General features: G+C 44.2%; 2 protein-coding genes across 3 annotated transcripts; both read left to right on the top strand.

Annotated features, from left to right (window-relative positions):
- Positions 1–6,452: 6,452 nt before the first annotated feature.
- On the top strand, positions 6,453–7,711 carry LOC139830294 (uncharacterized). Its single transcript, XM_071818302.1, has 2 exons — positions 6,453–6,908; positions 6,962–7,711. The coding sequence occupies exons 1-2, from the start codon at positions 6,453–6,455 to the stop codon at positions 7,709–7,711; spliced, it is 1,206 nt and encodes a 401-aa protein (XP_071674403.1).
- Positions 7,712–40,961: 33,250 nt separating this feature from the next.
- LOC127296766 (monooxygenase 2) lies at positions 40,962–42,896 on the top strand. 2 transcript variants are annotated; one of them, XM_051326977.2, is made up of 4 exons: positions 40,964–41,183; positions 41,330–41,545; positions 41,696–42,099; positions 42,211–42,896. In XM_051326977.2, exons 1-4 carry the CDS (start codon positions 41,092–41,094, stop codon positions 42,735–42,737), a joined length of 1,239 nt encoding a protein of 412 aa, XP_051182937.1. In that variant the 5' UTR covers positions 40,964–41,091; the 3' UTR covers positions 42,738–42,896. The 2 variants fall into 2 exon arrangements, with proteins under 2 accessions (XP_051182936.1, XP_051182937.1); XM_051326976.2 differs by having other exon boundaries at positions 40,962–41,183; positions 41,696–42,896.
- Positions 42,897–72,089: the final 29,193 nt, after the last annotated feature.

Raw genomic sequence — 72,089 nt, 5'->3', positions numbered from 1 at the left:
TTGAGGATGAGAGTGTTCCAATTGATTTTGATGATCAGTTGGAACACTTAAAGCCGGTTATCAAGGTGAAAAAAACTAGACAAAGGAAAGTTTATGACACAAACAATATCCGTAAGAGTACTAGGAAAAGATTTAAAAAACAATTATCATAATGCAGAATCTAAAAGGCATGAATTGGAATCCAGGGGGTTTTGGAGATACTGCAAAGCATTTGTTTGTTAGAGAGGCTATTAGAGAGCATAAGTTAGATTTCTTAGCCTTGTTGGAGACTGGGAGATCAAACTTCTCTATACCTTTTCTAAATCAGCTTGCATCGGGATACAATTTTTCGTGGTTTTGTTTACCCCCTCATGGTAGGTCTGGGGGTATTCTAGTGGGAATAAATTCAGATAGCCTACAAGTGATAAAGGTAACTACTGGGGATTTTTGTGTCAAACTTCATCTCAAATGCAAAAGAGATGGTTTTGAATGGATTTTTGTGCCAGTTTATGGGGCTGCCCAAGATTTGCACAAGGGGGAATTTTTAGCAGAATTAGTGCGTATATGTGAATCCGAAACATTACCTATGTTGGTAGGTGGTGATTTCAATATTATTCGGAAAAGGGAAGAAAAAAATTATGACAATTTTAATGCTAGATGGCCCTTTGTGTTTAATGCAATTATCGAACATTTAAACTTAAGAGAAATTGCGCTCTCAGGAAGACAATATACGTGGGCGAGTCGTAGAAACGAACCTACATATGAGAAACTAGATAGAGTTCTAGCATCCATTTCTTGGGAACAGAAATTTCCTTTAGTGACTGTTCGTGCATTAACCAGGGCAGAGTCCGATCACACACCGATTCTCATTGACTCAGGGGTCAAAGCTCATCTGGGTAATATCTCAAAATTCTCTTTTGAGCTACATTGGTTGGAACAGGAGGGTTTTTTGAGATGATACAAAAGGAGTGGAATTCGGTGACTAATGGTCTTAATTCTATTGACGTTTGGTTAAATAAATTAAGACATATTAGAAAATTTCTCAAAGGCTGGGCAAAAAATCAAAGTGGAAAATACAAAAAAGAGAAAGAGAGATTAATACAAATTATAGATCATTTAGATATCAAAGCAGAAATTAATCCTCTACAGCCGCATGAGAGAGAGGAGCTTCAAAAAGCTAATGAAGGTTTGCGTAAGTTAAGAAGGGAGGAAGAATCTAAGTGGGCTCAACGAGCGAAAGTTAAACATATCCAGGAAGGGGGGAATAATACAAGGTATTTTCATTTGATTGCAAATGGTAAACACCGGAAAAAGAAAATATTCCAATTAGAACAACAAGAAGGGACAATTGTTGGAGAAGACAATCTAAAGGTTTATATCACAGAATTTTATAAAAAATTATTTGGGCCACCAGAACCAACTCATATTTCGTTAACTGAAGGAATGGTGCATGACATTCCACAGATTTCAGTTAATGAAAATGAAATCCTAACAAATCCTTTTACTGAAGAGGAGGTGTTTGAGGCGATATCACAAATGGAGCATAATAAAGCTCCAGGCCCTGATGGTTTCCCGGCGGAGTTTTACCAAAAAATTTGGAACGTTATAAAGTTGGATTTGATGGCACTCTTTAATGAATTAAGTACAGGAGAGTTGTCTCTTTTCAAACTTAATTTTGGGGTCATTACCTTATTACCCAAGAAAGAGGACGCGGTTCAGATCCAACAATATAGGCCTATTTGCTTACTGAATGTGTGTTTCAAAAATTTTACTAAAGTTGGAACAAATAGAATAACGGGGATTGCCCCAAAGGTTATTAAACCCACACAAACTGCGTTCATGCCGGGGAGGAATATTTTGGAAGGAGTTGTCATTCTACATGAGACAATCCATGAAATTCATAATAAGAAATTGGATGGGGTATTATTTAAGATTGATTTTGAGAAAGCATACGATAAAGTTAAGTGGTCTTTCCTACAACAAACCTTGAGAATGAAAGGTTTTGCTACGGAATGGTGTAGCTTAATACAGAAGTTCGTTCAAGGTGGGTGTGTGGGAGTTAAAGTAAATGATGACATTGGTCATTATTTCCAAACAAAAAAAGGCTTGCGGCAAGGGGACCCTTTGTCCCCAATGTTATTTAACATTGTTGTAGATATGCTTTCCATCTTGATTGAACGTGCAAAAAATGATGGTCAAATCGGAGGACTCATTCCTCATCTTGTTGAGGGGGTATCTCTATACTACAATATGCCGACGATACAATCCTTTTTTTGGAACATGACTTACTTAAAGCTGTGAACATGAAGCTAATTCTCTGTATTTTTGAAGAATTATCAGGACTTAAAATCAATTTCCATAAAAGTGAGTTGTTCTGCTTTGGAAAGGCAAAGGATGAGGAGGACGAATATAAAAGGATCTTTGGGTGTGAAGTTGGATCTCTTCCCTTTCGATATTTAGGTATCCCAATCCATTACAGAAAACTGAGAAATTCTGATTGGTATCCAGTTGAATCACGGTTTGAGTGCAAACTAGGATGCTGGAAAGGAAAGCTTTTATCTTATGGGGATAGATTGGTGCTTATTAACTCAGTTTTAACCAGTTTACCTATGTTCATGTTATCCTTTCTAGAGGTACCTGTTGGGGTAAGGAAAAGATTGGATTTCTATAGATCTAGGTTTTTCTGGCAATCTGATGAAAATAAGAAAAAGTATAGGCTTACAAAATGGAATATTGTTTGTCGGCCTAAAGATCAAGGCGGTTTAGGTATTGAGGTACTTGAACTAAAAAATAAGTGCTTATTGAGTAAATGGTTGTTTAAATTGCTCAATGAGGAAGGGGTGTGGCAGGAATTATTAAGTAATAAGTACTTAAAGAATAAGACTTTATCGGCAGTACAATCAAAGCCCACAGATTCTTCATTTTGGAAGGGTTTAATGCGAGTAAAGGATGAGTTTTTTAATAGAGGTTTTTTTAAAATTGGTAATGGAAGGAGTGCTCGTTTCTGGGAAGACGTGTGGTTAGGGAAAACCCCTCTGGCAAATCAATATCCGTCTTTATATAATATTGTACGTCACAAAAATGTAACGGTAGCTCATGTGTTAGCCCAAATACCACTAAATATTAGTTTCAGGCGGGCATTACTGGGGAACAGATGGAATTTATGGTTGCAGTTATGCCAAATCCTAATGATGGTAAGTTTAAATGATGAGAAGGATCATTTTGTTTGGGGATTGACATCCAATGGTTATTTTACGGTAAAATCTATGTATGAAGATCTTATGAGCGATCATACCCCTTACTTGAGAAAATACTTGTGGAAGGTTAAAGTTCCTTTGAAAATTCGGATTTTTATGTGGTTCCTTAGTAATAAAGTTTTGTTAACTAAAGACAATTTAGCTAAGCGGAATTGGAACAGGTGTATGAAGTGTGTTTTTTGTGGTGCACAGGAAACTGTTGAACATCTATTCATTGCTTGTCCTTTAGCTAAATTGCTATGGCGTACGGTTAATTTCACTTTCGACCTTCCGCCTCCAACCAATATTACAAATATGTTTGGAAATTGGTTAAATGGAGTAGATAGACAATCCAAAGCTTTCATCCGTGTTGGGGTTTCTGCTTTATGTTGGTCTATTTGGAGGGCAAGAAATGATATTATCTTTAACAAAAAACAATCTTTTCATTATTTGCAGGTTATTCACATGATGGCTCACTGGGTTCAGCTTTGGGCTCTCCTTTCACCGGAGGGAGTACGGGATGCCATGGTTTCTGGATGCACACGGCTCCTGATGGTCGCTCAGGATATCTTGTGCCAGGCTGGTTGGCATCATACTAGTAGGCTACAATGGTGTGTAGTTTTACGATGCTCCTTTTCTTCCGCTGGTTGATTTTTGTATCAACTATTGGCGATGTTTGAGTTTTGTGAGGTGTAAGACTTTATACTTCTGTGATTTTAATAAAAGGCCGTGTGCATCATCATGATGCAGAAGCCGGGGTTAAACTCCCCATTTCGAAAAAAAAATCATTTTCACATGGATTCTGCGGCATTGTGTGATGGTTGTTCTTATTGTTCTCGTCAGCTATATTTTAAATGTGGTTCTTATTCCTTTATCTGGTATAATAGAATTAAACATCGATTTTAGTTGAAAAATATTTACAATTTTAAATTAAATTGTGTTATTACCTGGTAAAAAAGCGTGTTGTTCGACTGCTTAATGTCATCAACTCAATATATTAATTTGCATGATTCCCCATGAAGACCTATGCAAGTATTATTGCTTCTGCAAACATCAATGGCACTTGCTGACTTGTTCACTATGCTGCTATGCAGACCTACTCCACAAGTTGAAGTTGTGAAAAATTTGAGCAGTATGAACACTATAGTAAGTACCTAGACGATTGGCTTTTATTAAATTTTCTCCTCTGGTACGTTACCATCTGAAGTTGCCTTTGATTATCCAGTTTGAGCAAATATAGGTTGTATTCCACACCATATATTTCACTTTACTAAGTACTCTGCCAACAACAGTCTTTTGATGTCTGACATATTCTTTCTACCATATAGACATTGTGTAGACAAGCTTATAAATTAGTGTTTGCCATTTTTCTTCGCTACACGTTTGTGAATTTCTTTGCATACATGCTTACAAGATTTTCTATATAACAATATCTTTATTAGGATTTTTTCTTTTCTGATCACCTATGTTCATGTAATTAACTTACAGTACTTAAAATTCATAGGATTTTGGAATAATGCATCAAGTATATCAATTCATGAAAATTAAAGACCGGACCAATATTTATAAAAAGAGAAAGTTAAAGGCCAGCCTACACATGCTAATTGCGATGCATTACTAAAATACTCTCGTATATGTGGACACACTATTCCTTTCTTATGAATGGTTTCTTTTTAGATTTTTGCCAGCATATGTATGAACTTATAAATTAATGTTCTATAGAAAAATCACATGCCAAGAGTCTTCTATGTGTTGGGAGATTTTATGAAGAATGACGGTGGAAGATGCTAAAAGTAACTCAAAGAATTACCTATTGCACCAAAATTTCTGCACTCAAAGTAAGCTGACATAGCATCAATCAGTGTGATATGCATCCATTTGGCATATTACCTTTTACAAGTGCAACCTAGCTCAGCCTCTGTCTTGGCTAGCTAATTACAGCAGCACTGCTAGCGCGTTAACTGTTGTTGGTGATGTTGATAGTTGTGGTTCACATCTACCTAAGCATGGAGCTGGTGGCATGGGATTATCTCTCTATTATGTGCAACAACAGCTAGCAGTTGGCCATGAGTGGTATGTAAGATGTTTGGAGCCTTTTCAATCCAAGTTATCTTCGCAACTAGAACCAATTAGTTTCAAATGTTATCTTTGTTGATATATTTGTCAAGAAATGTGAAACTTTTTTCTCTTAATTTTAGTAGCGATGTTACCAGAGAGTCAAAGTGGAAACCAGTGCACACATTTTCTCAGAAAACTTAGTACTTCAACTTTGAAAGCATCTGCCTTTGATCTGATATTACAGGACATGATTGATTAACACATAATTGTGGCCAGAGAAATTATGGCTCGTTTACAAGCCAGGTAATAATTTTTGGGGCATAATTTCTTAGCAGCAAAAGGGTGGCACATATATGCTCTAATATGGTTGCAAGAGTGGTATACATAAAAATAGCGAAGCTGGGGAAACGATCAAAATGTGAGTTGTGCACATCTTTCAGAGCTACGTCACCACTCTGCAGCGAAGAGGAGCAACACACTGGTGATGTTAATTGAAACAAGTTCTTGCCATTAGATCATGGTGCTACTGCCTTAGAAGCTATGATAGGTTGTCAAGTGTTGCCAACGGTGGATTCTCTCTTAGGTATTTTAGGGAGAGGTATCTGGCATGCTATGAGAATCTTTCCTCAGAATATTAAATATGTTGCCATAACTAGATATTGTACTATTGTTTTTGAAAAGAAAAGGATTTTCCTTGAATACTGGATACATATGGTGCCGTGGATGGAAGCAAAGTGCACGATCTTCCCTTCGGTAAAAGAGGTGTTGATGTTGAAATAGTGATTAATATGGTATCTTCCTTCGGGTACCACCAAAAACTTTATATGAATTATTTTTGCATGTTATAGAATAAATATTAATGATCCGTGGCAACGCACGGGCATTCAAATAGTAGAAGTTAGGTGTTTGGCTGGGCTTGTGCTTTTAAAGACCCAAAAGCAGTAAAAGCTCAAACTCCAGCCCAAACAAACAGGGCCTTACTCTGGAACGATGAACATCCGCAGCTTGACCGAAGCGGATGAGTCGCTCATTGCCATGGGAGGCCCAGGAGGATGCGAGCCAGAGGCCCAGGACGTGCCTGTTTAGCTCCTTTGTTTTTCCGCCGTGTTTTCTTCCGTCTTTCGCTTTGTGGACAAGTGCCTGTGTTCGTCCTCGTTATCTGTTTGGTTAAACTTCATTATGATCGGTCCTGATCTCTTCATTGCTGATTGGAACACCCGCGGTCTTAACGACCAAGCTCGCAAAGACACCGTCCACGCCTTCCTCGCCGATACCCGCTGTCACATCGCTTGCATCCAAGAGACCAAACTCGACCACATCGATCAACAAACGGCTTATTATATTGGCGGTTTTAAGCTTCGCTCCTTCGCCCATCGTCCGGCCACCGGCACCCGGGGTGGCATCCTCTTACTCTGGAACGATGAACATGTGGAGATCTCCAACGTTCACCTCGGCACTCACTTGATCTCGGCTAACGTCTCCGTTCGGTCATGTGGTACCTCCTTCAAGCTCACCACAGTCTATGGCCCTACTGACCACGCCGAGAAAGAAGCCTTTCTCACGGAAGCTATCGCGGCCAAACCTCCGGACGACTCCAATTGGCTCATCATCGGAGATTTCAACCTTATCTATCAGGCGGAAGATAAGAACAACAACAACCTCGACTTCCGACTCATGGGTCTTTTCAGAAGAGCCCTTACCTCAAGGAGCTGAAACTGCAGAACCGGAAGTTTACTTGGAGCAACGAAAGGCAGACCCCTACTCTGGTGCGTCTTGACCGGGCTTTCTGCAATACTGCTTGGGACCTCGCGTTCGAGAACCATGCGCTTTTTGCCCTGTCTTCGTCCCTCTCGGACCATTGCCTCATCCTCCTGTCTAACCAGAGTGGCCCGCGGAAACCGCCTATTTTTCGCTTCGAGTCCTTCTGGACTAAAATGCCTGGTTTCAGAGAGGTGGTTCAACAAGCTTGGTCCGCTCCCTCCTCGCACTCCCAGCCAGTCCACGTGATCAATCACAATCTCAAGGCCACGGCGATGGGACTCAAATCATGGAGCAGAAGCCTCTTCTCTGATAGCAAGCTGCAACTTCTCATGGCCCTTGATGTCATTCTGCAGCTCGATGTGGCGCAGGAATCCCGCGCTCTCTCTGAGGATGAAATTTGGCTCCGGGCTAGCCTGAAACGCCGGGTGAAAGGTCTTGCCGCTATGGATAGATCTCGCAAACGCCAAGCCTCTAAAATCCTCTATCTTCGTGAGGGCGACGCCAACACCAAATTCTTCCACCTACGTGTTAATGCTAGGAGGCGCAAAAATCTCATCGTGAGGCTCATGCATAACAATGGCTGGGCTGTGACTCATGAAGATAAAGCTGGGCTGATTTTCGACCACTTCTCCCGCACTCTTGGCCGACCTCCTCCTCGTTCACTTGACTTCAACTAGGACGCCCTGAATCCCACCACTCACCCTCTGGAGGACCTGGGCCTGCCTTTCTCTGAGGATGAGATTAAGGAAGCTCTTGATGACATGCCCGCGGATAAGGCTCCGGGCCCCAACGGCTTTTCCATCGCTTTCTTTCGCTCCTGCTGGGACATTATAAAGGTAGACCTTATGACCGCTATCAAGGCCTTCTCCAAGCTGTCAACGTCGAATTTCCACATCATCAACACAGCCAATGTTGTTCTCCTACCTAAGAAGGATGGTGCGGAGTCTATTTCAGATTTCAGGCCCATCAGCCTCATCCACGTGGTCCCAAAGATCATCGCCAAAGCTATGGCACGTCGTCTCAGCCCGAGGATGAATGACATTGTCTCCCGAAGTCAGAGCGCTTTCATCAAATCAAGAACTATCCACGACAATTTCATGTACGTCAGGAACACCGCCCGCCGGTTACACCGCAGCAAGACCCCGTCCCTCCTTATCAAGCTGGATATCGCTAAGGCCTTTGACACTGTTCGCTGGGATTACATGTTGGATCTTTTGCAACGGCTTGGCTTCCCGCAGAGGTGGAGGGCCCTCCTGACGACCCTCTTCTCCACGGCCTCCTCTAGGTTTTTCCTCAACGGAATCCCTGGGAAGTACATACCGCACGGACGTGGTCTTCGACAGGGTGATCCGCTCTCGCCTCTTCTGTTCGACATCGCCATTGACCCTCTTCAGAGACTTCTGGAACAGGCTACGGAGCACGGCTTGTTGTCTGCTATGCCTGGCGACCTTCAGGGCCCCAGGGTCTCCGTCTATGCAGACGATGCCGCCATTTTTCTAGCCCCCACGACGCACGACGTGGAAGGCCTTGCTAGCATACTGCGGAGTTTCGGGGAAGTCTCTGGCCTTGTCACCAATGTGTCCAATAGCTCCATCGCCCCATCTAACGCGCCAACATCAACTTGGAAGAGGTTCTTGCAAATTTCCTGGCAACCACAACTTACTAGACAGTGACAGGAAGTCTCTGGCCTTGTCCCCATGTAAGTTTGATCCCATCTTGTTGACAACTTACTAGACAGTGACAGGAGGTTGGGTCGCAAAGTTTAGTTTCACATGAAAATTTGGGAGGAAGTTAGACCACCGTATAATTTATGTTGTTCTACCCACTTGTAAGTGAGTAAGAAGATTAGTGATACATGTGCACTTTTGCTCCTCACTCGTCTGAACACGATGCTTCAACCAAATGGGTAACAAGCTTCAAACATATGATCTTCTATAGATGCTCATCATCTTGAACTTTCTCTTTTCAACCTTGATGACGATACCTACTTGATGGCATCCTCTCATGAATTATATGAGATATCACATTTGATGCATGCCCAAGAAAGATACCTAACACGCACAGAAAAACACAAATACACATATATCATGGGTTAGATCACAATGCATAATTGAAAAATCTTACCATACCACGAGATCAAATTATCCCATGTGGTACATTGTGTATGTATCATATGTTAACCAACTTGAATCCAATCTTCGCTCTTAGTCTTGGTCAACCTTGTATCTCGTCATGCTTTATCAAAATATCCTGAGGCATATAAATAACTTTTCATTTGATTTCATGCTCTAAATCATGGCCAAACATAGCTCAACTCACGAGATTATTATGCCACCGACTTAGAGCTATATCTTTAGTTCTTCCATTGAAATCGTGCACTCAATATCTTGATCATCCATGGCTTCACATAATCTAGACCATGGCTAAATTGAGTTTCACACAAGAACTACATCTTCATTTCTTCTTCTTGATTATATCATGTTCTTCCCTTTGATGTCTACTCACGCTTCTTTTCCTGTAGACAGTGTTGGGCCTCAAAGAGCAGAGGTTTGTAGAACAGCAGCAAGTTTTCCCTTAAGTGGATCACCCAAGGTTTATCGAACTCAGGGAGGAAGAGGTCAAAGATATCCCTCTCATGTAACCCTGCAACTACAAAGCAAGAAGTCTCTTATGTCCCCAACACACCTAATACACTTGTCAGATGTATAGGTGCACTAGTTCGGCGAAGAGATAGTGAAATACAGGTGGTATGAATGAATATGAGCAGTAGTAACGGCGCCAGAAAATAGCTTAATGCTACAACGGGCGTGTGGTTGATGGTGGTAATATGGCAGGCAGTACAGATGCAGTAAAACAGTAAACAAGCGATGATTGCAGTATTTAGTAACAAGGCATAGGGATCGTACTTTCACTAGTGGACACTCTCAACATTGATCACATAACAGAATAAATAAATGCTATACTCTACACTCTCTTGTTGGATGATGAACACCACTAATTGTGTAGGGCTACAAGAACCCTCAATGCCGGAGTTAACAAGCTCCACAATATTCAATATTCATATTTAAATAACCTTAGAGTGCATGATAGATCAACACAACTATACCAAGTACTAACATAGCATGCACACTGTCACCTTCATACTATGAAAGGAGGAATAGATCACATACATACCATCATAGTAATAGTTAACTTCATAATCTACAAGAGATCATAATCATAAACTACGCCAAGTACTACATGATGCACACACTGTCACCATTACATCATGAAGGAGGAATAGAGTACTTTAATAACATCACTAGAGTAGCACATAGATTAATAGTGATACAAAGCACATTGTAATCATAAAGGGATATAAATAAGCACTTCACTATGCTATTCATAACAGTGAATAAGTATTCTGTGAAATATAGCCTAAGAGACCCACACGGTGCACACACTGTCACCTTTACACACATGGGACAAGGAGTCTCCGGAGATCACATAAGTAAAATCCACTTGAATAGCATAACGACATCTAGATTACAAGCATCATCATATGGATCTCAATTGTATTGAACTACATGGGAGAGAGATTAACCACATAGCTACCGGTACAGCCCTTAGCCTCGATGGAGAACTACTCCCTCCTCATGGGAGACAGCAGCGTTGATGGAGATGGCGGTGGTGTCGATGGAGATGCCTTCCGGGGGCACTTCCCCGTCCCGGCGGCGTGCCGGAACAGAGACTCCTGTCCCCCAGATCTTGGCTTCGCGATGGCGGCGGCTCTAGAACGTTTCTCGTACCGTCGTTTTTCCGTCTCGAATATTTAGGTCAGGGACCTTTATATAGGCGAAGAGGCGGAGTCGGAGGGCTGACGAGGCGACGACACAATAGGGGGCGCGGCCCACCCCCTGGCCGCGCCGGCCTATCATCTGGGGCCCACAGGGCCCTCCTCTGGTGGCTCTCGGGTGTTCTGGAAGCTTCGTGGGATTCTAAGATGCTGGGCGTTGATTTCGTCCAATTCCGAGAATATTTCCTTACTAGGATTTCTGAAACCAAAAACAGCAGAAAACAAGAACTGACACTTCGGCATCTCGTCAATAGGTTAGTTCCGGAAAACGCATCAAAACGATATAAAGTGTGAACAAAACATGTAGGTATTGTCATAAAACAAGCATGGAACATCAGAAATTATAGATACGTTGGAGACGTATCAGCATCCCCAAGCTTAGTTCCTACTCGTCCTCGAGTAGGTAAACAATAACAAAGATAATTTCTGAAGTGACATGCTACCAACATGATCTTAATCATACTATTGTAAAGCATATGAGATGAATGCAACGATTCAAAGCAATGGTAAAGACAATGATTAAACAACTGAATCATATAGCAAAGACTTTTCATGAATAGTACTTTCAAGACAAGCATCAATAAGTCTTGCATAAGAGTTAACTCATAAAGCAATAAATTCAAAGTAAAGACATTGAAACAACACAAAGGAAGATTAAGTTTCAGTGGTTGCTTTCAACTTGTAACTTGTATATCTCATGGATAGTTTTCAATGCAAAGTAATATAACAAGTGCAATAAGCAAGCATGTAAGAATCAATGCACAGTTAACACAAGTGTTTGCTTCTAAGATGGAAGGAAGTAGGTAAACTGACTCAACATAAAAGTAAAAGAATGGCCCTTCGCAGAGGGAAGCATTGATTGCTATATTTGTGCTAGAGCTTTTATTTTGAAAACATAAAGAGAGCATAAAAGTAAAAATTTGAGAGGTGTTTGTTGTTGTCAACGAATGGTAATGGGCACTCTAACCCCCTTGCCAGACAAACCTTCAAAGAGCGGCTCCCATGAAACATTTTTATTTTTAGGTGGCACTCCTTCCAACCTTTACTTTCACAAACCATGGCTAACCGAATTCTCGGGTGCCTGCCAACAATCTCATACCATGAAGGAGTGCCTTTTTATTTTAGTTTTATTTAGATGACACTCCTCCCCACCTTTGCTTTCTCAAGCCATGGCTAACCGAATCCTCGGGTGCCGTCCAACAATCACATACCATGGAGGAGTGTCTATTTGTAAAATTATGAGAGTTAATTAACTTGGGACTGGGAATCCCATTGCCAGCTCTTTTTGCAAAATTATTGGATAAGCGGATGAAGCCACTAGTCCATTGGTGAAAGTTGCCCAACAAGATTGAAAGATAAACACCACATACTTCCTCATGAGCTATAAAACATTGACACAAATAAGAGGTAATAACTTTTGAAGTGTTTAAAGATAGCACTCAAGCAATTTACTTTGGAATGGCGGAGAAATACCATGTAGTAGGTAGGTATGGTGGACACAAATGGCATAGTGTTTGGCTCAAGGATTTGGATGCACGAGAAGTATCCCCTCTCAATACAAGGCTTAGGCTAGCAAGGCTATTTGAAACAAACACAAGTATGAACCGGTACAGCAAAACTCACATAAAAGACATATTGCAAGCATTATAAGACTATACATTGTCTTCCTTGTTGTTCAAACACCTTTACCAGAAAATATCTAGACCTTAGAGAGACCAATCATGCAAATCAAATTTTAGCAAGCTCTATGTAGTTCTTCATTAATAGGTGCAAAGCATATGATGCAAGAGCTTAATCATGAGCACAACAATTGCCAAGTATCAAGTTATTCAAGACATCATACCAATTACCACATGTAGCATTTTCCGTTTCCAACCATATAACAATTAACGAAGCAGTTTCAACCTTCGCCATGAATATTACGAGTAAAGCCTAAGGACATATTTGTCCATATGCAACAGTGGAGCGTGTCTCTCTCCCACACAAGCATGCATTTATTCAAACAAAACAAAAACAAAAACATACAGACGCTCAAAGTAAAGTACATAGGATGTGACCGAATAAAAATATAGTTTCAAGGGAGGAACCTGATAATTTGTCGACGAAGAAGGGGATGCCTTGGGCATCCCCAAGCTTAGATGCTTGAGTCTTCTTGAAATATGCAGGGATGAACCACCGGGGCATCCCCAAGCTTAGAGCTTTCACTCTTCTTGATCATATTGTATCATCCTCCTCTCTTGACCCTTGAAAACTTCCTCCACACCAAACTCAAAACAAACTCATTAGAGGGTTAGTGCATAATCAAAATTCACATGTTCAGAGGTGACATAATCATTCTTAACACTTCTGGACATTGCACAAAGCTACTGAAAGTTAATGGAATAAAGAAATCCATCAAGCATAGGAAAAGAGGCAATGCGAAATAAAAGGCGGCACTAAAAGACTACTATCATTATAATCATCATAAATGGGAGGCAGAGTATCATCAAAGAAAATTTTCTCCTCAATGCTTGGGGGACTAAAAAGATCATGCTCATCAAAACCAGCTTCCTCAAGCTTAGAATTTTCCATATCATTAGCAACAATGGTGTTCAAAGTATTCATACTAATATGTTCCATGGGTTTTTTAATTTTCGCATCAAACCATCCATGTCTTAACTCAGGAAATAATTTTAAAAGCTCACTGTTGCTTTCCATTATGCCAAACTAGTGTAAAACAAGAAACAAAAAGATGCAATTGCAGGATCTAAAGGAAATAGCTTCGAGTACTTACAACGGCGCCGGAAAATAGCTTAGTAGCCGAGATCCGGAGTGTGAGTGCCTTTTACCTTTCCTCCCCGGCAATGGCGTCAGAAAATAGCTTGATGTCTACTCACGCTTCTTTTCCTGTAGACAGTGTTGGGCCTCCAAGAGCAGAGGTTTGTAGAACAGCAGCAAGTTTTCCCTTAAGTGGATCACCCAAGGTTTATCGAACTCAGGGAGGAAGAGGTTAAAGATATCCCTCTCATGCAACCCTGCAACCACAAAGCAAGAAGTCTCTTGTGTCCCCAACACACCTAATACACTTGTCAGATGTATAGGTGCACTAGTTCGGCGAAGAGATAGTGAAATACAGGTGGTATGAATGAATATGAGCAAGAGTAATGTGCGCCGTAAAATAGCTTAATGCTACAACAGCGTGTGGTTGATGGTGGTAATATGGCAGCAAGATGATGCAAGAAATAGTAAACAAGCGATGATTGCAGTATTTAGGAACAAGGCCTAGGGATCGTACTTTCACTAGTGGACACTCTCAACATTGATCACATAACAGAATAAATAAATGCTATACTCTACACTCTCTTGTTGGATGATGAACACCACTAATTGTGTAGGGCTACAAGAACCCTCAATGCCGGAGTTAACAAGCTCCACAATATTCGATATTCATATTTAAATAACCTTAGAGTGCATGATAGATCAACACAACTATACCAAGTACTAACATAGCATGCACACTGTCACCTTCATACTATGAAAGGAGGAATAGATCACATCAATACCATCATAGTAATAGTTAACTTCATAATCTACAAGAGATCATAATCATAAACTACGCCAAGTACTACATGATGCACACACTGTCACCATTACATCATGAAGGAGGAATAAAGTACTTTAATAACATCACTAGAGTAGCACATAGATTAATAGTGATACAAAGCACATTGTAATCATAAAGGGATATAAATAAGCACTTCACTATGCTATTCATAACAGTGAATAAGTATTCTGTGAAATATAGCCTAAGAGACCCACACGGTGCACACACTGTCACCTTTACACACGTGGGACAAGGAGTCTCCGGAGATCACATAAGTAAAATCCACTTGAATAGCATAACGACATCTAGATTACAAGCATCATCATATGGATCTCAATCATGTAAGGCAGCTCATGAGATCATTGTATTGAACTACATGGGAGAGAGATTAACCACATAGCTACCGGTACAGCCCTTAGCCTCGATGGAGAACTACTCCCTCCTCATGGGAGACAGCAGCGTTGATGGAGATGGCGGTGGTGTCGATGGAGATGCCTTCCGGGGGCACTTCCCCGTCCCGGCGGCGTGCCGGAACAGAGACTCATGTCCCCCAGATCTTGGCTTCGCGATGGCGGCGGCTCTGGAAGGTTTCTCGTACCGTCGCTTTTCCGTCTCGAAGATTTAGGTCAGGGACCTTTATATAGGCGAAGAGGCGGAGTCGGAGGGCTGACGAGGCGACGACACAATAGGGGGGCGCGGCCCACCCCCTGGCCGCGCCGGCCTATCATCTGGGGCCCACAGGGCCCTCCTCTGGTGGCTCTCGGGTGTTCTGGAAGCTTCGTGGGATTCTAAGATGCTGGGCGTTGATTTCATCCAATTCCGAGAATATTTCCTTACTAGGATTTCTGAAACCAAAAACAGCAGAAAACAGGAACTGACACTTCAGCATCTCGTCAATAGGTTAGTTCCGAAAAACGCATCAAAACGATATAAAATGTGAACAAAACATGTAGGTATTGTCATAAAACAAGCATGGAACATCAGAAATTATAGATACGTTGGAGACGTATCACCCTTCAAATAGATGATATTGATGCCAATACTCAAGGTATATTTTTATAATAATGGCATCCACTTTGAATCCAACACATGAACTACAAAAAATACATATGGAAGATTCCTTCATAAAAATTTAATGAAAACATTAGTCCATAAGGATTGTCATTAATTACCAAAACCACACAAAGGAGCTTAGAACAAGCTCTCTGAGCCTTTTTCTTCCGTAAAAACTTATGCAGAAAAATCCTAAGTCCTATTGAGTTCGCAAAGGTTTCCTGAAAGTAAAAAAAAAATACGAAAGCATTCTTTTGCCATGCAGGGTTATAATACAAATAAAAGAGATCTTTTAGGAAAATCATCAAAATCATTCTAAATAATGATTATAACCACTTTATATGAATCAATTATGATGGAATATGGCACAATAAACTACAGAGAACATAGATTCATTTTAGATGCATCATCGCCCTGACTCCCAACCTTCGCTCCCATTGCCACGCCATACCGGGAGACTCTGTTGCGGCCGAAGGGCTTCCCGGCCGTGGGGGAGAATCCTCCTGGTGAGGAGGCCGCTCACCGCCGTTGTGATCAAAGGGCTTTGACCATCGACGTTCTACGATGACAGCGGGGGAGACAAGGCAGGAGGGTCTGGGGGTAGCGTTTAGGGTTTTTGCTCTGATTTGTGAATGAATGGATAAAGGCCGCTTAGGGTGAAGTTTTTGTACAAGAATATGGACGATGCAATTGGTCACACTAGTCAAGATGCTAATTTTAATTGGCATAAGATAGTTGTGTGTTTGATTAATTAAAGGTCATTAAGGTTTAGTAACGTACGTGATTGTTGTTCCATGCAAATTACTTAAAATCGTATATAAGACGGTTAAAGTTGTAGGTGAGATGAAATCAAGGGGTTGGGGAAACTGATTATGTGGATAACTTGCATGAAGAGATGAATGAACAATTCGTTTAAAATTTCGCAAATGTCTTCAGCTGTTACACATAGAATAACATGTCATCTCAACTAGTAGTTACACGATCTTCATCATTGAAAACAAATGACGACAATATTCACTTGGTTTTCTTAAATGATTAAGGGCAAAAATTATTATGATTCACCCATTGCACACGATTTAACTATGTAATTATGTGTGACCTCATCAACCAGACCAGTGAAAAGGATAATCTCCACAGTTGGATGGCTAAAAAAGGATGATGTAGATAACTTGCTTATAGAGATAAACTATTACTAATGGACGCTAGTGGGTACCATGTGGACAACTAGATGGTTGTAAAAATTAATGATGTGGGAAAGTTGCATATGGAGATAGACTTTCATAAATAATTATTCGTAAATTTTGCTTTATAAGATATATTAAGTTAGATTGTGCCAACAATTCAATTTACAATCTAGAAATTATACAATATGCTTACATAATCATACACTTGAAACCACTATTAAGATATTTGCTAGTTATGCTTTAGAAACGTTGGCAATAAAAGATACTGTTAGTATTATGCAATTGTCAAAAATATATTCATGGAGAAGCTATTGTTACAAAATACTTTAAAATTAGAACTATGAAAATGTATTTTTCAATACTATATTACAATGGTGTACTTGTCAAAATTCTATCACTCTAAAGTTAGGGCATGTTTGATTCGCATGATTTATAGAACATAGGAATAGAAAAATTACATGATTAAAATGGCATGTCTAGTTAAATCCTATAACATTTGGAACCTACATAATCTTTCGTCAAGTAGCATCCGATTCAGAGGAAAGCAAAGAAACTGTAACATGAGATTTGAGTGGATTTTTTCCTCTAAAATATAGTGCAATTCAATTCTATAGGAAAAAAAAATCCCGTGCATTCGAAAGGATTCCAATCCTACAAATTAAATAGTGCACATACGAAGAATACCAAAGGGTGGTAATTCTATGGAATTCTTATGGCGTTCCTTTAAATCAAATGTGCCCTTAAGCTATATAGAACTAAAAAAGTTCAGTATAACCTGTAACCCATACCATCATGGAGAAGTAAAGTCGGGGGGAATTCTGGAATGATTGATATTGTTCATCCTTCCACTCTCATGTTTGTACCAAAGATCAGAATATCATCCACATACAAACATAGTATAACACCTTCGCCCCCACCATGGCGATAGTAAACACACTTGTCAGCCTCATTGACAACAAAGCCTACAGAAGTTAAAGTTCTGTCAAACTTCTCATGCCATTGCTTAGGTGCTTGTTTCAGGCCATATAAAGATTTCAGCAACTTGCATACCTTTCTTTCTTCACCTTTTACTACAAACCCATCAGGCTGATCCATATAGATTTCCTCTTCCAACTCTCCATTAAGGAAAGCTGTCTTTACGTCCATTTGATGAACGATAAGACCATAGGAGGCAGCCATGGATAGTAGTACTCGAATGGTGGTAAGTCTAGCGACAGGTGAATAGGTGTCGAAGTAATCTTCGCCTTCTCTCTGTGTGTAGCCTTTCGCTACAAGCCGCGCCTTGTACTTTTCAATAGTACCATCAGGTCTTAGCTTCTTCTTGAACACCCATTTGCAGCCCACAGGCTTGCATCCATGGGGTCGTTCTGATAGCTCCCAAGTTCCATTAGAAAGGATCGAGTCCATCTCGTTATGGACAGCTTCTTTCCAGTCATACGCATCCTGGAGATGCATATGCCTCTGCAATGGACGTGGGAGTATCATCCACAAGGTACACAATGAAATCATCACCAAAGGATTTTTCAATCCTTCGTCTCTTGCTCCGTTTAGGAGCTTCATTGTCATCCTTCTCAGTAACATTCTCATGTGATTGTTCAAAATACTCATTAGATGTCTTGGACTCAGAATTATCTCAGTAGAAATTCTAGCAATGCTATGCATATCTTTCATAGGAAACATATTCTCAAAAAATGTTGCATCACGAGATTCCATAATAGTATCAACATGCATATCAGGTACCTCGGATTGAACTACTAAAAATCTATATCCTACACTCCGAGGAGCATAACCTAGAAAGATACAATCCACTGTCTTTGGTCCAAGTTTGCGCTTCTTAGTAATTGGAATATTGACTTTCGCCAAATATCCCCATGTGCGCAAATACGAAAGTGATGGTTTTCTCCCAGCCCACTCCTCGTAAGGGGTTTTATCTTTATTCTTGTTAGGAACTCTATTCAGGACATGACATGAAGTCAACAAAGCCTCCCCCCACCATGCCTTTGATAAACCAGCAGTGGCTAACATGGAATTCACCAAGTCAGTCAGCGTGCGGTTTTTCCTCTCGGCAACCCCGTTTGATTGGGGTGAATAGGGAGGCGTCCTCTCATGAATAATGCCATGTTCCTCACAGAATTCATCAAAGATTTTAGGAAAATATTCACCACCTCGATCCGACCTAATACTTAGAACGCATCCGACGAAGAGATTATTGTTTTCCTTGAACTTGTTCTGATCTTGGTTAGATATAGTTCCTTCAGGTAAACCATCAGTAACTTCGAACACTTTCAGATGAGTAAGCCAGAGCATGGCCTTATACTGCCACCTCTTAAAGTGCACACCGGTAAACTTATCCGGCCTCAGTGCGTCAGCAAAACCAGCCATTGTTAACTCAGGAAATTGCCTACAATTAGGTTTTTGGATTGTTGGATAATTAGGCACAATTTCCATGATTAATTCCAGAATATAAAACATGATGGCAGCAACTAGTAACATGTGAAACTCAAACATACTAGATGCATTAATCAACATGAGTAGCAGCAGCGCAAACGGTAAAGCATCCATCGCTAAACAGATCGAGATATGTCGCACGTACCGATCTGGTGGAGGTGGCAGTGGAGGTGTAGCAGATGATGTCGCGGCAGTAACGTTGTTGATGACAACGTTGTTGACGACGGGGACGACAGGTCGAAGTAGACGGCGTTGAAGACGACGGTAGGCAGCACCGCCCGACTTGGACGGAAGGCGACCCGTGATGAAGAGCTTGAGCAGTCGCGCAGAGCGCTTCCCAAAAACCTAATTCGCCCTCTCCCGTACAGGATCGCAAGGACGAGTGGTTCCGGAGACCTGCTCTCCCGTTCGCCGATGCACGTCGGCGAGCGGGATGGAGTAGGCTACGATGGCGGCGCAAGCAGAGAGAGGTGGAAACCCTAACTCGTGTATTCAGTATATTTCTGCGGTAGCCGGGCAAGAGATTATATAGGCTCGGGAAACCCTAGGCAACGTGGGCCACGCCCACGTCGCACGAACGTTTCGAGTCGGTTACAGATAGCCCACGATCCGGGAGCGACCCGAACCGACTAACTGTGACGCGTCCGTCTAGGACTCTGTTCGTTTTCCTGAGCTGCAAAAAGTAAGGAAAGTCTCGGATCGAGGCTCAATCCACTCACCACGAGCGCGGCGCGCGCGTCGTGTCGTGTCGTGTCGAGTCGAGACGAGCGAGCGAGGAGGAGGAGGAGCGCGCGCGTGTAGCACTCCTATTCTCACTCACTTACTAGTGGTGGAACAACCCACCTTATAAGGTGGTCTAACTTCCTCCCAACTTTCCATGTGGGACTAAACTTCCCACCTCTTGCCACTCCCTAGTGAGCTGCCACCAACTTGGGCTCAAACTCACAAGGCTTCCACTATGTGGGCTTTGAGATTTATAGGAAAATCTGAAATCTAGTATGGGCCACTAAGTGTAGGCCCAATATTTCAACAATCCCCCACCAGATCTCAAATCCCCATTTAGAGATTTACCAATACTCGCTGCTTGTTTATATACCAGTGTTTCAGCGGAGACTGTTAAGTTGAACTTCCGCCTAGAACCTTAAGCTACATCCATTCACACTTGAACAATGGACTAAGCCTTGAATTGCAAGTTTTGCGTGAACAGGGTTTCACTCAAAGTCATGACCAGTACATGGCTGTCAGTAGCCTACCCCGCGGGTGAAGCATATGCGTCATACTCCGTGGTCTCTTCATGAGTTTACTAGAGATCACCCAAAATCTCATAGATTGCGACGTTTAACAATCGGACTCATATAGGTGTGTTATTTCAAGAATGCTCTGTAGGACAGCATCTTTGCTAATATAGCCAACATAAACACATTAAGGCTTGTTGCCAACCTGCCTTACATCAATTGAGAGTTGTGCATCTTCACATAGAGAGGGTTACATAATACTCTCCTCAATTAAACCACTAGTTTGTTCTTCCCAGGTCCTAATTCACGGGATCTCCGATCACAAAGGTTGGGTTACCACTATGCTGTAACATCAACGGGTCTCAAACCCATCTCCCTCGATGCACTTTCTATCACATTACGTGATAGTCCCTTTGTAAAGGGATCTGCCAGGTTTTTGTCTGTTTGAATATATGTAACAGTTATTACTCCGGAGTTTCGCAATTTCCTGACAGACTTCAAACGTCTCTTGACGTGTCTTGATGACTTCGCGTTATCCTTAGAATTGTTCACTTTGACAATTACAGTTTGATTGTCACAATTCAAAAGGATTGCCGGAACAGGTTTTTCAACCACAGGCAAGTCCATCAAGAGCTCACGCAACCATTCTGATTCAACAGTGGTTGTGTCTAAAGCAGTAAGTTCTGCTTCCATAGTTGACCTCGTCAATATGGTTTGCTTGCAAGATCTCCATGATACTGCGCCACCTCCAAAGGTAAATACATACCCACTTGTGGCGTACAGATCAGCTACATCTGAGATCCAATTCGAATCACTATATCCTTCAAGCACAGCTGGGTGCCCTGAATAGTGAATCCCATAACTCATTGTACCACATAGGTAGCGCATGACCCTATCAAGTGCATGCCAATGATCAGTACCCGGGTTTGACATGAACCTACTCAACTTGCTAACAGCAAAAGAGATGTCGGGTCTAGTCGCGCTCGCTAAGTACATGAGTGAGCCAACGATCTGAGAATATCTCAATTGATCTATGGCAATCCTCCGGTTCTTGCGTAGTGTCACACTGGGATCATAAGGTGTTGGAGAAGACTTGCTATCAATATAGCCGAACCGGCTCAAAATCTTCTCAACATAATGGGATTGCGTTAGAGTAATCCCACTCTCGTTCTTAATCAACTTGATGTTCAGAATCACATCAGCTTCTCCCAGATCTTTCATATCAAAACTCTTTGACAAGAAAGACTTGACCTCGTGTATTACTCTCATGTTTGTACCAAAGATCAGAATATCATCCACATACAAACATAGTATAACACCTTCGCCCCCACCATGGCGATAGTAAACACACTTGTCAGCCTCATTGACAACAAAGCCTACAGAAGTTAAAGTTCTGTCAAACTTCTCATGCCATTGCTTAGGTGCTTGTTTCAGGCCATATAAAGATTTCAGCAACTTGCACACCTTTCTTTCTTCACCTTTTACTACAAACCCATCAGGCTGATCCATATAGATTTCCTCTTCCAACTCTCCATTAAGGAAAGCTGTCTTTACGTCCATTTGATGAACGATAAGACCATAGGAGGCAGCCATGGATAGTAGTACTCGAATGGTGATAAGTCTAGCGACAGGTGAATAGGTGTCGAAGCAATCTTCGCCTTCTCTCTGTGTGTAGCCTTTCGCTACAAGCCGCGCCTTGTACTTTTCAATAGTACCATCAGGTCTTAGCTTCTTCTTGAACACCCATTTGCAGCCCACAGGCTTGCATCCATGGGGTCGTTCTGATAGCTCCCAAGTTCCATTAGAAAGGATCGAGTCCATCTCGTTATGGACAGCTTCTTTCCAGTCATCTGCATCTGGAGATGCATATGCCTCTGCAATGGACGTGGGAGTATCATCCACAAGGTACACAATGAAATCATCACCAAAGGATTTTTCAATCCTTCGTCTCTTGCTCCGTTTAGGAGCTTCATTGTCATCCTTCTCAGTAACATTCTCATGTGATTGTTCAAAATACTCATTAGATGTACTGGACTCAGGAATTATCTCAGTAGAAATTCTAGCAATGCTATGCATATCTTTCATAGGAAACATATTCTCAAAAAATGTTGCATCACGAGATTCCATAATAGTATCAACATGCATATCAGGTACCTCGGATTGAACTACTAAAAATCTATATCCTACACTCCGAGGAGCATAACCTAGAAAGATACAATCCACTGTCTTTGGTCCAAGTTTGCGCTTCTTAGTAATTGGAATATTGACTTTCGCCAAACATCCCCATGTGCGCAAATACGAAAGTGATGGTTTTCTCCCAGCCCACTCCTCGTAAGGGGTTTTATCTTTATTCTTGTTAGGAACTCTATTCAGGACATGACATGAAGTCAACAAAGCCTCCCCCACCATGCCTTTGATAAACCAGCGGTGGCTAACATGGAATTCACCAAGTCGGTCGGCGTGCGGTTTTCCTCTCGGCAACCCCGTTTGATTGGGGTGAATAGGGAGGCGTCCTCTCATGAATAATGCCATGTTCCTCACAGAATTCATCAAAGATTTTAGGAAAATATTCACCACCTCGATCCGACCTAATACTTAGAACGCATCCGACGAAGAGATTATTGTTTTCCTTGAACTTGTTCTGATCTTGGTTAGATATAGTTCCTTCAGGTAAACCATCAGTAACTTCGAACACTTTCAGATGAGTAAGCCAGAGCATGGCCTTATACTGCCACCTCTTAAAGTGCACACCGGTAAACTTATCCGGCCTCGGTCGTCGACAAAACCAGCCATTGTTAACTCAGGAAATTGCCTACAATTAGGTTTTTGGATTGTTGGATAATTAGGCACAATTTCCATGATTAATTCCAGAATATAAAACATGTTGGCAGCAACTAGTAACATGTGAAACTCAAACATACTAGATGCATTAATCAACATGAGTAGCAGCAGCGCAAACGGTAAAGCATCCATCGCTAAACAGATCGAGATATGTCGCACGTACCGATCTGGTGGAGGTGGCTTGATGGAGGTGTAGCGAGATGATGTCGCGCAGATAACGTTGTTGATGACAACGTTGTTGATGACGGGGACGACAGGTCGAAGTAGACGGCGTTGAAGACGACGGTAGGCAGCACCGCCCGACTTGGACGGAAGGCGACCCGTGATGAAGAGCTTGAGCAGTCGCGCAGAGCGCTTCCCAAAAACCTAATTCGCCCTCTCCCGTACAGGATCGCAAGGACGAGTGGTTCCGGAGACCTGCTCTCCCGTTCGCCGATGCACGTCGGCGAGCGGGATGGAGTAGGCTACGATGGCGGCGCAAGCAGAGAGAGGTGGAAACCCTAACTCGTGTATTCAGTATATTTCTGCGGTAGCCGGGCAAGAGATTATATAGGCTCGGGAAACCCTAGGCAACGTGGGCCACGCCCACGTCGCACGAACGTTTCGAGTCGGTTACAGATAGCCCACGATCCGGGAGCGACCCGAACCGACTAACTGTGACGCGTCCGTCTAGGACTCTGTTCGTTTTCCTGAGCTGCAAAAAGTAAGGAAAGTCTCGGATCGAGGCTCAATCCACTCACCACGAGCGCGGCGCGCGCGTCGTGTCGTGTCGAGTCGAGACGAGCGAGCGAGGAGGAGGAGGAGCGCGCGCGTGTAGCACTCCTATTCTCACTCACTTACTAGTGGTGGAACAACCCACCTTATAAGGTGGTCTAACTTCCTCTCAACTTTCCATGTGGGACTAAACTTCCCACCTCTTGCCACTCCCTAGTGAGCTGCCACCAACTTGGGCTCAAACTCACAAGGCTTCCACTATGTGGGCTTTGAGATTTATAGGAAAATCTGAAATCTAGTATGGGCCACTAAGTGTAGGCCCAATATTTCAACAATCCCCCACCAGATCTCAAATCCCCATTTAGAGATTTACCAATACTCGCTGCTTGTTTATATACCAGTGTTTCAGCGGAGACTGTTAAGTTGAACTTCCGCCTAGAACCTTAAGCTACATCCATTCACACTTGAACAATGGACTAAGCCTCGAATTGCAAGTTTTGCGTGAACAGGGTTTCACTCAAAGTCATGACCAGTACATGGCTGTCAGTAGCCTACCCCGCGGGTGAAGCATATGCGTCATACTCCGTGGTCTCTTCATGAGTTTACTAGAGATCACCCAAAATCTCATAGATTGCGACGTTTAACAATCAGACTCATATAGGTGTGTTATTTCAAGAATGCTCTGTAGGACAGCATCTTTGCTAATATAGCCAACATAAACACATTAAGGCTTGTTGCCAACCTGCCTTACATCAATTGAGAGTTGTGCATCTTCACATAGAGAGGGTTACATAATACTCTCCTCAATTAAACCACTAGTTTGTTCTTCCCAGGTCCTAATTCACGGGATCTCCGATCACAAAGGTTGGGTTACCACTATGCTGTAACATCAACGGGTCTCAAACCCATCTCCCTCGATGCACTTTCTATCACATTACGTGATAGTCCCTTTGTAAAGGGATCTGCCAGGTTTTTGTCTCCTGTTTGAATATATGTAACGATTATTACTCCGGAGTTTCGCAATTTCTGACAGACTTCAAACGTCTCTTGACGTGTCTGGATGACTTCGCGTTATCCTTAGAATTGTTCACTTTGACAATTACGGTTTGATTGTCACAATTCAAAAGGATTGCCGAACAGGTTTTTCAACCACGAGCAAGTCCATCAAGAGCTCACGCAACCATTCGATTCAACAGTGGTTGTGTCTAAAGCGATAAGTTCTGCTTCCATAGTTGACCTCGTCAATATGGTTTGCTTGCAAGATCTCCATGATACTGCGCCACCTCCAAAGGTAAATACATACCCACTTGTGGCGTACGGATCAGCTACATCCGAGATCCAATTCGAATCACTATATCCTTCAAGCACGGTGGGTGCCCTGAATAGTGAATCCCATAACTCATTGTACCACATAGGTAGCGCATGACCCTATCAAGTGCATGCCAATGATCGATGCCGGGTTTGACATGAACCTACTCAACTTGCTAACAAGAAAAGAGATGTCGGGTCTAGTCGCGCTCGCTAAGTACATGAGTGAGCCAACGATCTGAGAATATCTCAATTGATCTATGGCAATCCTCCTGTTCTTGCGTAGTGTCACAGGATCATAAGGTGTTGGAGAAGACTTGCTATCAATATAGCCGAACCGGCTCAAAATCTTCTCAACATAATGGGATTGCGTTAGAGTAATCCCACTCTCGTTCTTAATCAACTTGATGTTCGAGAATCACATCAGCTTCTCCCGCATCTTTCATATCAAAACTCTTTGACAAGAAAGACTTGACCTCGTGTATTACTCTCATGTTTGTACCAAAGATCAGAATATCATCCACATACAAACATAGTATAACACCTTCGCCCCCACCATGGCGATAGTAAACACACTTGTCAGCCTCATTGACAACAAAGCCTACAGAAGTTAAAGTTCTGTCAAACTTCTCATGCCATTGCTTAGGTGCTTGTTTCAGGCCATATAAAGATTTCAGCAACTTGCACACCTTTCTTTCTTCACCTTTTACTACAAACCCATCAGGCTGATCCATATAGATTTCCTCTTCCAACTCTCCATTAAGGAAAGCTGTCTTTACGTCCATTTGATGAACGATAAGACCATAGGAGGCAGCCATGGATAGTAGTACTCGAATGGTGATAAGTCTAGCGGCAATTGAATAGGTGTCGAAGCAATCTTCGCCTTCTCTCTGTGTGTAGCCTTTCGCTACAAGCCGCGCCTTGTACTTTTCAATAGTACCATCAGGTCTTAGCTTCTTCTTGAACACCCATTTGCAGCCCACGAGGCTTGCATCCATGGGGTCGTTTCGATAGCTCCCAAGTTCCATTAGAAAGGATCGAGTCCATCTCGTTATGGACAGCTTCTTTCCAGTCATCTGCATCTGGAGATGCATATGCCTCTGCAATGGACGTGGGAGTATCATCCACAAGGTACACAATGAAATCATCACCAAAGGATTTTTCAATCCTTCGTCTCTTGCTCCGTTTAGGAGCTTCATTGTCATCCTTCTCAGTAACATTCTCATGTGATTGTTCAAAATACTCATTAGATGTCTTTGGACTCAGGAATTATCACAGGAGAAATTCTAGCAATGCTATGCATATCTTTCATAGGAAACATATTCTCAAAAAATGTTGCATCACGAGATTCCATAATAGTATCAACATGCATATCAGGTACCTCGGATTGAACTACTAAAAATCTATATCCTACACTCCGAGGAGCATAACCTAGAAAGATACAATCCACTGTCTTTGGTCCAAGTTTGCGCTTCTTAGTAATTGGAATATTGACTTTCGCCAAACATCCCCATGTGCGCAAATACGAAAGTGATGGTTTTCTCCCAGCCCACTCCTCGTAAGGGGTTTTATCTTTATTCTTGTTAGGAACTCTATTCAGGACATGACATGAAGTCAACAAAGCCTCCCCCCACCATGCCTTTGATAAACCAGCAGTGGCTAACATGGAATTCACCAAGTCAGTCAGCGTGCGGTTTTTCCTCTCGGCAACCCCGTTTGATTGGGGTGAATAGGGAGGCGTCCTCTCATGAATAATGCCATGTTCCTCACAGAATTCATCAAAGATTTTAGGAAAATATTCACCACCACGATCCGACCTAATACTTAGAACGCATCCGACGAAGAGATTATTGTTTTCCTTGAACTTGTTCTGATCTTGGTCAGATATAGTTCCTTCAGGTAAACCATCAGTAACTTCGAACACTTTCAGATGAGTAAGCCAGAGCATGGCCTTATACTGCCACCTCTTAAAGTGCACACCGGTAAACTTATCCGGCCTCAGTGCGTCAGCAAAACCAGCCATTGTTAACTCAGGAAATTGCCTACAATTAGGGTTTTGGATTGTTGGATAATTAGGCACAATTTCCATGATTAATTCCAGAATATAAAACATGATGGCAGCAACTAGTAACATGTGAAACTCAAACATACTAGATGCATTAATCAACATGAGTAGCAGCAGCGCAAACGGTAAAGCATCCATCGGTAAACAGATCGAGATATATCGCACGTACCGATCTGGTGGAGGTGGCGGTGGAGGTGTAGCAGATGATGTCGCGGCAGTAACGTTGTTGATGACAACGTTGTTGACGACGGGGACAACAGGTCGAAGTAGACGGCGTTGAAGACGACGGTAGGCAGCACCGCCCGACTTGGACGGAAGGCGACCCGTGATGAAGAGCTTGAGCAGTCGCGCAGAGCGCTTCCCAAAAACCCTAATTCGCCCTCTCCCGTACCGGATCGCAAGGACGAGTGGTGCCGGCGACCTGCTCTCCCGTTCGCCGATGCACGTCGGCGAGCGGGATGGAGTAGGCTACGATGGCGGCGCAAGCAGAGAGAGGTGGAAACCCTAACTCGTGTATTCAGTATATTTCTGCGGTAGCCGGGCAAGAGATTATATAGGCTCGGGAAACCCTTGGCAACGTGGGCCACCCGAACCGACTAACTGTGACGCGTCTGTCTAGGACTCTGTTCGTTTTCCTGAGCTGCAAAAAGTAAGGAAAGTCTCGGCTCGAGGCTCAATCCACTCACCACGAGCGCGGCGCGCGCGTCGTGTCGTGTCGTGTCGAGTCGAGACGAGCGAGCGAGGAGGAGGAGGAGCGCGCGCGTGTAGCACTCCTATTCTCACTCACTTACTAGTGGTGGAACAACCCACCTTATAAGGTGGTCTAACTTCCTCCCAACTTTCCATGTGGGACTAAACTTCCCACCTCTTGCCACTCCCTAGTGAGCTGCCACCAACTTGGGCTCAAACTCACAAGGCTTCCACTATGTGGGCTTTGAGATTTATAGGAAAATCTGAAATCTAGTATGGGCCACTAAGTGTAGGCCCAATATTTCAACAATCCCCCACCAGATCTCAAATCCCCATTTAGAGATTTACCAATACTCGCTGCTTGTTTATATACCAGTGTTTCAGCGGAGACTGTTAAGTTGAACTTCCGCCTAGAACCTTAAGCTACATCCATTCACACTTGAACAATGGACTAAGCCTTGAATTGCAAGTTTTGCGTGAACAGGGTTTCACTCAAAGTCATGACCAGTACATGGCTGTCAGTAGCCTACCCCGCGGGTGAAGCATATGCGTCATACTCCGTGGTCTCTTCATGAGTTTACTAGAGATCACCCAAAATCTCATAGATTGCGACGTTTAACAATCGGACTCATATAGGTGTGTTATTTCAAGAATGCTCTGTAGGACAGCATCTTTGCTAATATAGCCAACATAAACACATTAAGGCTTGTTGCCAACCTGCCTTACATCAATTGAGAGTTGTGCATCTTCACATAGAGAGGGTTACATAATACTCTCCTCAATTAAACCACTAGTTTGTTCTTCCCAGGTCCTAATTCACGGGATCTCCGATCACAAAGGTTGGGTTACCACTATGGCGTAACATCAACGGGTCTCAAACCCATCTCCCTCGATGCACTTTCTATCACATTACGTGATAGTCCCTTTGTAAAGGGATCTGCCAGGTTTTTGTCTGTTTGAATATATGTAACAGTTATTACTCCGGAGTTTCGCAATTTCCTGACAGACTTCAAACGTCTCTTGACGTGTCTTGATGACTTCGCGTTATCCTTAGAATTGTTCACTTTGACAATTACAGTTTGATTGTCACAATTCAAAAGGATTGCCGGAACAGGTTTTTCAACCACAGGCAAGTCCATCAAGAGCTCACGCAACCATTCTGATTCAACAGTGGTTGTGTCTAAAGCAGTAAGTTCTGCTTCCATAGTTGACCTCGTCAATATGGTTTGCTTGCAAGATCTCCATGATACTGCGCCACCTCCAAAGGTAAATACATACCCACTTGTGGCGTACAGATCAGCTACATCTGAGATCCAATTCGAATCACTATATCCTTCAAGCACGGTGGGTGCCCCGAATAGTGAATCCCATAACTCATTGTACCACATAGGTAGCGCATGACCCTATCAAGTGCATGCCAATGATCGATTACCGGGTTTGACATGAACCTACTCAACTTGCTAACAGCAAAAGAGATGTCGGGTCTAGTCGCGCTCGCTAAGTACATGAGTGAGCCAACGATCTGAGAATATCTCAATTGATCTATGGCAATCCTCCGGTTCTTGCGTAGTGTCACACTGGGATCATAAGGTGTTGGAGAAGACTTGCTATCAATATAGCCGAACCGGCTCAAAATCTTCTCAACATAATGGGATTGCGTTAGAGTAATCCCACTCTCGTTCTTAATCAACTTGATGTTCTAATCACATCAGCTTCTCCCCAGATCTTTCATATCAAAACTCTTTGACAAGAAAGACTTGACCTCGTGTATTACTCTCATGTTTGTACCAAAGATCAGAATATCATCCACATACAAACATAGTATAACACTTTCGCCCCCACCATGGCGATAGTAAACACACTTGTCGACCTCATTGACAACAAAGCCTCTGAAGTTAAAGTTCGTCAAACTTCTCATGCCATTGCTTAGGTGCTTGTTTCAGGCCATATAAAGATTTCAGCAACTTGCACACCTTTCTTTCTTCACCTTTTACTACAAACCCATCAGGCTGATCCATATAGATTTCCTCTTCCAACTCTCCATTAAGGAAAGCTGTCTTTACGTCCATTTGATGAACGATAAGACCATAGGAGGCAGCCATGGATAGTAGTACTCGAATGGTGATAAGTCTAGCGACAGGTGAATAGGTGTCGAAGTAATCTTCGCCTTCTCTCTGTGTGTAGCCTTTCGCTACAAGCCGCGCCTTGTACTTTTCAATAGTACCATCAGGTCTTAGCTTCTTCTTGAACACCCATTTGCAGCCCACAAAGCTTGCATCCATGGGGTCGTTCGATAGCTCCCAAGTTCCATTAGAAAGGATCGAGTCCATCTCGTTATGGACAGCTTCTTTCCAGTCATCTCGCATCCTGGAGATGCATATGCCTCTGCAATGGACGTGGGAGTATCATCCACAAGGTACACAATGAAATCATCACCAAAGGATTTTTCAATCCTTCGTCTCTTGCTCCGTTTAGGAGCTTCATTGTCATCCTTCTCAGTAACATTCTCATGTGATTGTTCAAAATACTCATTAGATGTACTTGACTCAGGAATTATCTCAGTAGAAATTCTAGCAATGCTATGCATATCTTTCATAGGAAACATATTCTCAAAAAATGTTGCATCACGAGATTCCATAATAGTATCAACATGCATATCAGGTACCTCGGATTGAACTACTAAAAATCTATATCCTACACTCCGAGGAGCATAACCTAGAAAGATACAATCCACTGTCTTTGGTCCAAGTTTGCGCTTCTTAGTAATTGGAATATTGACTTTCGCCAAACATCCCCATGTGCGCAAATACGAAAGTGATGGTTTTCTCCCAGCCCACTCCTCGTAAGGGGTTTTATCTTTATTCTTGTTAGGAACTCTATTCAGGACATGACATGAAGTCAACAAAGCCTCCCCCCACCATGCCTTTGATAAACCAGCAGTGGCTAACATGGAATTCACCAAGTCAGTCAGCGTGCGGTTTTTCCTCTCGGCAACCCCGTTTGATTGGGGTGAATAGGGAGGCGTCCTCTCATGAATAATGCCATGTTCCTCACAGAATTCATCAAAGATTTTAGGAAAATATTCACCACCACGATCCGACCTAATACTTAGAACGCATCCGACGAAGAGATTATTGTTTTCCTTGAACTTGTTCTGATCTTGGTCAGATATAGTTCCTTCAGGTAAACCATCAGTAACTTCGAACACTTTCAGATGAGTAAGCCAGAGCATGGCCTTATACTGCCACCTCTTAAAGTGCACACCGGTAAACTTATCCGGCCTCAGTGCGTCAGCAAAACCAGCCATTGTTAACTCAGGAAATTGCCTACAATTAGGGTTTTGGATTGTTGGATAATTAGGCACAATTTCCATGATTAATTCCAGAATATAAAACATGATGGCAGCAACTAGTAACATGTGAAACTCAAACATACTAGATGCATTAATCAACATGAGTAGCAGCAGCGCAAACGGTAAAGCATCCATCGGTAAACAGATCGAGATATATCGCACGTACCGATCTGGTGGAGGTGGCGGTGGAGGTGTAGCAGATGATGTCGCGGCAGTAACGTTGTTGATGACAACGTTGTTGACGACGGGGACAACAGGTCGAAGTAGACGGCGTTGAAGACGACGGTAGGCAGCACCGCCCGACTTGGACGGAAGGCGACCCGTGATGAAGAGCTTGAGCAGTCGCGCAGAGCGCTTCCCAAAAACCTAATTCGCCCTCTCCCGTACAGGATCGCAAGGACGAGTGGTTCCGGAGACCTGCTCTCCCGTTCGCCGATGCACGTCGGCGAGCGGGATGGAGTAGGCTACGATGGCGGCGCAAGCAGAGAGAGGTGGAAACCCTAACTCGTGTATTCAGTATATTTCTGCGGTAGCCGGGCAAGAGATTATATAGGCTCGGGAAACCCTTGGCAACGTGGGCCACCCGAACCGACTAACTGTGACGCGTCCGTCTAGGACTCTGTTCGTTTTCCTGAGCTGCAAAAAGTAAGGAAAGTCTCGGCTCGAGGCTCAATCCACTCACCACGAGCGCGGCGCGCGCGTCGTGACGTGTCGTGTCGAGTCGAGTCGAGACGAGCGAGCGAGGAGGAGGAGGAGCGCGCGCGTGTAGCACTCCTATTCTCACTCACTTACTAGTGGTGGAACAACCCACCTTATAAGGTGGTCTAACTTCCTCCCAACTTTCCATGTGGGACTAAACTTCCCACCTCTTGCCACTCCCTAGTGAGCTGCCACCAACTTGGGCTCAAACTCACAAGGCTTCCACTATGTGGGCTTTGAGATTTATAGGAAAATCTGAAATCTAGTATGGGCCACTAAGTGTAGGCCCAATATTTCAACAATCCCCCACCAGATCTCAAATCCCCATTTAGAGATTTACCAATACTCGCTGCTTGTTTATATACCAGTGTTTCAGCGGAGACTGTTAAGTTGAACTTCCGCCTAGAACCTTAAGCTACATCCATTCACACTTGAACAATGGACTAAGCCTTGAATTGCAAGTTTTGCGTGAACAGGGTTTCACTCAAAGTCATGACCAGTACATGGCTGTCAGTAGCCTACCCCGCGGGTGAAGCATATGCGTCATACTCCGTGGTCTCTTCATGAGTTTACTAGAGATCACCCAAAATCTCATAGATTGCGACGTTTAACAATCGGACTCATATAGGTGTGTTATTTCAAGAATGCTCTGTAGGACAGCATCTTTGCTAATATAGCCAACATAAACACATTAAGGCTTGTTGCCAACCTGCCTTACATCAATTGAGAGTTGTGCATCTTCACATAGAGAGGGTTACATAATACTCTCCTCAATTAAACCACTAGTTTGTTCTTCCCAGGTCCTAATTCACGGGATCTCCGATCACAAAGGTTGGGTTACCACTATGCTTTGTAACATCAACGGGTCTCAAACCCATCTCCTCGATGCACTTTCTATCACATTACGTGATAGTCCCTTTGTAAAGGGATCTGCCAGGTTTTTGTCTGTTTGAATATATGTAACAGTTATTACTCCGGAGTTTCGCAATTTCCTGACAGACTTCAAACGTCTCTTGACGTGTCTTGATGACTTCGCGTTATCCTTAGAATTGTTCACTTTGACAATTACAGTTTGATTGTCACAATTCAAAAGGATTGCCGGAACAGTTTTTCAACCACGGGCAAGTCCATCAAGAGCTCACGCAACCATTACGATTCAACGGTGGTTGTGTCTAAAGCGATAAGTTCTGCTTCCATAGTTGACCTCGTCAATATAGTTTGCTTGCAAGATCTCCATGATACTGCGCCACCTCCAAAGGTAAATACATACCCACTTGTGGCGTACAGATCAGCTACATCTGAGATCCAATTCAAATCACTATATCCTTCAAGCACGGTGGGTGCCCTGAATAGTGAATCCCATAACTCATTGTACCACATAGGTAGCGCATGACCCTATCAAGTGCATGCCAATGATCAGATGCCGGGTTTGACATGAACCTACTCAACTTGCTAACAAGAAAAGAGATGTCGGGTCTAGTCGCGCTCGCTAAGTACATGAGTGAGCCAACGATCTGAGAATATCTCAATTGATCTATGGCAATCCTCCGGTTCTTGCGTAGTGTCACACTGGGATCATAAGGTGTTGGAGAAGACTTGCTATCAATATAGCCGAACCGGCTCAAAATCTTCTCAACATAATGGGATTGCGTTAGAGTAATCCCACTCTCGTTCTTAATCAACTTGATGTTCAGAATCACATCAGCTTCTCCCAGATCTTTCATATCAAAACTCTTTGACAAGAAAGACTTGACCTCGTGTATTACTCTCATGTTTGTACCAAAGATTAGAATATCATCCACATACAAACATAGTATAACACCTTCGCCCCCACCATGGCGATAGTAAACACACTTGTCGACCTCATTGACAACAAAGCCTACGAAGTTAAAGTTACTGTCAAACTTCTCATGCCATTGCTTAGGTGCTTGTTTCGTGCCATATAAAGATTTCAGCAACTTGCACACCTTTCTTTCTTCACCTTTTACTACAAACCCATCGAGCTGATCCATATAGATTTCCTCTTCCAACTCTCCATTAAGGAAAGCTGTCTTTACGTCCATTTGATGAACGATAAGACCATAGGAGGCAGCCATGGATAGTAGTACTCGAATGGTGGTAAGTCTAGCGGCAATTGAATAGGTGTCGAAGTAATCTTCGCCTTCTCTCTGTGTGTAGCCTTTCGCTACAAGCCGCGCCTTGTACTTTTCAATAGTACCATCAGGTCTTAGCTTCTTCTTGAACACCCATTTGCAGCCCACAGGCTTGCATCCATGGGGTCGTTCTGATAGCTCCCAAGTTCCATTAGAAAGGATCGAGTCCATCTCGTTATGGACAGCTTCTTTCCAGTCATACGCATCTGGAGATGCATATGCCTCTCTGCAATGGACGTGGGAGTATCATCCACAAGGTACACAATGAAATCATCACCAAAGGATTTTTCAATCCTTCGTCTCTTGCTCCGTTTAGGAGCTTCATTGTCATCCTTCTCAGTAACATTCTCATGTGATTGTTCAAAATACTCATTAGATGTACTTGACTCAGGAATTATCTCAGTAGAAATTCTAGCAATGCTATGCATATCTTTCATAGGAAACATATTCTCAAAAAATGTTGCATCACGAGATTCCATAATAGTATCAACATGCATATCAGGTACCTCGGATTGAACTACTAAAAATCTATATCCTACACTCCGAGGAGCATAACCTAGAAAGATACAATCCACTGTCTTTGGTCCAAGTTTGCGCTTCTTAGTAATTGGAATATTGACTTTCGCCAAACATCCCCATGTGCGCAAATACGAAAGTGATGGTTTTCTCCCAGCCCACTCCTCGTAAGGGGTTTTATCTTTATTCTTGTTAGGAACTCTATTCAGGACATGACATGAAGTCAACAAAGCCTCCCCCCACCATGCCTTTGATAAACCAGCAGTGGCTAACATGGAATTCACCAAGTCAGTCAGCGTGCGGTTTTTCCTCTCGGCAACCCCGTTTGATTGGGGTGAATAGGGAGGCGTCCTCTCATGAATAATGCCATGTTCCTCACAGAATTCATCAAAGATTTTAGGAAAATATTCACCACCACGATCTGACCTAATACTTAGAACGCATCCGACGAAGAGATTATTGTTTTCCTTGAACTTGTTCTGATCTTGGTCAGATATAGTTCCTTCAGGTAAACCATCAGTAACTTCGAACACTTTCAGATGAGTAAGCCAGAGCATGGCCTTATACTGCCACCTCTTAAAGTGCACACCGGTAAACTTATCCAGAGCCTCGGTCGTCGACAAAACCAGCCATTGTTAACTCAGGAAATTGCCTACAATTAGGTTTTTGGATTGTTGGATAATTAGGCACAATTTCCATGATTAATTCCAGAATATAAAACATGATGGCAGCAACTAGTAACATGTGAAACTCAAACATACTAGATGCATTAATCAACATGAGTAGCAGCAGCGCAAACGGTAAAGCATCCATCGCTAAACAGATCGAGATATGTCGCACGTACCGATCTGGTGGAGGTGGCGGTGGAGGTGTAGCAGATGATGTCGCGGCAGTAACGTTGTTGACGATGGGGACGACAGGTCGAAGTAGACGGCGTTGAAGACGACGGTAGGCAGCACCGCCCGACTTGGACGGAAGGCGACCCGTGATGAAGAGCTTGAGCAGTCGCGCAGAGCGCTTCCCAAAAACCTAATTCGCCCTCTCCCGTACAGGATCGCAAGGACGAGTGGTTCCGGAGACCTGCTCTCCCGTTCGCCGATGCACGTCGGCGAGCGGGATGGAGTAGGCTACGATGGCGGTGCAAGCAGAGAGAGGTGGAAACCCTAACTCGTGTATTCAGTATATTTCTGCGGTAGCCGGGCAAGAGATTATCGAGTCGGTTACAGATAGCCCACGATCCGGGAGCGACCCGAACCGACTAACTGTGACGCGTCCGTCTAGGACTCTGTTCGTTTTCCTGAGCTGCAAAAAGTAAGGAAAGTCTCGGCTCGAGGCTCAATCCACTCACCACGAGCGCGGCGCGCGTGGCGTGGCGTGGCGTGGCGTGTCGAGGAGGAGGAGGAGGAGCGCGCGCGTGTAGCACTCCTATTCTCACTCAATTACTAGTGGTGGAATAACCCACCTTATAAGGTGGTCTAACTTCCTCCCAACTTTCCATGTGGGACTAAACTTCCCACCTCTTGCCACTCCCTAGTGAGCTGCCACCAACTTGGACTCAAACTCACAAGGCTTCCACTATGTGGGCTTTCGGATTTATAGGAAAATCTGAAATCTAGTATGGGCCACTAAGTGTAGGCCCAATATTTTAACAGCTCCACCTCCACATCCAGGGGCTACGTGTCTTCTCTTCGTCCACGGGAGAGATTGCACACGAGCTGGACTTCACGACGCATGAGAACGGGTGAGGAGATAACAAATTCATCCATCGTGATAGCTGAACTGAATCTCAGTATCTCACTGAATCAAGAAACTGACTAGAATTGATATTGGGATGGTGCAGAGGACCCCATGAGACGTGCCGCTTGAGGCGAGACCTGCTGCTCCGGGCCATGGAGGAAGAGCTGCCCCGAGGAACCATCCGCTACTCCTCCAAGATTGTTTCTATTCAAGAGGACGTCGGCAGTTGTGCCAAGCTCTACATCTTGCCGACGGGTCAGTCCTCAGAGCAAAGCCGTCCTACTCGGGGCGCCTGGCTACCAGAGGCCTCGCGCATTACCCTGACGGCCATGGTTTCCTGCCCGAGTTCCTGCAGTTCATCGGCCAGGGCTTCTGGTTCGGCTTCGTACCTTGCGACGAAACCGACGTCTACTGGTTCTACACGTGTCCCTCCCAAAGCGGTTAGACATCACATCCGGGCATCTACACTTATTTCTGACCGCACACTCGATCAGACATTCATGGACAGCCAATCTAAGTGCAGACAAGGGTGTAGAAGAGAGCGCCTCGAAGATGAAATAGTACATGCTGAACAAGTTGATTTTCAGCTCAAACATACCTACGGCTACCATTATCGCCCTCCCGTCCCCCTCCCGTGTCGCCCCAGCGTGGCGGGGTGGGGTGGGGGGGGGGGGGGGGGGGGGGGGAACCCTACCGCGCTGCAGCCGCTTCCCCCCTCTCCCCCTCCCTTCCCTCGCTGCTGCCAGGGGGCGCGGTCAGGAAAAGCCTGGCCGACGCCGGCGACAGCGGGGATTTCTTCTTCCTCTCGTGCACGGGGGTCGGGTGCAAATCGCCCTCCTCGGGCCAGGGCGCGGCCCTATCGTCGGGGGCCTCGATAGTGACGCCTGGCCTAGGCTCGGCGGTGGCATGACAGACGACGAGGCGGTGGTGAGCCCTGCCGGCGGCGGAGGGAGGGGTGGGGGTGGGATGCAGGGGGAAATCCTAGGTCCCCTTCTCCTCGCCTATCGACGGCCAGCGGTGGAGGGCTAGCGTTCGGCTGCGGCGGTGCCGAGGCATGTGAGGTGTCTCCGGACTACGGGATCTGCTTGGTGTCTCCGGCGGGAACCTTGGCCATCTTGGGATGGTCGCCGGCGTGGGGGCCCAACCGGAATAAAGGCGGCAGTCCTATGGTCTCTCTTAGGCAAAGATGAAGACTTTCCTGAGGCCTACCCTTCTCGATCTGGCCGGAGTGTTGAGTTCCGGAAGGCGCTGTCGGTGAATGTAACGGTGCTTTTTTTTCCCGGAGTTTGTTGGATCGGTGGTATTCGGTCATGCGCACACATGCTTTTATTCCGACCGTTTGGTTCTAGAGGGAGCAGCGCGAAGCTCTGCCCTTTGTTGGCATCGAGAGACATTTTGGTCCATGATGCTGTCACAAGAAGGGAATAACATGAAGACCGGATTCTAGGACTAGCTAAGGGAGGTTCAAGTCTCCGCGTTATTGAGGGACTTGCTTGGTGTCCCGGGCTCTGCAGCAGTGGTATGAAAGTGGGGGCGGCAGCATATGTGAAATTCAGAGTCCTACCTTTCAGGATGAAAACCCAAGGTCTAACCTTAACTGGTTGTATCTAGCATTGATCTTGTTGTGAAATTCAGAGTCCTACCTTTCAGGATGAAAACCCAAGGTCTAATCTTAACTGGTTGTATCTAGCATTGATCTTGTTGGAGGCATTGTTTTGAGAGCAGGTTGTGACTATGGAACACTATCAAGCTAAATATTTTCCTTTTTTATTGGCACATCCGAAATGTTACAAAATCATTGAAGAATTAATCATGATCATTTTACGGGTTAATCGTGATAGTGTTTGGGCATGCATTGGTAAAGATGCAGCTTTGCCATCCATCACATCGGACTCAACGAAAACCATGATAAATTGTTGACCACCAGCGTGCCAAACACATCCAAATACTCAAAAAGTTGTTTCCGGGCGTGTCTCGTTCATGATCAATAGTGGATTTTTGTATATCAATGCGGCTACAAACTTCAAACCAAAATGGTTACGATCATAGTTTAAAATAGCCGGCTATCTTAGCCACGACATTTTTTAAGGCTATGAAAGGCTATAACCGGATTATAGCGGGCTATTCCATGTAGCTTTTTTTAAAAAAAAATTGATATATTTCAGTCATATCTGACCAAAAAAGAGAAACTATGATTCAAACATTATCCGTGAGACAATTTTGCAGCTATTCAAGCCAAACAAGTATTCAATTCACAACTTTTATCTAATCGTCTTGAACGCAAATTTCAGAAAACAAGAAATAAAGAAAGAAAAAAGAAGAGAAATTTAAAATACAAAAGATTTAGCAGCTAACTTAGAGGATAATTAGGGGCTAAATAAAGCTATAGCCGGCTATTAGCAGTTTTTTCTCATTTAGCCTATAAATGGTATAACCGCAGCGGTAGATCTCCCAAAAAGACTAGCATTTTGGTTAAGTTACGATGCTATTACGTTGACAACGGGGACGTTTCTCTCTCTTGACTATACAATGTTAGATAGACGATGAGATCTCTCAGCGGATTTATACATGTTAGATAAAACTTGTTTAATTTGGTTTTCTTGGATATCGAACGCGGATGAGCTGGTTGCGCACTCGCGAGTCTTGCCATTGAGTTAACACTCAGTTCTCTAGGATGCTAGCTTATATTTTGGAAAGGAGGTAGTATTTTTTTTAAAAAAACAATACAAAAACCTGAAGGTATGTTGTTGTGCTGTCATCAAACCTGGACGTCTGCATAGCCTGGAGGGATTAGGTCCGCCATGTTCAGGATCAATGTCATGCCATGGGGGCCAGGTTTTGTGATCCTAGTGACGTCTAAAGGTGTCTGTTTTGATTTAGTGGTGCCAAGAGGAGAACGGGCCCAAAGGTTGGTGGATCGATCGACATTAAGAAAATTGCGTGTAAAGTTACCATGCTAGTAGACACTCTTGGTATTGTTTCCTTAGATGCATTAGCTTTAAGTTATTGGTGGAGTCACTGATCCTCCCTAGAGGCACCTTTTCCAATGGTCTTGGGTACGAGTAGACGGTGGTTCACCGGTCATTTGGGTTCTTAATTGTGCTTGATATTTCAAAGCTACTTCCCAATTAACTCCATCATCTTCGATCGAAGCTACTACTTAGAGCTAGTATCTGGTCGGTTTTAGCACAATGACAACATTGAAAAACCAAATTAAGTTCTACCTAACCATGTTTATAGTATAATTCAACAAGGTCCTATATATTTCGAAAGTAGTTATTACAAACATTTTATGTACATGCTTTGCAATTGCAAGTATCTGGGATAGTAAATTTTCAAGACGTTGATAGTTGACCTTTCAAAATGATTTACTTTTACTTACAACTTAAATGGTAAAACTCTTTTTAGGAAGGCAACACATTTAGAAATCCATGGAGAAGATTGTATGATAAAGTGCAACTACTATTTCACCATTTGGAAGCCATTTTTGGGTCATTTATCATGCAACAGATAACTTTTTTTCGAAATGGAGCAACGGATAACTTGAGCAAGTGGAGAGAGGGTTGAGTTTTTTTGGTCGGCGTCAGCTTAGCGGAGAGTGTGTGTTGTGCTTGATCCGTCATATCCACCTCCATTGAGTGACAAAATTTGGGATTGGTGAACCGAGGCATAGCCCTAATGGTAAGGATGGGCTAGTACATCTCTGCGCACCTATGTTGACGGTATTAACATTTCTCGATTAATCAACACTATTGGGTGAACTGGTAGGTGTATCAATTCAACGTAAAAAAAATCCTCAATATGGTGTCAATTTGGTCTTTTGGGTCGTCACAGGGGATTTCTTTCCCCTCCTTCATTTTCTTCTAAAAGTTCTTATTCGGGTGGTCCCATAGTAGAAGATTGCTCGTCGCTACCCTAGGCTTTTTCTTCTTCTTCTTCAGAAGGGGTTCCATGTAAGTTGTTGTGTCCCTCCTCCTTGATTTGGTAGTTTTCTTGTTATATTTGTTGTTGCTCAAGTTCTTGCTTGCCATCGAACCTGACGCTTACGTTTGGTATCATTTGGTAGGTCACGTTGACACGGAGGCATGACATTGCGTTCTTAGGTTGATGATTACGCTGGGGTATTGACGTTTTAGTATGTTGCCCTTGCAAGCATATTACTGCGGTGAAAATTGTAAGGCCTCATGCTTGTGGGTTTCATGGTATGGTTCTGTTTTCTTACACGCGCACAGGGTGTTCGCTGAAATGGCCGTGAAAGTCTTGGTTGTTTTTGTTGCTTCCGTTACCCATCTACGCACACAATTTACAACTCCATGTTTACGTCATAGAGGTTGATGCTAAGTGAATGGTGAGTGAATTACTGTCTCTTCTGCAGCATGTCGTGGACTATTTTGCCAGTGACTTGTGTGTTGGACTCAACACCAAACTGAGGACCGGGCTCGCCGTGCCCACATCAGGAAAACATCAGCAGTGACATCACAAGTGGAAGATGTTTCCTTCTCCATCCATGCAATTCGACGCCATAGTCTGTTCCTGACGTGTTATTTCCCTCGCCCGCCTAGATGACACATGACTAGATGGCAATAGCATAGCCCGTGCACTGCTCCTCCTCTGTTTGGATACTGCTGCGACACAGTAGGCAGCATGCAACAAGGCGAGAGCGCCGCCGAGGCCGAGCACATCATCGTCGTGGGCGCCGGCCCCGCCGGCCTCGCCGTGTCTCTGGGACTATACAGGTACAGTATGCACGGCACGCCCCATGTCTTTGATCATCCGCTAGCGTCATCCGTAAGACAGGAAATCGCGCCCCCTGTCGGTTGCTTCGTTCAAGGTGTCAATCGCAGCGAACACTGATATGATCGGGGAATTTTGCGTGGTGCAGAAAAGGGATTCGTAGCGTAGTGCTGGAGTCGTCGCCGGCGCTGCGGGCGTCCGGGTACGCCATCACGACGTGGAGGAACGCCTTCCGCGCGCTCGACGCCCTCGGGGTGGGCGACAAGATCAGGAAGCTCCACCTCCACATCCAGGGGCTGCGTGTCTTCTCTTCGTCCACAGGAGAGATTGCGCACGAGCTGGACTTCACGGCGCAGGAGAACGGGTGAGGAGATAGCAAATTCGTCGATCGGGTGACTTGAACTGAATCTCAATTTGAATGAGAAGGATAACAAAATTCATCCATCGTGATAGGTGAACTGAATCTTACTGAATTAAGAAACTGACTTGATATTGGGAATTTGGGATGGTGCAGAGGACCCCATGAGACCTGCCGCGTGAGGCGTGACCTGCTGCTACGGGCCATGGAGGAAGAGCTGCCACCAGGCACCATCCGGTACTCCTCCAAGATCGTCGCCATCGACCACGACGTCGGCAGCCACACCAAGGTCCTCCATCTCGCGGACGGCTCAACTCTCAGGGCAAAGGTACTGATCGGATGCGACGGCGTCAACTCCGTGGTGGCGAGATGGCTAGGGCTCGCGAAGCCGTCCTACTCGGGGCGCCTGGCAACCAGAGGCCTTGCGCGTTACCCTGACGGCGGCCACGGTTTCCAGCCTGAGTTCCTGCAGTTCATCGGCCAGGGCTTCCGTTTCGGCTTCGTGCCCTGCGACGAAACCGACGTCTACTGGTTCTACACCTGGTGCCCCTCCCAAAACGGTCAGATAAATGTTTTAGTGGCAGGGCATCATCTGCACTTCATTCTCATCTCTCAATGGATAGATTCGATCGAAATGTCCAAGCATTCATGTGTAGTCGACCTAAGTGCAGACAAGGGTGTCGACGAGAGCGCCGCCACCATGAAGCAGTACGTGCTGAACAGCCTGAGGAGCTCCAAGGTGCCCGCGGAGGCGCAGGAGGTGGTCGAGAGGAGCGAGGTGAGCGACGCGTCCGCCGCGCGTCTTCAGTTCCGGTCGCCACTCTCGCTCGTCTTCGCGAGCATCAGCAAGGGGAACGTGTGCGTCGCCGGCGATGCTCTGCACCCGATGACGCCGGACCTAGGGCAGGGCGGCTGCTCGGCGCTGGAGGACGGCGTCGTCTTGGCGCGATGCCTCGGCGAGGCAGTGGTCGCCGAGAGTGAGGCTGGCACGGAGGAGGAGAGGATTGAGTCGGCTCTGTGCAAGTATGCCGGGTTAAGGCGGTGGAGGAGCATATGCCTTGTCGGGACCGCCTACATGGTGGGCTTCGTACAGCAGAGTGACGGTGCGATTGTCAGCTTTCTGCGGGAGAAGGTCCTGGCTGGAGCGCTCGCGAGAAGTCTGCTGAGAATGGCGGACTACGACTGTGGCACGCTCTGAAGCATGTTGGGCCTGTGGCTAATTTGCTGATCATATATGGGTGTGATTATCTGACAATTAACTTAGTTCTCAGTTAAATGATGTTATCAAATTTTAGTTGTAACTGATGAGTAACATAAATTATGATATAAATCGAATGGTATAGAACTTAATTGAGCATCTCAAATGAAAACTAGCAAATCCCATCCTATATTACAGCCAGTTGGTATAGAACTTAATTAAAAAACCTATTAGGGCATTTTTCTGGGCTGGTGATGCAAACAAAAGAAAATACCACTTTGTTAAGTGGAGATGGATATGTAAGCCCAAAAGTAAAGGAGGTCTGGGGGTAAAAGATTTGCACAAATTCAATATAAGCCTGATGTGTAAGTGGTGGTGGAAGCTAGAGAATGAGGAGGGACCTTGGCAACTTTTCATGAGAAAAAAGTATCTCGGTGATGCAGGGATTCAGTGGGCTAAGCATAGAAACAGGGATTCTCCTTTGTGGAAGGATATGATGCATGTCAGAGATATTTATCTCTGTGGTAGGAGAATGGCAGTGGGAAATGGTTGTAGAACCAGTTTCTGGAAGGATGCTTGGTGTGGTCATACACCCCTGATGGACAAATTCCCTGAAATATACAATATCTGTAATGAGCAAACAATTTTTGTGACTGATGCTGCTCATATGGGCTGGAGACTCTCATTCAGGAGATGGTTATCTGAAGATTTGCAGATACAGTGGTGTGGGCTGGTGAACATTCTGAATCAGAGGGGTATGTCTGACAGTGTAGATAAGCCAAAGTGGAAATGGACAAAAAATAGGCAGTTCACTGTAAAAAGTGTGTACAAGCATATTTGTAGAAATGGAATGGATAGATCCTTCAGGCATCTGTGGAAAAGCAAAATCCCTCTGAAAATCAAGGTCTGGCTCTGGCTGATTTGGCATAATGCCATTGCCACTAAAGACAATTTGCTGAAAAGAAACTGGAATGGTGATCCCCTTTGTCAATTTTGCTCCATACATGAGTCTATTGTACACCTTTTCTTCTCTTGCCCCGCAGCTCAATATATCTGGAGACTGGTGGGAATAGCTGTGGGTGCTCCCACTCGCCCTGGATCTTTTGCACAATATTTCTGGTGGATGCCATAGTTTTCCAGTGCAAGTCGCAACGTCCAGATTGCTGGCATTGCAGCCATCTGCTGGGCAATTTGGAAAACGCGTAACAACTCATGCTTTGAGAGAAAATTCCTGAAAAATCCTGCTGACTTAATTTTTCTTGCGATCTCTTTTATGAAATACTGGTCAGGTGCTCATTCTGATGCTGAGGCGGCCCAACTCCAGCAAGGAGCTACAACTCTCATCAATCTGGCGCTGGGTGATGGAGGAAGAAACATAGATGGGAATGCTGCGATGATCAATCCACAGTTGAGGCTTGAGCAAGGTGGTGAAGATATGGATATTGAGGATCAGGTCAACACAGATGCTGATGCTGGTAACATGCAATCTTGATTGAACCTCTCGCTGTTCTGTCGCGGTGGGGGTACAGGATGAAACTCTTCGTAATCTGCTCGGTGTTTTTGACCATCTCCCGGAGAGAAAAAATGCTCTCTGTGCGCTGTTGCATGTTTACTCTTTCGATCTGGAAATGTTGTTTTTTGTGACTTGTTAGCTCGTTGCTCCTGACGTAGTTTGCCGAAGGTGTTGGTATGTGTTGTATATATAAACAGGAAAGAACCTGACGATGTATTTTCGTTATCCCATGATAATGAAAATTCGATCCCGGTGGGAGATTGCCTGGAAAAAAAAAATTACAGCCAGTTGGCGACATGGCAGCGCCACCTACGACGTGGTGTTCAGTTGGCTATGTCTATTCGACCTGGTTCAACGGGCATGTACCATAGAGTGAAATTAGCTTTACAGATATTATTTGACTTTTTGCTTGCTTAGAGCAAATCAGCAAACAGATTAAAGAAAGAGAATGCTCTCTTCTTTTAATTAAGAGATGATTTTTTAAGAAATAAGTGAATATTATTTTCTTCATGGTACAATTTTGTCTTCCCTTACCAACATAATTTTTTACTTAAATTTTATTAATATTCATTAATTGGTAGAGAAAACAATAAGAGATAATGCATTTATAACATATGTCTTTTACATTCTCTAGATAACATGGAGTGCTAAGAAAATGTGTTCCTTCTCTACTATTCCCTCCTTAAAAAGGATGCATATAGTTTTGGGATTTCTATTTCCGTGCCTTCAGGGCTTTAGTTGTACTCAGTTTTCCCCAGCTTCTTAGTTTTTTTTCAGTTTTCTCCAAGCCCTTGTCTGAAACCCGCAGAATGAGCTCGGGCGGGAGGATTCCCGTTTAGTTTACCGTTCCGTGCTAATGTGTGGGTCGCGTCGTGTGGGGCCGCGTCGCGTGTGGCTGGTAGAAAGGGACCGCGTGGGACAGGACGAGACCGCGTTTGGTTGTACGTGAGCAGGAGCTGGGTTCTGTCTCTCTCGGCCCAAATTGGCATCCCTTTTTAAGAGCACATGTTTCCCCTCTCTCTGTAACAATTCTCTCTCTTTTCACCAAATTAGTATCAAATCTAGAGAAGGTTTTGTTTCTGTCTTTCTTCAATGATTGTTGCCTTTTGACCCTCGTTTTTTGCCCAATATGGTAACAAATATAATAACAAATCTAGAAGCTAGTATAGGATAAATTCACAGCAGCATAATAAATCACGAAAACTAAGTATAATACATAAAGTGCATACATCATCCAAAAACAGCCAATAACGATGTTAATGTTCACGACAAACTAAGCTGAAAATAATACAAGACACAATGTATGACCAACATGAAGACTAGGATACCCCAGGATGAATGAATATGTTCTTCATTCATTATATATTTCTTCGTCGCTCTATTCATGTATCTGAAGGAAATATTCATTGAACTCCTTCCGTCTGCAGTGTACAGCCAATACATCCTCCAAACGGTATGGTCTTTGTTTATTTCTCAGATCGTAGTTTCCTAATCTATCCACACGTAGTGGCCACTCATCCCAGGTCTTTATATCATCAAAGTACTCTCTGATATAACCCAAATCCGCGTAGTAGATGCAGCCATGTCGAAGTGTCGGGTGCACTCTGGTATCGACGGAGATACACCGGATATAATGGACGAAGAAGGCACGACTGCCAATTTTACTAATGGCATGGAGAGAGCGGCTCTCAGTGTCCACACGGTACACCAATGGTTGACCTTCCTCCAAATGCATGTTGTCCAACAACACAAGCAGCAGATCACCATCCGACTTCACAAGGTAGAACTTGTCATTTTCAAGTTCTAGAAATGAAAATAGTTTCTCCATGTTGACAGTGCTCGCACGCTGCCCAACTGGACATTGTTGGTGCACACTATTTTTCTGAACTCAAAATTGTCCATAACTGTTGCATACAACTCACCATTGAACGTAGTAATGCAACGCAGAGCATGGTGCTTGATGACCCACAAGTATAGGGGGTGTATCGTAGTACTTTTGATAAATAAGAGTGTCGAACCCAACGAGGAGCAGAAGGTGTTGACAAGCAGTTTCGATGAAGGATTCACTGTAAATGTTCACAGACAAGTATTCAGGGGGTTTTGATATAGCAGATAAATAAAGTACGAGTATGTAAAATGCGAGAGAAATAATTGCAGCGAGTGGCCCAATCCTTTTTAGCACAAAGGACAAGCCGGTTTGTTTACTTATAATGACCAAACGTTCTTGAGGACACACGGGAATTTAGTCTAGTGCTTTCGCTTCATATAGCTGATTAATCTTCATTGTTTTGATAAGTGTTATGTGGGTGAACCTATGCTAATGCACCGCCCTTCCTAGGACTAATACATACTTGTGATTATACCCCTTGCAAGCATCCGCAACTACAAGAAAGTAATTAAGATAAATCTAACCACAGTCTTAAACTCTGAGATCCTGCTATCCCTCCTGCATCGATATACCAACGGGGGTTCAGGTTTCTGTCACTCCGGCAACCCCGCAATTGGCAAACGAATACAAGATGTATTCCCCTAGGCCTATAAAGGTGAAGTATCATGTAGTCGACGTTCACATGACACCACTAGAAGAATAACACCATAACTTAAATATCAAACCATTAAATATTACCCAACATAATTCACTACTAACATTTAGACTTCACCCATGTCCTCAAGAACTAAACGAACTACTCACGAGACATCATATGGAATGTAATCAGAGGTGATATGATGATGAATAACAATCTGAACATAAACCTTGGTTCAATGGTTTCACTCAATAGCATCAATAACAAGTAGTAACCAATACCGGGAGAGTTTCCCCTATCAAACAATCAAGATTCAACCCTAGATGTTACAGTGGTGACGAGGTGCAGCGGTGGAGATGGCGGTGATGATGATGGAGATGATGGTGATGATGGTCCCAATGATGTCCAGCTCGATGGCGGTGACGATGGCGTCGATTTCCCCCTCCGGGAGGGAATTTCCCCGGCAGATTTCAGCCCGCCGGAGAGCTCTTTTCTCTCTGGTGTTTTCCGCCCCGCAGAGGCGGCTGTGACTCCTCGCGACTATCCTCCCGAGCTTAGGTTTTCGGGACGAAGAAGTACGCGAAGGAGAGGCGGTCGAAGGGGCCTGTGGGCCCCCTCCCCACAAGGCGGCGCGGCCAGGCCAGGGCCCGCGCCGGCCTATGGGGGGGCCCATGGCGGCCCTCCTCGACTCCTCCAATTGGCTAGCTCCGTCTTCTGGAAAAATAAGATTTTCAGTGTAATTTCCGTTAATTGTTGATCTTCCGAAATATCGCATTCTGACGGTGCTTTTTCCAGCAGAATCCTGACTCCGGTGAGCGATTCTCCAATAATCATGAAACATGCAAAATAGATGTAATAACATAAGTATCATCTCTAAATATGAAATATATCAATGAATAACAGTAAATTATGGTATAAAATAGTGATGCAAAATGGACGTATCAACTCCCCCCAAGCTTAGACTTCGCTTGTCCCCAAGCGAAACTGAACTCAGGAAACAAGACCACATGTTTATGGAGTGAAGAGTCGATAAACCAAATACGGACAAGAAGCATCATATTAATTCACACAAGACATTCTAGTAAACAACTTCCTCATATAATTCAACTTGAAACAAGTAGAAGGTAATCACAAATAAAGGTGCATAAGAAATCATGATTGGTGATGGCAAACTTCGTTCTTGGTCAGAGAACAATTAACAGATTGTACTTATCTGTCGAGCAGCGCTCTTATGTTAAAGCTTATATGGCACAACTTGCATACTCAATCATAATAATCTCCTCATAATCATTGATAATTTTCAAAGCTAAATTCATTCGGATAAAACTTGTACTAAACAAGGAAGAGTAAAAGGCATGATTAAGTAGATCACAATATAAATGGTTTGATCACAACAACTCAATTGCTTGCTTAAGATGAAGGGAAATAGGTTTATTGACTCAACATAAAGTAAAGGATAGGCCCTTCGCAGAGGGAAGCAGGGATTAAATCATGTGCTAGAGCTTTTCAAGTTTTGAAATCATATAGAGAGCATAAAAGTAAAGTTTTGAGAGGTGTTTGTTGTTGTCAACGAAAGGTAGTGGGTACTCTAACCCCCTTGCGAAACAAACTTCCAAAGAGCGGTTCCCATGAAGGACGTTATCTCTACCAGCAAGGTGGATCATCCCTCTTCTCTTTTGTTTACACATGTATTTTAGTTTTTATCTATGGGTGTGATACGTCTCAAACGTATCTATAATTTCTTATGTTCCATGCTACTTTATTGATGATACTCACTTGTTTTATACACACTTTATGTCAAATTTATGCATTTTCCGGCACTAACCTATTGACAAGATGCCGAAGAGCCAGTTGTTGTTTTCTGCTGTTTTTGGTTTCAGAAATCCTAGTAAGGAAATCTTCTCGGAATTGGACGAAATCAATGCCCAGGGTCTTTTTTTTCCACGAAGCTTCCAGAAGACTGAAAGGGAAACGAAGTGGGGCCACGAGGCGCCGCCACACTAGGGCGGCGCGGCCCAGGCCTTGGCCGCGCGGCCCTGGTGTGTGGGGCCCTCGCGTCGCCCCCTGACCTACCCTTCCGCCTACTTAAAGCCTTCGTCGCGAATATCCCAGTACCGAGAGCCACGATACGGAAAACCTTCCAGAGACGCCGCCGCCGCCAATCCCATCTCGGGGGATTCAGGAGATCGCCTCCAGCACCCTGGCGGAGAGGGGAATCATCTCCCGGAGGGCTCTTCATCGCCATGATCGCCTCCGGATCGATGTGTGAGTAGTTCACCCCTGGACTATGGGTCCATAGCAGTAGCTAGATGGTTGTCTTCTCCTCATTGTGCTATCATGTTAGATCTTGTGAGCTGCCTATCATGATCAAGATCATCTATTTGTAATACTACATGTTGCGTTTGTTGGGATCCGATGAATATGGAATACTATGTTATGTTGATTATCAATCTATCATCTATGTGTTGTTTATGATCTTGCATGCTCTCTGTTGCTAGTAGAGGTTCTGGCCAAGTTGATACTTGTAACTCCAAGAGGGAGTATTTATGCTCGATAGTGGGTTCATGCCTCCATTAAATCTGGGACAGTGACAGAAAGTTCTAAGGTTGTGGATGTAATGTTGCCACTAGGGATAAAACATCAATGCTTTGTCTAAGGATATTTGTGTTGATTACATTACACACCATACTTAATGCAATTGTCTGTTGTTTGCAACTTAATACTGGAAGGGGTGCGGATGCTAACCCGAAGGTGGACTTTTTAGGCATAGATGCATGCTGGATAGCGGTCTATGTACTTTTTCGTAATGCCCAATTGAATTTCACACTACTCATCATGATATGTATGTGCATTGTTATGCTCTCTTTATTTGTCAATTGCCCAACTGTAATTTGTTCACCCAACATGCTATTTCTTATCGGAGAGACACCTCTAGTGAACTATGGACCCCGGTCCATTCTTTTACATCTGAATACAATCTACTGCAATACTTGTTCTTTACTGTTCTTCGCAAACATCATTTTCCACACCATACGATTAATCCTTTGTTTACAGCAAGCCGGTGAGATTGACAACCTCATTGTTAAGTTGGGGCAAAGTATTTTGATTGTGTTGTGCAGGTTCCACGTTGGCGCCGGAATCCCTGGTGTTGCGCCGCACTACACTCCGCCACCAACAACCTTCACGTGTTCCTTGACTCCTACTGGTTCGATAAACCTTGGTTTCTTACTGAGGGAAAACTTGCTGATGTACTCATCATACCTTCCTCTTGGGGTTCCCAACGGACGAGTGCTTTACCGTCACAAGGAAGCTACTTTCTGGCACCGTTGCAATCCAACTCCCACGTCAGCAGGGTGACACTCCTCCCAACCTTTGCTTTCACAAGCCATGGCTAACCGAATCCTCGGGTGCCTTCCAACGATCTCATACCATGGAGGAGTGTCTATTTGCAAAATTAAGTTGCTTACTGATGAATCAGAGCAAAACATGTGAAGAGAATTATTAATGAAAGTTAATTAATTGGGGGACTGGGAACCCCGTTGCCAGCTCTTTTGCAAAATTATAGGATAAGCGGATGTGCCACTAGTCCATTGGTGAAAGTCTGCCTAACAAGATTGAAAGATAAAACACCACATACTTCCTCATGAGCTATAAAACATTGACACAAATAAGGGATGATAAATTTTGAATTGTTTAAAGTTAGCACATGAAGTATTTACTTGGAATGGCAGGAAATACCACATAGTAGGTAGTTATGGTGGACACTGATGGCATAGGTTTGGGTTAAGGTTTGGATGCACGAGAAGCATTCCTCTCAGTACAGGTCTTTGGCTAGCAAGGTTAATTAGCAAGCATAAGAGTTGAGGGAAACAAACAAATATATATGTGATAGAAACAATCATGCATCTTCCTTGTAAGCACACACAATTTTAATTTTAGAATAATAAGCTAAGAGCTAACAAGAAATAAAGATAATGAAACAACATATCTATATGTATTTCTCTTTTCTACTTAAACTCAAAGTGTTGTTGCTATTTGATACGTCTCCAACGTATCTATAATTTCTGATGTTCCATGCTTGTTTTATGACAATACCTACATGTTTTGTTCACACTTTATGATGATTTTATGCGTTTTCCGGAACTAACCTATTAACGAGATGCCGAAGTGCCAGTTCCTGTTTTCTGCTATTTTTGGTTTCAGAAATCTTACACAGGAAATATTCTCAGAATTGGACAAAATCAAGGCCCACGATCTTATATTTCCACGAAGCTTCCAGAACACCGAAGAGAGACCAGAGGGGAGCCAGGGGGCCCACACGCCAGGGCGGCGTGGCCAAGGGGGTGGGCGCGCCCCCCTATGGTGTGGTCCCACCAGGGCCCCTCCGAGGCTGCCTTTCCGCCTACTTAAGGACTCCGTCGCAAAAACCCTAGAAGAATAAGCCACGGGACGAGAAAAGTTACGCAGCCGCCGCCATCGCGAAGCCAAGATTCGGGGGACAGAAGTCTCTGTTCCGGCACGCCACCGGGACGGGGAAGTGCCCCCGGAAGGCATCTCCATCGACATCACTGCCATCTTCATCGCCATCGCTGTCTCCATAATGAGGAGGGAGTAGTTCTCCCCCGAGGCCGAGGGCTCTACCGTAGCTATGTGGTTCATCTCTCTCTTTGTGATCTAGTTGAATATCATCTATGTGCTACTCTAGTGATGTTATTAAAGTAGTCTATTCCTCCTCCATGATGTAATGTTGACAGTGTGTGCATCATGTAGTACTTGGTATAAGCTATGATTGTGATCTCTTGTAGATTATGAAGTTAACTAATACTATGATAGTATTGATGTGATCTATTCCCCCTTTCATAGCCTGACGTTGACAGTGTGCATGCTATGTTAGTACTCGGTCTAAATTGCAATGGTCTATCATGCACTCTGAGGTTACTTAAATATGAATTCCGGGTGTTGTGGAGCTTGTTAACTCCGGCTTGAGGGTGCTCTTGTAGCCCTACACAATGAATGGTGTTTTTTATCCAACAAGAGAGTGTAGAGTAGTTTCAGTTATGTGATCAATGTTGAGAGTGTCCACTAGTGAAAGTAGGATCCCTAGGCCTTGTTTCCAAATATCGAATCTCCGTTTGTTTACTGCTCTGCTACATGTTTACTCGCTGCCATATTTATTTCAGATTGTTATTGCCACTCATATTCATCCATATTACTTGTATTTCACTATCTCTTCGCCGAACTAGTGCACCTATACATCTGACAAGTGTATTAGGTGTGTTGGGGACACAAGAGACTTCTTGTATCGTGATTGGAGGGTTGCTTGAGAGGGATATCTTTGACCTCTACCTCCCTGAGTTCGATAAACCTTGGGTGATTCACTTAAGGGAAACTTGCTGCTGTTCTACAAACCTCTGCTCTTGGAGGCCCAACACTGTCTACAGGAATAGAAGCGTGCGTAGACATCAAGCTATTTTCTGGCGCCGTTGCCGGGGAGGTAAGGTAAAAGGTATTCACATCCTCCGACTACTAAGCTATTTCCTAGCACTATTGCCGGTGTGTGAGTGCTCGAAGCTATTTCCTTTAGAACCTGCAATTGCATCTTCTTGTTTCTTGTTTTTATTTTTCACTAGTTAGGCTTAATGGAAAACAACTGTGAGCTTTTTAATCTATTTCCTGAGTTAAGGCATGGATTGTTTGATGCGAAAATTAAAAAACATGTGGAACCTTATTTGCATGATAGTAGCAATGTTATTAGCATGAACTCTTTGAACAATATTATTGCTAATGCTATGGAAGAATTTAAGCTTGGGGAAGCTGGTTTTGATGAGCATGATATTTTTAGTCCCCCAAGCATGGTGGAGAAAATTTACTTTGATGATACTTTGCCTCTCATTTATGATGATTATAATGATAGTGGTATTTTGGTGCCACCTACTATGGAGGATAAAGTTTATTATAATTATACTATGCCTCCTATAGATAGCTACTTTGTTGAATTTGCTCCCACTACAATTCATAAGAATGACTATGCTTATGTTGGGAGTAGTAATTATTTTATGCATGAGACTCGTGATAAAAATGTTTTATGTGATAGTTATATTGTTGAGTTTGCTCATGATGCTACTGGAAATTATTATGAGAGAGGAAAATATGGTTGTAGAAATTTTCATGTTACTAAAATACCTCTCTATATGCTGAAAATTTTGAAGTTACTCGTGTTTTATCTTCCAATGCTTGTCACTTTGATCTTCATGAATTTATTTGTGTACAAGATTCCTTTCCATAGGAAGTGGGTTAGGCTTAAATTTGTTTCATACTTGCTTTTTGATGCTCTCTTTTGCTTCAACTCTTATTTCTTGCGAGTGCATCATTAAAATTGCTGAGCCCATCTTAATGGCTATAAAGAAAGCACTTCTTGGGAGATAACCCATGTTTTTATTTTACTACAGCACTTTTGTTTTTGTGTCTTGGAAGTTGTTACTACTGTAGCAACCTCTTCTTATCTTTATTTTATTCCATTGTTGTGCCAAGTAAAGTCTTTGATAGTAAAGATGATACTAGATTTGGATTACTGCGCAGAAACAGAATTCTTACTGTCACGAAATTGAGCAGCCCCGTCTGTAGGTAACTCAGAAAAATCTGCCAATTTACGTGCGTGATCCTCAGATATGTACGCAACTTTCATTCAATTTGAGCATTTTCATCTGAGCAAGTTAAGTGCCCCAGAAAAATTCGTCTTTACGTACTATTCTGTTTTGACAGATTCTGCCTTTGATTTCGCATTGCCTATTTTGCTATGTTTGATGGATTTCTTTGTTCCATTAACTTTCAGTAGCTTTGTGCAATGTCCAGAAGTGTTAAGAATGATTGTGTCACCTCTGAACATGTGAATTTTTTGCTTATGCACTAACCCTCTAATGAGATTGTTTTGAGTTTGGTGTGGAGAAAGTTTTCAAGGGTCAAGAGAGGAGGATGATATATGATCAAGAAGAGTGAAAAGTCTAAGCTTGGGATGCCCCCGTGGTTCATCCCTGCATATTTCAAGAAGACTCAAGCATCTAAGCTTGGGGATGCCCAATGTCAACACCCAGATTTTTAAGTCCAGATGCCTATTATGTCATTCATCGCAATCCCAGGAATATTGTTGTTGCGAGGCATAATAGTTAAGTATCACAGTCATCATTTATTACAAACCATATTGTCTTACATTTGGAATCACATCATCCATATTACACGAATAGTTGATCTAGTGATCAACGAACAAACACAAGTTCATAGCGGAAGCGTAAAGATAGAAAGACTCTCGAGTCCACAGGCCAACGTTTGATTTCGGAAGACTCCTAGTTGTCGTAGGCGTCCTTCTGGTCATCTCCGTGATAGTTCTGTTCATCTTCATACTCTGGCCATTTGAATAGCCAGGGACAAAGCCGTAAGTACATTGAGTACTTGCAAACTAACACTAATGTAAGTGCTACACTTGAGTAAAGGGGTGCTAAGCTCTAGTTTAATTTGCATAAAGCCAGTTTTAGTTCACAAGTATTTGAGCAAAGACTTACCCATGAGCTAACTATCTCAGGTGGGAACATTAGTGTCATTCCCACAACTCTTTTGTGATTCAAGCAAGTCACCATGTTTAAAACATTCATTTCACCAGGTACTTTCAAAATCTGACACCGGAAACTGCATGGCCTTTCCAACCGTCCGTAACCGTGGACACGGCTATTCGAATAGATTCACACTCTGCAGAGTTTGCACACTTTTGCCACAACATTTGATTTCATCCGTCGGGATAACCCCGAATCATCGTAACACAGTACGCGGATCATCAACCATAACCTTTCACTTATAAACCCTAGTATGAGCACCTCTCCCCATGAGCTTGGCCTCCCAGTGAAGACCAACTGTCACCCTGGGAACTGCACAGGGCTTGGCCGTACAATTCACCTCAATTCACATCATTTCTCAACAACGGAGGCAGCCTCGGCATAACCCCTATGATGTGTGTTCAGAGGGAACCCATACTAAGATACATAAACTTCCAGTTAAGCACTACCCATAATCAGGTATTGTGGGGGTACTCAAAATTGGAAAGGTATCGCATCCAAACCACTATCAGTTTTATATCAAAAATCACCATCTTCTCTTGTTCATAAACCCTTTCCAAAAATCATTCAATGGAGATGACTCATCATTCCCAGGTTTCCAATTCATCTCAAAGTCACAAGTTCCCATCTAGAGTAGTCAAGTTTTAGTATTTTAGCACTAGCACTAATCATGAGGGGTGCTATCTTGCTTGGCTAGCTTGAGATTAACTTCGCTACACTAAGAATCTTAAACACTTAGATCAAGCTAACTTATCCAAGTAACTCTTTGAAATAACAAGTAAACTTGTAAAGGAAAAACTTGGGATAGGCTTGCGTGTAAGAAAGGTAAGTATCATGGTGCCTTGCCCCAAAGGGGCTTTGCACTTTGCAAGAGTATGAGCTTGCCTTGGTAGTTCTCAAGGTTCTCTTCTTCTTCCTCTTGGTAGTATCCTTCCTCCTCCTGGTAGTCTCCGGTGCTAGCGTCTAAATATGAATACGAGTATAAATACTCACTAACTCAATGGCTATTCCAATCATCAAATACATTCACACACACTAGGCTAAGCACACAATTAATTCAGTTTAGGTGCATTGGTTGTGTGGCTTGGAGGAGAAATGAATTCCTCTTATTGCATATGTGAGAGTTAATTTCCATAGGGTTCTTGAGGAATACTTTCCTCTCATTGCAATCTTCTTAAGATTTAATTTCTCAAACAATAATACATGAACTTATGGTTACCCAAGTCAACCATTCATTATCATCATTTAAGAAAATGATTTAAATGAGGTAGACCACCTCATACCCTTTTAATCCTCCTATAATTGATTTAAATCTTCAAGTAGTTCATATAAGAGTGTTTGACCAGGGTTCAAACATCACATGAATTCACTTGAGACAAGATTTAAATGAAGTAAAATACTTCATATGATTTGCATAATAGTTTTGGACAATATCAAATAAAGTAACTAGCCATATTGTCCATTAATTAAACTAGGGCATGATCATGCAAAGTGACCACACCATTTTCTTGTAGAAACAATTAGTGTAAGTCAAATGTGAGCTATTAGAGTTGGAATTAACTTAATATCTATTTTGGTTGATTTTTAGGAATTATTTGAATAGGGAAAAGTCCCTGCCTTCATCTTTTTGTCAGATTAATTCTACAACAGATCTCAAGGTGAGACCAGTGCCAAGTTGTAGAACTTTTTCATAGCTTTCCAACCATACAAAGTTTGTTAAATTTGGCCAAGCCAAACAGATTCTATGGATTTTCAAAGTTGGAACCATTATTGAAATTCAATTCTATTTATCAGACGAGATTTGAATTAAACGGGCTGGCGGGAAACTCTAACGGGCCAGATTCGAATTAAACGGCCCAGGTCCAGCCCACCACGCGTCCACGCACGCGTGGGCTGCCTGACTGGTGGGCTCCACCTGTCAGTGACGTTTAAAACCGAAGCGGTATGACTTAACGTGGGGCGTTGGATTAGAATAGGATCGGACGGCACATGGACATCGTCATCTCCGGCGAGAGGGGTTCACTGGCACGGCGGCGAGAGGGGGTCGGTGGCTCACCGAGGCTCCAGCTAGGGTTGGCAGTGTGCGTGACGAGGTTGTAGACGACGGCGAGGCAGCCTGTAGCAGCGGCGTCGCTCGAGGTGGCCTGGATCGACGACGATTGCACCAGAGCTTCCGCGGCTCCGATCTTCCAATTGGGGCAGCTCCGGCGTCGATTGAGGTGGCTACTGGTGCGAGGTGAAGCGGTGGTGAATGGTGGTCATGGTGGTGTGCTTGGTTCTGTCCAGGGGGTGCTCTATTTATAGGCTTGAGGAGGCGCTGCGGGGCAGGGTGATGGTCGACAAGCGCGCGGCTCCTCCGGCGAGCTAGGAGGCTAGGCGACGACGCAGCGGTGTTCACCGCGTCATGGCGGTCCTGTGAGCGTCAACGGCGCAGAAAATGGGGGCGTACGGTGGTCGGGCGCGTCCGTGTACTGCCGCGGTCGTGGCGGGCGGCGTTGTCCTCTCCGGCGACGGTAGGCGCTAGGGGGTGACGCGCGCGTGTCCGGCGAGCTCCGCGTGGCGAGGAGGGTACCGTGGCGCGCGGAGGTGGTCGGGGTACGGCTGGGTACGGCGAACGCCGCGTGGCCGTGTCGCGCGCGTCCGTGCACGCGTGACGTCGCCATGCCGTTGGCGGCGTACCTGGAGCGTCCTGGGCGCGCTCCGTCCGGGGCGTGTCGGCGCCCATCCGACCAACGGCGAGCACAGGTGATCTCCTGGGATCATGGGCTACTCGTTTGACAAGGTTGCTTGGTCGGGAGAAGCAGAAAGAGAGGGGAGAGCGTCGAGGTGGAACGTGGCCGGCATGGCCATGGCTAGGCTAGGTTTGGTCGTGTCCAGGGGATGGCAAGGCATGGGCTTGGTGTAGGAGTGTCCAATGATCAGTTCTAGGCCAAGTGGTGATCAAGAGTTGGTCTGGTTTGATCAAAATTTAAAAATTGGGAATCTTGCCATTGTTTCAAAGTCCTCTCTTTGATTGCCTCTAACTTTTGATCCAAGGAGAATTTGGTGTGATGATCTTCACAGAAGTTGTTCACCTTGTTGATTACTTGGATGTGGTGCAAAGACTTGTGCTGGTTTAGTTTGAAAATTTTGAAATACAGAGGCTCAAAGTAGTGACCAGAGAGTAAAAGTCAAAAATGACCATTATTCCATGTGATCAAGAATTTGATTTTGATTTGGTTCAAAAGTGTTTCTTTGATTCTCCAAAGTTGTAATAACTATTTAATAGCATATTACCAGTAGTGGTGAAGATCAAATGGGTTTGGGGTCAAATTTTGCAAAAATGGCATAAGCCATATGTTAGGGTTTTTAGGGTTTTCCTCTTATTTGATTTCTTTCTCTTTTTGATTTATTTGGTTGGTGATCTTCACTTGATCACTTTAGGGATTTAGAGTTCATCACATAAGCAATTAAACAATCATCATGGCATATCACTCAAAATGCACAAGTCTTATGCAGGGTACTATATGCAACTGAAAAGTTTTTTGTTTGTTCTGAAATTTGAATCTCTGAAACTTTGCTTCTCTCTTTTATTGAAATTTGGGATGTTACACCCAAGGCATCCCCTTCTTCATCAACAATTTATCAGGTTTCTTCTATCGAAACTATACTTTTATTTCGTCACATCTTATGTGCTTTACTTGGAGCGTCTTTATGTTCTTGTTTTTGTTTTGTTTGAATAAAATTGGATCCTAGCATTCTTTATGTGGGAGAGAGACACGCTCCGCTCGTTCATATGAACACTGGTGTTCTTAGCTTTGCTTTTAATGTTCATGGCGAAGGTTGAAACTGCTTCGTTCATTGTTATTTGGTTGGTTCAGAAAATGTTGCATGTGGTAGTGGGTATAATGAAATACTTGCATAATCTTGTAGATCATTGAGCTTTGATAACCTGATTCTTTGCAAACGTTTTGAGGTATTTAGATGGTAAAGCTTGCTGGATAAATAAGTTAAAATTAGTAGTGGATTGTTGTCTTTAAGCTTGTGCCGTACTACAAACTCTACTTAAATGGTTGAAGGTGTAGTTGGACTTGATAGCTTTCCATGTCTGAGAGTTCATCGTAATAACTAAGTTGTGCTGAAGGTCGAGGGAGCTAGCGGGGTAATTGTGCCACCGTGAACGGCCCTCCTTGGAGTAAATTTTAATCATGCTCTTAATGTTGAACCTGCTAGATGTTTGCAATAAGCTTGTGAGTTCTTTTTGACTAATGTTAAGCTACGGTTTTTGGCACTTCCACCATCCAAATTTGCTAGCCTCTTCGATACTGTGCATTGCCTTTTGCTCACATTGAGAACTGTGCATACTTCGCCAGTACATCCAAACCCGTGGGAGGACTTTCTCTTGTCCTCCTACACATAAGCCATACATCTTCCTCAAAACAGCCACCATACCTACCTACCACAGCATTTCCATAGCTGTTCCGAGATATATTGCCATGCAACTTCCATTTTACATTACATGACTTGTTGTCATTTATTATTTACATATTGCTTTGCATGATTCTATATAGCTGATGTGTGGTTTACCCATGTTACGCTAGATCATTGCACATCCTGCTACACTGGCAGAGGCATACAGTTTCATACATCCTGTTTTATTCATTACGAGTTATTTGTACCAAAAAGTGTGTTGTCATATTAGGATGTTGCCCCTAAAAGTGAAAAGAGCCATGGAGGCCATCAAAGAAAAGAAAAAGAAAAAAAAAGAGAAAAAGAAAAAAAAGAAAAAAGGGGGCAGCATTACTATCTTTTATCCACACTTGTGCTCATGTTTTAGCACCTGCAGTATTCATGGTCATCATTTGTGCTCATGTTTAGCACCTATACTCGATATGAGAGAGTTTTCATGTTTTACTAGTATAACTATGTGGGGAATTTACACTATAGAACTTGGGTTGTATATTCCAATGATGAGCTTCCTCAAAAGTGCTCTAGGTCTTCGTGAGCAACCAAGTTGGATGCACCCCCACTGACAAGGTATTAACTTGTCAATGCCTACGAGTAGTAGACTAGGGTTTCGTTGGATGTAGAGGGCAAGTAGATCTCGAAGGTTTCAGCCGAAAAGTACTCGACAATGCAAAAGCTAGGGTTTGAGAAAACAACGATTCGATCCTTTCTTTGTCCGTCGACTCCCCCTTATATAGGAGGCGGAGCCGAGGGATTCGTGGTACACAAGTTTACAGAGTCCGGGAGGGTTTCTGACCCATCCCGCAAGATTACAAATTACACTTCCTATTACAACTCTAGCTTTCCATAATAACATCTTGGGCTTCCGAATCTTCTTATTCTTCGATACGTGGGCCTTCAGTAATCCCCGGGTACTATCTTCGGCAGGCCCATTGGGGATTCCTATGTCAGTAGCCCCCGAGATTTTGTTTGAGTCGTAGAGTCAAGGAAAAACTCCACTTTTATATTTATTCGATATCTTTGAACTTTACCACATATCTTTGCATACGAATTTCTATATTGTACAGGGATAATGGTAGTTGGGGCTAGTTCATCTGACGGATCAGGTACTAGTTAACTGCTCTAGTGGCAATCCGCAAAACCTACTTCAAGATCACGTCCCTGGACATGATTTCGGGATACTGGTGTAAACTTCGACAGGCGCCGCTTAAGGTCTTACCATTCTGTCGAGTCCCAGTCATATTTTATCGGGTACCTAACGCGTCCGTTAGGATTTTTCTTCGTATCTGTTGATACGGAAAAAAGTAGCAAACCGACGTCAGAGACGGCGCCACGCCACGCAGAACGGATCTGGGGTCTTACCTTCGCAAAGTTTTGCGGCATTCAGAAATTATTCGCAACTTTGGCGTTCTGAGAATATATTGTCGAGTGCTTATTCGGCTGCTGGAATAGCACATTTTATTGAGTCATCGGATGACTTATATTGTTCTCCCGATGGGAGTATATGTAGAGTTATTTACATAACTCGAAATATGCTCCCTTTTTCTTCTTCTTTTTCTCTCTCTTTTTATAATTTCATCGGGCACGCGAACAGCGTTCCCGATGGGAGTAGCCCCCGAGGCTACAGCCAAGGACTAGTGCTTGGTTGTAGGCTCAACACCTTAATGCGTTGTGTCGCTATATTGTCATTCTTTCCCGAACTTTTATATCTATCGGGTGCGCGAACAGCGCTCCTGATGGGAGTAGCCCCCGAGGCTACATCCAAGGACTTGGACTTGGTTGTAGGCTCCACACTTTATGCCGCTATATTGTCGTTCCTTCTCGAGCTTTTATATCTATCGGGTGCGCGAACAGCGCTCCCGATGGGAGTAGCCCCCGAGGCTATGAACAAATGCTTGCGTTTGATCATAGGCTCCCGCAATTTCTATATTGTCATATTTGAATTTTACTTTTTTCCAAAGTAGCCCCCGAGCATTTGGGCAAAAACTTGTATTTGATCAAAGGCTTCCAAAGTAATAATTTTTCTTGCCGCCGATCTTCTTATTTCATACTTGTCGAGATTTTCCCCTTGGTCAAAGTGACCTCAATGCTGACGATAGCCACGATCTTTGTATTTGAGAAACTCGAGTACTGCTATCCCTGCCTTGTGGGTCCAAAGTTCCTACCATGTTGACACGTCGTGCAAGTGGGGGACACACGTCCTCCGCTTTTCCTAGCGCACGTACTGTAGCGTCTGTTCTGTTCCATTGAAGTAAAAATACCATTTTACCCTTTAATTACGAGCTCCTTGTCCACCGCACGATTTCTTCATCCGACGGTGCGTCGATTCAGCACACCTTTATTTAAGGTCATCGTCTTCCTCCTTCCACACTTTCGCTCGCGCCGCTCCTCTGCTTCCCTTTGCGAAAATCTTCCCTTGCGCCCATAGTTCTTTGAGCTCCGCCTCGCTCGCGCTGTGCTACTCCGCCATTGTTGATGCCACCGCGCAAGCTCACCAGGCACACCATCCCAGAATCCGCAATGGCTGCCGCGGATCTTGGAAGCGCGGAGTGGGAGAGATCCAAAATCACCTCCCAGGACATCAACCTGCTGAAGAAACTGGGGATCAGCAAGAAGCCAGACGCGCTGCGCTTCCCCAGCGAGGAAAGCTACCCAACCCCTCCAATGGAGTATCGGGTTAGTTTTGTTGATCATCTTATCCGCAGCCTCTCTGCCCCTATTCACAATTTCCTTCGAGGGTTGATTTTCATGTATGGATTGCAACTCCATCATCTCACTCCCAACTCCATACTCCACATCTCAATCTTTATCACCCTCTGTGAGTCCTTCCTTGGAGTCTAGCCTAACTGGGCTTTATGGAAGCGTCTCTTCTTTTGTCGCCACAATGGCTCTGCCAACGTCGCCTATAACATAGGTGGCGTCGTTATCTGCGTCCGCCCTGATGTCGAGTATTTCGATGTCAAATTCCCTGATTCAGTTCAAGGGTGGCACAAAAAATGGCTATACATCCATGAGGAAAACCACGGGTCGATTGAAGACAATATTCCTCCTTTTGATGGTGTCGAAAGAATCTGTCGCCGACGTTCCTGGGATGCAGAGGCTACCGCCGAAGAAAAAGCGGCGACAGAGGCACTGATGACTCGCATCCATGAGCTTCAGAATACCCGTGGCCAAGAGTTATCGGGTATCCAAATCACGGCGTATTTCCTTAGGATTAGAGTGCAGCCTCTGCAAGCTCGCAAAAATCCCCTCTGGAAGTATGCTGGCGACGAAGATGTGGATCGCTTGTCAGTGGATTTGCCGGTCAAGGACTTAGAAAAACTTGTCCGAAAAATCTCCTCCCCCAACAAGAAAGATCCTGTCCCCTCGGCTTGCCGCGTAAAGCCGTATAGCGCCACCAACCCTCTCCCTGAGGTAATTTCTCATGTGAACTTTCTTGTCAACTACTTTTTTTACCGACTACTTTTTTGTTTTTGTTGACATCCTTTGCATGACTTTCTTGTCGACATTCTTCTGTTTTGTAGAACCATCCGGATCTTGTTTCTCTTCCTCCCCTTCCCGAAGGTGGGGAAGTCGAAGAACGGGCCGTTGTCACCGACGACAACCAGGGTACTTCTCGCCCTGAGAGTGAAGCCGCAGTTTCCTGAAAATCTGCGGTATCCTCTGAAAAAGAGACTGAATCTGAAGGCACTGCCTCAGTACCTTCTCCTCCTCCTGCTGTTTCTCCAAAGAGCAAAAGGAAGAGGAATGAAGTCGAAGATTCCGGCACCTCCAAAGCCGAAGAAGCTGGTCCTTCCGAAGGGAAGAAAGCTTTCGACCCTTTTTTAGATGCCCTCGTCAGCTCGTAAGTCACTATCCTTTGTTGTTCATCTTGCAAAATTCTTGCCGTCGTTTTGCTTATATTGTCGACGTTTTATTGCAGTAACGACGAGGAAGAAAATCCGCCTATTGACGTGGCTGCTCGAACGAGCACGTCACGTACTTTAGTTGTGTCGGATGCTCAGCCTGACGTGGAGGAAACTTCGCCTCCTCAACATAACGTCGAGCATCCGACTCCACCTGCAAGCCCCCGAGCCCCTTCACCGAAGAGGGCCAGAATTGAACCAGTCGAAGAACCCACCCAATTAAGTGGTGGTTTCACGACTTCTTCACTGAATGACGTAAGTTTTATCCATTACTCTTTTGTTTGTTGCCTCTTTTTCCTTATTGCCGCTGAATTTTTCCCGCACTATATTTTTGACTTTTCTTTCTTTGGGTTTCTCTAGCCTTTGATGAAGGAGTTTTTCCGTCTCGGTACCCAATTCGTCGGGTACCGTGATCTTTCAAACCAACTGAAAGGTACTATCTTGCTATCTTTTTCTCAATTGCATTTCCTTCCTCTTAATTCTTGTCGCCATAGTCAATATTGTCGACTGCTCTTTCAGCCGATCTTGCGAAAGCTAAAAATCGTGCTGACACACTTGCTCGCATAACCGAGCAAAGTGAAAAAGCTCGCAAGGAGGCTGAAGCAGATGCCAAAAAGGCTAAGGCAGAGGCCGCCACCGTCGAGGACCTTCGAAAGAGACTTCATGAGGCGGAAAACTCTCTAAGCGAGCGCATTTCTGAACAATCTGCTCGCGAGGAGGCGATTATCAAGCGCCCGGCGTCGCAAAGTCGTCGTTTCGTCAGTAAGTGCCCAAACTATTTTGACTGCTTTGAACTTCTTCTATCTTGCTTGCTTATCGATAAACTTTTGTCTTAGCAGGAAAGACGTGTCAAGAATATGAACTTAGTGATCCCGAGAATGATCCCCTTCTTGACGCGCTTTCTCTTCTGGAGATTCATGGAGACGAGGCACGCGACGGCCTTGCCGAAGCTGAGGCGGGGTTGTCGCGGCTTTATCCCTACTTCTTCCCGAAGAAGGAGCAACCCACGCCGTTCCTTGCCCTCACCAAGTGCTTCAATACTGCCGAAAACCTTGGGCTCAAACTTCGCCAAGAAAGTTTGAAGGTTGGCGTGGAAGGTACCATCGCCTTAATTGCCGATAGCCAACAGAATATTGACTGGACCAAGGTTGGCGACACGCAAGAGATGGAGACCAAAAAGTGGCAGTCGCTGATCAAGGCTGCAAAACCAAACTCGAAGAAGGTCCTCGCCTATCTTGGGTGCAAGCCAACTCCGGCTCCAAGTTCATCCAAACCGGAGGTCCAGTAGACCACCTTGTCTTTCCTCCCCTTTTTCCTCTTTTTCTTTCTTTCTTTTGATGCTGTCGCCAAAGTAGCTTTTGGCGACACTTTTCCCACTAGCTCCATTGTAATGTCTTATAATTATTCTGAAAATCAATGGAATTCTATTTTGCTTGATGATTGATGTCGACTCTTTTTAATTTCAGTTGATATTTGATAACTATACTCCAACTCATGCTGCTTCCGATATTTTGCCTACTTCTTCTCGCTTGAGGAAAGTTCTCGGTAATACTGAACTTGGTGAAAATTCCTCGAGTGAAAATTTGTCGCAAGACTTGGAAGAACTTCGGCTACAGCTTCAGTATGCGAAGAGGCAAACACTTGTGATGATGGAAAAATCTCGCAAGGCCTCCGAAGCAGAAAAAATTGCACTTCAACAAGCTCAAGAGGCCATGGCTGCTAAGGAAGCCGCCGTTTCTGAAGCTGAGAAAACAACTGCTCGAGAGAATTCCATGCTTGAATTGATGAATGAAGCCGCTGCCGATATATCCGGTATTTTATTTCGAACCAAAGCTCCTTCTATCTTTCTGTTGTATCCTTTTTGAGATTTTCGTGCTGTCGTCAAATAGGTTCCTTTCTCGATGCTGCGGCTGAAGATGGAAGGGTAAACACGAGGACCAACCTACTCGTCAATCTTTCCCTTGACCATGGTTGTCTGTTCTGGGCCACTCCAGAACGGACCCGACAAATTGTCAGATTTCAAGACCGCGCCTGCCAGGTTCGCGATTTCCTGGATTTCTGTACTAGAACATTATCTTTGGTTTACAAAACGATGTTTCCTCGGAACGAGGCACCCGATACTCTTCTTGGCTTGATGGAAAAATTTCGAGATGCTCCAAAAATCCATGGCTTTGTTCGGGCGCAACTTTCTGCTGGCGCCAGGTTTGCTATGATGATGATCAAAATCTGCCATCCCAAGTTTGATATGAGCCAAATTGTTACCAAGTGCTTGACGAAGATGGCGAAAAGGAAAAGGGATGTTGGCAAAATTGATGATTATGTAACCCCTGTAGCAGAAGATATGATGGATGAACTTCTTCGGATGGATTCTGAATTCTTCATGAAAGGCAGCTATGCTGAACACAGTACTCGTACTTCAAATCGGATGACCATAGACAATATACTAGGCCATAATTGATTTTTCTTTTTCTCTTGTCACGTTGAATTTTTCTGGAGAGTTGTCTCTTGTATGTTGTGAACATGTTCTATATTGTAAAGCCAATAAATGTTTTTATTTTTCCTCATCAAGCCCCCGAGTGTCTCGGTGGCGATTTTCTTTATTGTATGTGCGAGGTTTTGAACCAAGGCAACTAAATTATATTGAATATGCTATATTTGCGGGTACGAGCCCCCGTGCCTTGTTGTTGATTGCTATCTTGTATCTTTGTTTATTTTGCGAGGTGTTTGTGCACCAAGGCGAAATATTTTTCGGAAATATATATTGCAAGTCTTAAGCACAAGCCCCCGGGCCTGTCGAAGAAATATATATCTCAACTATCTTTATTATATTGCAGCCCCGCGAGCCCGCCTCATTAAAAACCTTTCCCGGCCCCACTCGGTGCCCCGAAAAAGGAAAAGAGTGCGTCTGAAAACTCGCGGGTGTTTCAGTACATTGTATTTTTACAAGGAGGACTATATTTCGACACTAAGCGTAAAAACGCCTTAGGCGTGCCACGTTCAGGGGTTTTCTCGGGAGCCCCTGACTTCTTGTCCTTGATTCTGTATGCTCCTCCTTCGATGACTTCTGTGACGATGTAAGGACCAAGCCATGGTGACTCGAGTTTTTCAGTACCCTGTTGGTTGAGTCGTAGAACTAGATCTCCCACCTGAAAGGACCTTGGTCTCAAGCGTCGACTATGATAATTTTTCAAGTCTTGCTGATATTTGGTGACCCTTGATAGTACTTCATCTCGAGCTTCATCTAGTGCATCGACATCATCCTCCAATGCTCTTCTTGAAGTTTCCTCGTCATATTCTGTGACTCTCGGGGAATCATGCTCTATTTCGATTGGCAGCACTGCCTCAGCTCCATGGACCAGAAAAAACGGAGTTTCCTGTGTTGCTGTATTTGGTGTTGTTCGGATACTCCATAATACACTCGGCAACTCCTCCGGCCAGGTGTGTCGAGCTTTTTCCAGTGGTCCTAACAAGCGCTTCTTGATACCGTTGCAGATGATCCCATTGGCTTTTTCGACTTGGCCATTGGTTTGCGGGTGCGCAACTGATGCAAAGTGTAGTTTGATGCCTACCTCTGCACAATATGCCTTGAATTCCTTGGATGTGAAGCTGCTACCATTGTCCGTGACGATGCTATTAGGCACTCCAAACCTGAAGACGATGCTTTTCACAAACTTGATGGCAGATGCTCCGTCTGGTGAATTTATCGGCTTGGCTTCTATCCATTTAGTGAATTTATCAACAGCTACGAGCATATACTCGTATCCTCCTGGCGAAGCTTTATGTAACTTCCCCACCATATCGAGGCCCCATTGAGCAAAGGGCCAAGACAATGGTATTGTCATCAGTTCTGCTGCCAGAGGATGAGGTTTTGAGGCGAATCTCTGGCACGCGTCACAAGTTCGTACTATCTCCTTTGCATCCTCTATTGCTGTCAACCAATAGAATCCCGCTCTGAAAACCTTGGCTGCAATAGCTCGACTGCTTGCGTGATGGCCGCAGATTCCTTCGTGTACATCCTTCAAGATCATCCTTCCTTCTTCGGGTGTCACGCATCTTTGTAGTACTCCCGAAATACTTCGTTTGTATAACTCCCCTTTAACCACAGTAAAGGCCTTCAATCGCCTGATAACTCGCCTTGCTTCCACTGGATCGTCGGGTATCTCTTGCTTTAGGATGTATGATATATAGACCTGCATCCAAGGTATCTGCACAATCATCACCAAGTCCTGTTCCTCTTCTTCTTCCTCTGGTGCTTCTTTGGTAGCCCCCGAGGGTTTCTTATCTTTCTCCTTCTTTTTTGGTTTTGTCGACTTCGTAGATCTCTCTGCTATCTCTTCCCAGAATACGCCTGGTGGAATTGCGAGGCATTGTGACCCGATGTTTGCGAGAACGTCGGCTTCATCATTGCTCAGCCTGCTGATGTGGTTTACTTCGCATCCATCAAACAACTTCTCAAGCTCATTGTACACTTCTTTGTATGCTATCATATTGTCATTGACTGCGTCACATTGGTTCATGACTTGCTGAGCCACCAACTGCGAGTCGCCAAAGATTTTTAGTTGAGTTGCGCCACAAGCTTTCGCCATCTTCATCCCGTGTATGAGAGCTTCGTATTCTGCCTCATTGTTAGATGCGTTTGGGAACGTCATCCTCAAGACGTACTTCAGCTTGTCGCCCTCAGGTGATATTAGTATCACGCCTGCTCCAGCTCCCTCTAATCTCTTGGACCCGTCGAAGTTCATAGTCCAAGTTCTCGATAAATCCGGTGGTCCTGTATTTTGTAACTCCATCCACTCTGCGATGAAGTCTGGTAGAATCTGCTACTTTATTGCCTTTCTTTTTTCATACGTGATGTCCCGAGGGGAAAGTTCTATTCCCCAAAGGGAGACACGACCCGTAGCTTCTGGATTGTTGAGTATATTGGACAAGGGCGCCTCATTGACCACTATTATCGGGTGTGCCGAAAAATAGTGCCGCAATTTTCTTGCGGTTGTAAACACTCCATATGCTAGCTTTTGATACTGAGGATACCTCTGTTTTGAAGGCGATAAAACTTCGCTGATGAAGTATACTGGCCTCTGTACTCCATGAAGTTTTCCTTCTTCCTCTCTTTCAACGACAAGTACTGTGCTTACCACCTGAGGTGTGGCCGCAATGTACAACAACAAAGGTTCCTTCTCTTTCGGCGCCACCAAGATTGGTGGTGTCGAAATTTTGCGTTTGAGATCCTCAAAGGCTCTATCTGCTTCTTCATTCCACTGGAACTTCTCTCCCTGCTTGATCAAGGCATAAAATGGTAACGCCTTTTCCCCCAACCTGGCGACGAATCTGCTTAAAGCTGCGACTCGCCCGGTTAGCTGCTGTATTTCTTTTAACTTTGTTGGCTTTCTCATTGTTACGATGGCCTGGATTTTATCGGGATTTGCTTCAATCCCTCTTGCTGAAACAAAGAACCCGAGAAGTTCTCCTGCAGGAACGCCAAAAGAACACTTTGTCGGGTTCAGCTTGAGACAAAATTTGTCGAGATTGTCGAAAGTTTCCTTCAAGTCCTCGATTAGCGTGTCCCCCATTTTTGACGTTATGACGACGTCGTCGATGTATACTTGTACGTTTTTACCGATCTGTGTTGGTAGGCACTTCTGCATCATCCGCTGACATGTTGCTCCCGCGTTTTTCAAACCAAAGGGCATTGTTCGATAGCAAAACACGCCGTAAGGTGTGATGAACGTTGTTTTGACTTCATCTTCTTCTTTTAATCTGATCTGGTTATAACCAGAATAAGCATCCAGGAAGGAAAGACGTTCACACCCTGCCGTGGAATCGATAATTTGATCGATCCTCGGGAGGGGAAAGTGATCCTTTGGACAATGTTTATTGAGACACATGAAGTCGACGCACATGCGAAGGACTTTCGTGTTTTTCTTCGGCACCAGCACTGGGTTAGCTACCCACGTGGCTTCTGTGTGTAACTCCTTGATGAAACTAGCTTCTCTGAGTCCATCAATTTCTGACAGCATAGCCTTGCGATTCGGTTCCGAAAAACGCCGCAAGGGTTGTTTGATTGGTCTCGCTATTGGATCCAAGTTTAGGTGGTGCTCGGCAAGTTCCCTGGGTACTCCTGGCATGTCAGCTGGACACCATGCGAAGATTTTCCAGTGCTCACGGAGGAACTCGACGAGCGTGCTTTCCTATGCGAGGTCCATATTTGTCGCGATGGACGTCGTCTTCTTCGGATCTGTCGGGTGGATCTGTAATTCCTTTGAATCCTTTGCAGTATTAAAAGTTGATTCCTTATTAGGCCTCCCTACATCTGGCAACACATCGTAATCGGTTGTAAGCCTTGATGCCATGTACTCTGCTTGCATCCCGAAGGTTTCTGAGAGTTGATGAAAATCCTTGTCACATTTATCGGCTAGCGCGAAGCTCCCTTTCACTGTAATTGGCCCTTTAGGTCCAGGCATCCTCCACAACAAGTATGTGTAATGTGGTACCGCCATAAATCTAGCATATGCTGGCCGCCCCAACAAAGCGTGGTACTGTGACGGGAAATCCACGACTTCAAACTCCAGCCTCTCTATCCTGTAGTTTTCTCGAGTGCCAAACTGAACGTCGAGATTGATCTTCCCCAATGGGTAGCTTGGTTTTTCTGGTGTGATACCATGGAAACGTGTGTCCGTTGGCTTCAGGTTTGCCAAGGATATGTTCGTCTTCCTTAGTGTATCTGCGTACATAAGGTTTAGACTACTGCCTCCATCAATGAATACTCGAGATACATTGAATCCTGCAATTACTGCTGGTAAAATAAGTGCTGACTTCCCTGGTCGAGGAACTTGCTGCGGGTGATCCGCAATTGTGAAGCCAATATCCTGTCCCGACCAATTGAGGTACTCGACTATTGGTGGAGGCATCTTCTCTGCCATGAACACCTGTCGCGAAATTACCTTCTGCGCTCTATTGGATGGCCTGCCTTTCTGAATCATCGAGACCGCTCCATGGGAGTTGGGATCAACGTAAGGTGGTGGTGCTGGTGCTGCCGCAATTCTGAGCTGATGTCGATTTTCGTCCGTAATTGCGGGAGGAGGTGGTTGGTGGATCTCACTCCTAGGTCCCTGAGGGTTTCGACTCGCTGCCTGAGTATTGGCTTGTCCGGCGAATCTCAACATTGCTTGAAAGTTCCGGCAATCCTTCTGCAAATGCCCCGACTGCCTCTTCCCGTTATTGTCGACATAGAAATGCATCTGGCACGGGCCGTTCATCATATCCTCAGGGGACACGAAGGGTCTCTGAAACCTAGGCCCATTGTTTGGCCTGTTGTTTCGGGAATCGTCTCTATTGTCGCCTCGCTGCTCGTTGCTCCTTTGATACTCATCTCTATTGTTTCCTCCAGCGCTCGCTCGAAACCCAGCCGAAATTTGGCCAGGTGCATCATAACCCGAAAATTGTCGAGAAAATCGTCGTCTATTTTGAAAATTTCGACTGCGGTCCTCCTCTGGTGACCTGTGTCGTTTATTATGCACAGCATCCTCGCCATCTGCCCATCTGTTTGCTATTTCCATTAATGTTGATACTGTCCTTGGGTTAGTTCTTCCCAAGTCCTCCACAAAATCTCCTCGTCAAACTCCTGCAACAAACGCGTCTATCGCTCTCTCGTTAGATATATTTTCTGCCGAATTTTTGATGATGTTCCACCTTTGGATGTACTTCCTCATTGATTCATCATGCTTCTGTCGACATGATCTCAATTCCTCGAGTGTCGCAGGCTTTTTGCAAGTTGATCGGAAGTTCTTGACAAACACATCCTCAAAACTGTCCCAGCTGTCGATGGAACCTGGGGGAAGTTTCTTTATCCAAGACCTCGCAGCTCCACTCAAGTGTACTTGGATGCTTCGCATGGCTGTTGCTCTGGTTCCTCCTATCAGCTTCACCGTCTCGAGGTAATCGATTAACCAATCCTCTGGATCTTGAAGGCCATCGAACTTTTTGAAGTTATCGGGTAACTTGAATCCTGATGGGACTCGAGTTTTTCAGACCCGTCGCGTAAAACACGGGAGTCCACACATATCTTCTTCGGCGAGTTCTGGTGAACGCCGATGTTCTCTTCTCTCTTGTCGCGCTCTATCTACCCTGGCCTGGGCCGCCGTATCTCTGACGCCACTTGCTCCTGGTGGATCTTGCACTGCTGCAGTAGGTCTCGGGCTATTTTGTCTTGCAGGTTCTTCGGGAGGTGTGGCTGCGAATGCTGCTCCCATGGCTCCACATCCTGCCATGGCCATGTTGTACAACGCCTCTCTTGGATCTCCGGGAGGTGGCCTAGACGCGAGGATAAAGGCTTGTGTCGCCATATACCCAGCTTCTGGTGTTTTGGGAATAATGTTCCCTCTCGTATCTATCGACATAAAAGACATGTCGAGGTTTTGAACTAAAGTCTCTCTTTCAGCTTCAGGTATATTTTGCAGCCGAGATCTTGCTCTCCTTCGAGCTTCCCTGTGACTATCTCCCGAAGTTCCTGATTGTCGACTCAACTCCGCTCTTCGCCTGCTTGATGCTGAAGCTGCCTCCCTTCTCCTGTTTAAAGCCGCTGTCTGTTTTTCTAACTCTCTTGCAGCTCGAGCGAGCCTATATTGGTAAGCCTGCAATTCTTCAGTCGTAGCAGTTGTCGCCATTGGTTCTGAACCATCCATAGCTCTTGCGGCTCTATCCCATGCTGATTGTGGGAGTTGAATCCTGATTCGTGGTGTAGGCCCGACATATTTAGTGCCCAAACCTCGCCTTAAGTCAGAGGGATCGACGTATGGATTTCCCAAATCGTCGAAAGCCTCCGACGTTTCCTCCTGATCGCGACTTGCTTCGCCAATGGCGTAGATTTGATGATATTTTGGATTCTGCACCTTGCTGGTTTTGATGACACCATCATAGAGATTGGTGAAGACCTTTCCGACAGTGATGGACTTGTCGATGAAGTCGAAGCTGTCGATGCTACTCGAGTCATCGCTTATATAGGAGTCCGCGGATGACTCGAAGGACATGTCGTTGAAGATCTTGGCGAGTTTTTCGCTTGCTCTGGTGCTGATGAAGCGTGGCGATGAAATCTCTTCGTCGCCTGACTCGATGGATGATGCTGAGCTTGAAAAATCGGGATCGACCGCCGATAATCCCGACGAAATCGGAACTTCGAGATGGTACGCTCCTTCTTTCTCGACGCGGAAGTGAAACCTTCCGAACGTCATCTCCATGGGCTCCTCCAGATACGCACATGCATCCAAACGGGAGGGCGGGTGAGGAACAAAATCAACGAGACCAGTTTCGATCTGTTTACCTCTGTCCATGATGTTGCTTGCTATCGACGAAGTCGACGATCT

Source organism: Lolium perenne, chromosome 4 (assembly GCF_019359855.2).
Source record: "Lolium perenne isolate Kyuss_39 chromosome 4, Kyuss_2.0, whole genome shotgun sequence".
NCBI classification, from domain to species: domain Eukaryota; kingdom Viridiplantae; phylum Streptophyta; class Magnoliopsida; order Poales; family Poaceae; genus Lolium; species Lolium perenne.
Note: the sequence above shows the minus strand (reverse complement) of the source record. Positions and strands in the feature narration are given on the sequence as shown.

Coding starts and splice junctions, on each gene's coding strand:
- LOC139830294 (XM_071818302.1), top strand. CDS start 6,453: ATGATCGGTCCTGATCTCTTCATTGCTGATTGGAACACCCGCGGTCTT. Junction 6,909..6,961: donor ATTTCAACCTTATCTATCAG/GCGGAAGATAAG, acceptor GGGTCTTTTCAG/AAGAGCCCTTACCTCAAGGA.
- LOC127296766 (XM_051326976.2), top strand. CDS start 41,092: ATGCAACAAGGCGAGAGCGCCGCCGAGGCCGAGCACATCATCGTCGTG. Junction 41,184..41,329: donor GTGTCTCTGGGACTATACAG/GTACAGTATGCA, acceptor TGCGTGGTGCAG/AAAAGGGATTCGTAGCGTAG. Junction 41,546..41,695: donor TTCACGGCGCAGGAGAACGG/GTGAGGAGATAG, acceptor GGGATGGTGCAG/AGGACCCCATGAGACCTGCC.